Raw genomic sequence first — 72,089 nt, 5'->3', positions numbered from 1 at the left:
TGGGTTCAATCCCAGCAGCCAGCGAGGGCTTTTCTGTGTGGAGTTTCCATGTTCTCCCTGTGTCCATATGGGTTTCCTCCAGGTGCTCCGGTTTCCCCCACAGGCATGCAGATTAGGCTAATTGGTGGCTCTTAATTGACCGTGAATGGTTGTCTATGTGTCAGCCCTGCGATGACCTGGCAACTTGTCCAGGGTGTACCCTGCCTCTCGCCCATAGTCATTTGGGATAGGCCGTGACCCTGTAGGACAGGATAAATGGCTACAGGTGATGGATGGAACTTCTTTGAGGTTGCATTAATAGTGGCAATTCAGAAACCAGTTAATTTCTACCAGTACTTGGCAGCTACCAAACATCTACCAGTCTGGCCTGTGTTTTGGCAGTTGGTACCTGGTTGGACTTAACTGGATTTTTCAGCAGGCGTATTGTATAAACTAGATTAGTAAAGACATAGAATTGTCATGTCATGTATTATAGTTCTGACCTTGGAAACAAAATTACCAGTCAAACTGCTTAATTAACTGAATTCCTTCATCAACACTTTGTTGCTAGTATCTCTGACTCTCCTAGTACAGCCCAAGCTCACACTTTATTTCACATTGAGGACAAATGAAGAAAAATTACTTGTGTTCACTAGATGGCAACAGTGCACTAAGTAAGTCAGACTGTCCTGCCTTGGTCTGAATAAATCCATACATAATCATGGACTATAGCTGGTTCAGTCTTAGCGCTAGTCTTGGCTTTATATATTATGATGTGATTCATGCACACATACTTATGAAAAGAAAATGAAGAGAAACCTGTGCTTCGATTTGTAGCTGTAGTTTTATTTTCTTCCAGTTTAGCCAAATTAGAAAATGTGATATATAAACCAAATGGCTGTTATACTGTGGATCCTTTTTTGGTGTGACTACTTAATTTAAAACACACACACACACACACACACACACACACACACACACAATTGTGACTAATCAAATTATGGAGTTGACATCATTATAGTGCAGCTTAATACATTAATAGAATAAAAATGCTAATGTAAGTGCAGAGAATCTAAGACATCATTGTCTTTTGCTCCAAACACCAAGAAACAATTAGACAAAAAGTCTGGGTGAAGAAAGACATTTTTTGTCTAACAATTTCATTTTACTCTTGATGCATGGTCAGGAAATGTATGGATATTCAATCCATTACATACTTTATTATTTTTTTTAAAAGAAGAAGAATTAAAATGATAAAAATGAATTGTGGAAAAATTACTGAAGTTTTCCTAATTGAACTGAAGAGGGGTTTTTTTCTTCAACAAAAAGAATAGTAATGAAAAGACAGGTGTGCATTTCATTGCAAATATTCTATCATCTTTTGATTTTTTTTGCATGATTAAGTTTATGATTTATTATTCTTGTCTTATTAATTGAGCTTCGTTCATGCTGCATGATGAGGATGAGCAATTAGTGTATGCAAATGAGAAAAGACTACAGGAAGCTTTCACTAATTTCTTGACAGATGAACAAAGAAAAGTGCACACAGCTCTGGCGGCTGCATGTGTGTACTTTTTCTCCTTATGGAACTGTGTACTATAATAGTAACTTTACATTACATTGTTACTATTTGCCTTTATGTACCAGCATTCCATTATTTTAAAGGATGGACAGGTTGGTTTTTGTAGAGATGGATGTATTAATGTCGTGGTGACTTTAACAGTAGCTCTTTGATAAATCAGAACGTTGCTCCATGCCTCAACTGTGTGCACAGGATCATTTGGTATAATCTCTAATTAACACGCTGCTATTTGCTCTGCCTGATCAAGCAGTCTCATTAATCCAACAATATTGAAAGTTTACAATACCATTTTATCTCTCACTATGGTCATGTTTGCATTGGTTCCTTATTGTTATTATTCACAAATAAAAGCTAGTGTAGACTTTGAAGTTTAGGGTTTTGCTATTATGTGCATTCCAGGACTGGCAGAATTATTTTGGGCTCTTGATTGTTGGCCTTGTCTTTCTCATCAATTAAAACAAATTTACTTACTGAGACACTAATATTCTTTGAAGAACATGTAGCAAACAGTGATATTCTCAGTTTTATTTGTGGATAAATAGGGAAGTCTTTACAGCCCTCCAACACCAAAAAAACTTGACTTTTTTTAATGAAAAATTGAACCTACACTACTTCCATTTTGATTTGAAGGTTGATTTTAGTTATTATATTTCTGTACTATAAATTAGACTACACAGTAAAAATGTGTGTTTTTCTTCTTCTATGCACCAAGCAGCCTGTTCTCAAACATTTGCAGTGGTAGAAGTAAAGTGTGTATGTGCAGCCCGAAAACAGATTTTAGGTAGAATTGAATCACCTGACCATAGAACTGAGCATCAGTTCCAGCTAACGTTATAAATGTTCCCAGAATCGAGTGTTGAAATGTTTGATCTTATTCTTAACTGGAGCAGAGTGAGATGAAGTGAGTGACTAATTTATGAGGACATAACAAGGAAGCTATTAAGCAAACAGTTTTCCTGGCTTCAACTGACATCATGAAAGATCTGCTCAAGGCAAGAAACCCAGTAGTTTAGTTTTTAAAGAATTAATGCCTAAATGTTTACAACTCACAGTTTACTGTTTTACGAATGCATCATTCAGCCTTTAATGTGTGTGTATGAAATACACACTGAGAATAAAAAAGATTGAAATAGAATGCAATTTCTTTGTTTTTCCCCCTCCCTTTTCTTTTTGAATGAAACTGTAACCCATTTGTGAACCTGTACAACATAAGAGAATATCCAATTTCCACAAGTGGAGCATTGGGAAGTGTTTAGGCTACTTGAAGTATATCTCTTAATGAGAAAAGGCGAGAAGAAATTCATGTGCATGTTTTATGCAATCTGTTTCTGGGTGCCCATGAATAATGATGTGTGATTGTGAAGCCCAAAAAAGAAACCGTGGTGGGGAAAATAGAGAGATAGAGAGGGAAAGAACCTGGTAAAAAATGTAAAATATGTTAAATGAATATTTAAGAGAGGATGAAATATTTAATGGAAACAAATGAGCAAAACATTTAAAGTGTTATGATAATAGTGGGAGTCATAAGGAAAGAGGTCCAGTTGTTCAAGATGGTCCTCAGAATTCTTGCCAAGCTCACATTTGTGTCTGATCCCAGCCTTGGCTTTTATTTATTTATTTATTTAATTTCCATATGGCAGTCATTAGAAGGGTCCGACAGGTCTGACATTTTGCAAAAGAATATTGGCTTTTTGTTGAGGGTGTTTTGGATGGATGCCACAGGCCAGTCAGAATTTAATGCATCTGCTGGTCTTGTACAAGTTCAGGGCAGGATGTTGGCACTGGCCAGAAGGAGAGATGATATTTTATGCCAGAGGAGAGGACATCCTGTTCGAAGGCTAAATTAACTCCGAGCACTAAATTTCACTTTGGGTGAAATTCAGCACACTGCACTCTTATAGCTCTTTAGGTTGGTAAAAGAATACAATAATATGATCATAAACTTTATTTATACACAATTTCCACTTGGAGAGTCAGAAGACCATTCCTCTAATGTAGAATATATTTTCTATTCCTTTTGCTATAAGCATCACATATACATTTGGTGTCAGACCTGTTTACATTCTGATTCATATTTGTTCATATTAAGGGCAAATTAGTCACTGTTTTTCACTTTGTATCAGTTTAGGACACTTAGGACACTGTGTACATTTTAGTGCTATACCTTAAAAAGTGGAAGAAGAAGAAGAAGAAGAAGAAGAAGAAGCAGACAAAGCTTTTATTTGTCACATGTACATTACAGCACAGTGAAATTCTTTTCTGTGCATATCCTAGCTTGTTAGGAAGTTGAGGTCAGAGCGCAGGGTCAGTCATGATACAGAGCAGATGGGTTAAGGGCCTTGCTCAAGGGCCCAACAGGTGCAGTGACCTTCTGATCAACAACCCCGAGCCATTAACCACTGAGCCACAACTGCTCAAAATGAGAGGCCCCATACAGGGTCACTTTAATCCTTATAGATTTAGTTTAAAGTGTAATAACAATATTATTTAACCCAATTATTCACTTGATAAATTTGTTTAAACGACATCTATGTGTTTTCAAATTAGATACGATCTAATTTTTTTTTTCGCTCCTGCTATTAGATCTCTTTCGACCCTGTTTTTAAATGAGCTAAGCCACCTATAGCACTTTTTTTTTTTGCTATAGCAGGCTTTAACAAGTGTTAAACATGTATTTAAGGTGTGTGATATTAAACTTATCACACATCTTATTTAAGATTTTCTTTTCTTCCTTTTTTTTGCCAGTCCTTGGCCTCTTCTTTTAATTTCCGTTTTTTTCAAGATCAGAAAATAATTAAACCAGCAAACAAATAATTAATTGAGTCAATGAGAACAATTAGTTCAAAGACACCTTTGAGAATTGACTGTGCAGAGTGAATTGGTTAATTATCATGCTACAAAATAATTGAGTGGTGCAAGTGCTCTCGCTGCTTCCTGTGTGTGTGTGTGTGTGTGTGTGTGTGTGTGTGTGTGTGTGTGTGTGTGTGTGTGTGTGTGTGTGTGCTCATGTGTGTATGTATATAAGAGGGAGAGAGGGAAACTGGTTATTTTTTTGTTTGTAATTTGCATTTAAATTTACTGGTGTTACAAATTGATAGTACTTTAGATCACATAAATGTATTTTGTTGATTATTATTTTATAACAGTTCCTCAGTCCTGAGATTGATTTCTGTTTATTGTCTACACAGGAATCTTGTACTGGCCCATGACAAAAGTGATGCACTGCCACCTGTGTTTAGTTCTATTATAATGCCTACTGAATGTTGTGGCACTAATGTCACTGACCCGTGTGCCTCATACATCTGTGTGTGTGTGTGTGTTTTGACAGCTTTGGGGGGCCTGCTGTAGCCATTGCTCTAACCCTGCCTACAGCCCAACATCATTACCCCTGTGACTTACGGCTGAGCTGCCCTGACTGAACACTTTTATTTCCCTCTGTGGTTAGCACAGCAGACAGAGCCCTTCAAATTCTGTTAGTGTGCTTATGGCTCTAATGTAAGGATGAGGCTCTCTTTCATTTGCTTGCCTTCCTCCATCTTCATCGTCATAGTGAACTCTTCAGTCATCCCTGACTGCCCAGTGGGGGTTAGCTGTTTTAGTGTTAGGCTTCGCTCCATGGGGCAGGCGCTTTAGTATGAGGCTTGACTCATTCAGAGGTAAAAATTCCCTTGTGGTTTAATAATCAGCTCAAGTTTATTGTATAAGCATGCTTTTTATATTCTTATGTTCAAGTGGCCAGAGTGGTGAGTATTTGTATCACATGTGCTCCAGCAGAGTAATTACAATGATCTTTAAATTCAAATCTGTACGTTTTCATAATACCAACTCAAGTTATTCATGCTTGGTGCTGTAGTATGACTGAATGCCTTGTGTGCTGCTTGCTCACTACATCTTTGAATATTGGGAGTTGTAGAACTCCCAGAGTAATGTATTGATTTCTGTGCATGGCAAATCTCAAATGTTTGGGCACCTTCTAGCTTTCTGCCTAATTTTAACCATACACTGATAAAAATAAAGGTGCATCTGCATATGCATCTATTTTCCACACCTTACAGTTGAGAAACAGAAATCTGAAGAGAGATTAATGCCCCACATTATTATTTTACAAATTATTATATGACAAATAGATTAGAAATATGTTTATAAGCAGCCATTACTTTTAAATAAAGAATCTTTTATGGTTATTACATATTTAATGGGTTCACTGAATTCTGTTTTCACTGTTATTTAAATTGCGATGCCGCAGTCTATCGTATTAAGCTGAGCTTATTTCAAACTAATTATTGAACCAAAACTGTAATGGACCAAAACTCAGTACTGCTAGCAGGACAAACAGCACAACTCTCTAATGGAGTGTGTTAATTAAAATTAGCTGGTAAACAGGCCAAGTTGCACCAAATCAGTGGCCAGCAGCATGTGCCAAGTTAATGCCTGATGTTTAATAATTATGTCCACTACCCACAGGGCAGCTGGCTGAATCTCTGATCTCCAGAAGCCTCAGAGGACCAGGCGACTGCAGCGCCGACTCATTTCTTCTGCCGTGACACCAAATGTAAGTGAAGGTGAATCCCTCTTTAATTTACAGGCCAGCCTGGAGTATAAACCTTAAGTCACATTTTATTGCTAAGATGAAACGCGACTGCACAAGCTGGAGAGACGTACACTAGTTGTTAAACCATGAGTGGTGTGTAGTATTTTAACCCAAGCTCATAAAGCAGAATAATGGCAGTGTTTGCCTCTAAAAGACAGCTGCCGTAGCATGCATTTCAGATAGATGTGTATGACTTCTTTTTTAAGAAATGATTATGCATAGAGTAGGACACAGCAGCATTTCCTCTTTGGCAATGCCATCCAAAAAACCCTTCTTTCCTCCGATTCAGCATTTTTAAAACGCACTACTTAATTTCTCCATTTACAGCCCACATAATTAAAATTTCCGGCCCTGCGACCTGGGATCATTCTGTCGGATAATGAATGGGTTGAGGGCATGAGTGGAGTAGACTCCTGTGTGCCCTGTGAAAGCTTGCAGCTCCAAATACTGTCAAGGTTAGCCGGATACTAGCAGGCAGAATATGGAGAGAGAATTTAAAACAATGAACTACATCTTATACCTCATAAACCCTCAGTGCACATTAGAGTTATTATTTTTTTTTATAAGAGGACAGTTAAAGCTGACAAAATATGTCTAAAAATTTTTATCTACATAGACCTATAGAGAATTATATAAGCTTTTTAAAATACTCTAAAACCATTTTAAAACATTTATAAATGGTATAATAATAAAAAGTGAAGAAACCTTGAACATCTTACCCTTTAAAAGTTTAGTGAAAGAAATGTCTCTAAATGCATAGAAACCATAATTCTATATTGTACATTGAAAAGGATATTTTAAACTTTCAGTGGCTTGTTAAATGGATACTGTATGCAGAATGTCCAGTCTTTTTTGAATGCAGCATTCTTAATATTGGTTGATCAGTCGAGTAAAGGTGCCATGGGATTCAAATTTAAACACAGATTTGCATTCATTTAATAAAATCCCAAAGTTCGGAGACAAAAATAGTCCCAGAATGTTTATAGCTATGAATGAAATTGTCATATTGAACTGACAAGCACACTATCATTGGCTCACGTTTATGTTTCTCCACTTTTACTTATTTGAGGGAAATCTATTAATAATCTGCTGCTTTTCCACTGATCTGATAAAATCTGAGTGACAGCTTGACAGCTAAAATTGCGTCATGAATGTTTTACTAATTGCCTTGACATCATTCCAAATAAACGGCATAGGTGAATTTTTCTCTATTTCAACCCCGTAGTTCTATGAAGTATTCATCAAATCCTGTGCAACCAAACAGTGCCCAACCACAGAAATACTCATTCCATTTTTGTGGAAAAAGACAATCTTTTCTCTCCGGCTTCCTGAGACCTCTCTCTGTATTTCAAATCATACTGACCTAAAAAGGTTGATCAAAGACTGTTGAAACATCTCAGCCTGCAGCAAGTAATAAATTGGACCATTCTGTGTTTTTCCACTGACAAATTATTCTCCTGAGCCCTAACATTCTTACGAGCATCTCAATTAGCTGGAGACAGATGCACCAAGTATTCAGAACTGCAATGTTTAATGTATTTTTTTCCTCAATATTTTAACACTATTGTTCATAGATAGAATAGAAATTCTTAATTTTGTGAAAATAATAACTATTTGCTACCATTTGAAGTTCATGTTGGATGTGTGACAGTGTGAAATCTGCTCAAGCCAGTGCTTTCAGTTTAAACCCCGCAGGCTGTTCCAATGTGCTGAAGTGGCTTGCAGCATCTCTCCTTTTATGTGGCTGTTAAGACAATATTTCTCCTTTTTCAGAGAGGACAGACACAATTCCCCTAGCTTTAAACAGAGGAAATAATAATAAGAAAGTTTACTGTAAAGAGAAAAGTAAGTAACAAACCTAGCAGCTGTGACAAGTCACATATTAACTCACCTTTGTTTCTTCATGATAAGGTGCATATTTTTAATTAATTTGAGCACATATTTTGTTGTGCATAATATTCAGTGTACGTATGTGGTATGATAGCCCTGTGTGTGTGTGTGTGTGTGTGTGTGTGTGTGTGTGTGTGTGTGTGTAAAAACTAAAATTATTATTATTAGTAGTAGTAGTAGTAGTAGTAGTAGTAGTGTTTGATACCCACAATACTCCTAATAATAATGATTTAATGTGTACACATATTGTATAAAATCTGTGTGTGTGTATATGTATGTATGTATATATATATATATATATATATATATATATATATATATATATATATATATATATATGAATGAGACTTGGTCATTATTGAATAATAGTAGACTACTACTACTACTACTACTAATAATAATAATAATAATAATAATAATAATGAGTTGTGTTGAGTAAACACATTGTTTAAAATCAGTGCAGAATATACAGTATACATTTTACTCTTCTCCTGAATAAGACGGTAATGCATTTTGATTTAATGCTATTTGATTAGAGCAGATTGCTAAGACAACTCAACCATACCTGGCTGTCAGTATCAGTTTCTGTTGTGTGAATGGTGAGAGACCCATAGTCCCTGGTGGACTTGAATAATGGGCAAGAAGAATAATCCCATAAAGATGTATATGACATTGTAACATATAAGCATCAACCTCTCCCATCGATCACCACACCAATGACCCAAGGTTTCCATATGACAGACTGATATGCTTAAATTCCTGTTGTTTTGGAAGAGGGCATGTCATATTAACCCTTGGAAATGGAGTTTTCCCAGTGCACTTGAAGCCAGATTCTTAACAGTGACTGATCTGAGTGCTTTTCAAGCATCATTTATCACAGACGGCTCTCCAGCAGTGTGCCATGACATGGGGTTGTAACCGAACTTAATGTGTAAGAATAACAGTCATTGACAACCTATTAGAATTGTACAGCTGGGGAAGGCTAGTAATGGCCAACTGATTTAGCTTAATTATACAGAAAAATAATGTCAAATTTTTAAACGAGCAGGAGCAGCTGGAATTACTGGAGAGGTCAGGGACTTGGCAGTAATATATCTGTACATTATACCTTTTTTCCTAAAGTACAAACAAAAATGTGCAGTTGTTCTTTAAAAAAATGCATATTATGAATAATGCATATTATGTTGCCTGCTTTTAGGAACTGTTATATGTCCCACTGTAGATAAATTGTAAAATTATATATTATGTTGAAACATAACACGAGCACCAAGTGTACTACAGCTTATTTACTCTTATTTTTTTGTGTGTTACTAATAATACTCTTTATTGAATTATGAGTTAGTTTCCATTTATCACACTTGGGAAGGAGATAATTCTAATGGTTTATTTAATAATAATTAACACACATTGATATGCATATTAAGTATAAGAGTAAGCAAGTGTAAACATTTCATTAATCTCATTTAGTGATTAATCTAATTTGTATTCATCTCTCTTTTCTCTTACTAGAATAAGAAAAATAGCATGAGGGTGAAAGTCAGTAAATTTATATAGTGGAAGTCATTAATTATATACATAATACAAATGTCTTCTGGAGAGAACTGCAGTACAAACAAGCCATTTACTAGCCTGCAACAACAAAATGATCCTCCTGTCTCAGAGGTTAAGTGGAATGCCGATATCGTATTGACAAAATGTCACGTTCTTGCTAGAAGCCCTTATTCACACACGGCTCTATGCCTCTTTATTAAGATACTGTCATGGCAAGTGCAGCCAGACTCACTCAGGGTCAAATCATTCAGCATAGTGACAGGCTCAGTGTCGAGTGTTTAACTCTAATATCTAGAAAAACACAATTGTAGCTTACATTTGACTAAAATGACCATTCCTAGCATTTATGACCTGTTTTTAGAGGGGAAAATGAAGTTGTGACTTGTTTGAGAGTGTACCAGCACCAGTCTGGCCATGCCCTAAGAATGACCTCTTCATGCACAGCGTCTATTGCAAGAATGCTGTTCTTTTATTGTTCCTTTGTTCATTGTGGTTCAAAAAACGGATGAGTTGCAACTCTCTGAGGTAGCTGCAAAATTGCACAGTGCTCCATTTCTCTTCAGTGAGTGTCTCTCTGGCCTTAGCAATATGCCCAACCGTTGGATTTAACTGTGTGTATGGCCATGAGTGGGAATTGTCAGGACTATAACACTTTTATGGCTTCACATTTGCTCAGTGGATCTGGGACTACCATTGCGCATAATTAACTACCAATGAAGTGCTCCCCAGAGTCAATCTGTCTGCTTTATTAACAAAGTAATGCAGTTATGCTTTAATTGGCCCTTTTATTGTTAGGCAAATTAGATGAAATGATAGACCACATGGTTATGGAAAAGAGACCATTAATGGTTGCCATGTCCATTAGAATATGTTATCAAGGATATAATACTGTGTGTTTCTTGATATGTTGTGTTTGTTTCAGCTGCTAAGCATTCTTGGTCCTCAATGCAGGGTATGTAAATACCGTTGTTGGAACTATTTCTTTTTTTTTTTTAGCACCATGTCCTTTCATGCAATCCAGACTGATGATTTTAGACTGTGTGCATGTTGCTTTTTTTGTCAGTCTGTCATACCAAGGCAATAAAAATGACACTTTCCTTTTCCTCTTTGTCACTGCTGCTTTTGGCAATGTAAAAGTATGACATTTTATAATGGATTGCCCCAGTTTAATACTTCTTCAAGGCCTTTTGTAAACTAATTGAACTGAAAGGCAAACATATTATATCTCCCTGCAAAAACTTTACTCAAGCACAGTTGAAAACTTACATTGGCTGTAGTTGAAAGTTCTACCTGAGGCAGAACCAGTACTTTCACCTATGAAATAATGTCTTATTATTATTATTATTATTATTATTAATAATAATAATAATAATAATAATAATAATAATCTGTCAGATTTTTTAAACAGGTAATACATGTTCATAGTGAACAACTAAATGATTAAATGTTTTGTTGATGATGGTGTGTGTGTGTGTGTGTGTGTGTGTGTGTGTGTGTGTGTGTGTGTGTGTGTGTGTGTGTGTATATATATGTGGGTGTGGGTGGGTGGGTGTGTATGTATGTATATGAGATGGGAGGGATCTTGCATGGTTGCACGAAGATATGAAGTTTATCTTTGAGTGGTGAACATATTCACAAGTGAGTGAAGTGAACAAGTAAAAATATTTTCACAATGAGAAGATAAACTTCATATCTTCATACAACCATGTAATGTTCTTTATATGGACATGAGTGTTTTACTGGGAAATACAACACTTGTATTTACATGGAGAACCAAAATCATGACGTAAATCTCTATATGTCACTCATGAGTATATCGATGAATTGTTTTCATGAATTTAGGGACTTTGTGAATGTGTCTATATAATAAAAAGAAAAATCACATGTTGGCTTGAAGATATGAAGTTTATCTTCTCGTGTTGAAAAACTCATATTTTTGATACAAAATATATCGTGTGTATATATATATATATATATATATATATATATATATATATATATATATATATATATATATATATATCGTCTTTGACTCGTTCAGTATCATGCTGAATGGAATATATCTGATAGACCATGAAAAAAGCCAGCCATTATTATTATTGGCGGCATGGTGGTGTAGTGGTTAGTACTGTCACCTCACAGCAAGAAGGTCCGGGTTCGAGCCCAGCGGCCAACGGGGCCCATTCTGTGTGGAGTTTGCATGTTCTCCCCATGTCTGCGTGGGTTTCCTCCTGGTGCTCCGGTTTCCCCCACAGTCCAAAGGCATGCAGGTTAGGCTAATTGGTGGCTCTAAATTGACCGTAGGTGTGAGTGTGAATGGTTGTCTGTGTCTATGTGTCAGCCCTGCGATGACCTGGTGACTTGTCCAGGGTGTACCCCGCCTCTCACCCATAGTCAGCTGGGATAGGCTCCAGCTTGCCTGCAACCCTGTAGGACAGGATAAAGCGGCTAGAGATAATGAGATGAGATTATTATTATTATACATACACATTCTTCATATCAGCATTCTCAAAGGCCACTACTAGCTTACCCGTGACTCGGTGCTGTTAGCGCAGCAGTCCAGTTACCTTCTAGCCGATGTAGTGTTCATCAGTAGTGTTAGTGAAGGCCAACACTACCGCAGTCAAGCCAGTGCTATCGAGAGCTACTAGCACAGGCTAATGACTGAGAAACTAAGATTTCTGTCTTCAAACTCTTCTTCCACGCACGCTCGTCACAGTATTTTTCACTCATGCTTAAGTATTCATTTTCCCTATGTAATTTACTGAGTTACTTTAAAAATCAATTTTGACGGCGACACACAACCTGGCAGCCAAAATTTTCTCAAAATCTTCCGTTTTTAATGAAGCAAACCAGGCAGCCATGTTTGTTTACAAATTGTCACAGTCGCTTGCTAGTGCAAACGTTTTATGTCTCCGATGTGTGACATCATGCTGTCTTGACAACGTGCAATATTGTAACAATATTGTAACAATATTGCATAGTCATTCTCCATTGGGTAGAGTGATGTAATACATGGAGGATAAGTGATATGATAACAATACTGCATGTTGTTGAACCAAATGAATGAAACCCGCTAGAAGGGAATAGAATGCATGTTTTTATTCCATGCAAAAGTGTCCTGTATGTACAGTAATTTCCGATATTTCACTCCGATGACATCACTCCCAGTGTTTTCCCGCTGACTAGATGCACGTTGTCAAAATGGCAAACCGGTTCAAAATGAAGATTCTTTTGATTAACTTGTTTTTTGTGGATGTGTCCAAATAATATAAAGAACATTACATGGTGGTGTGATGATATGAAGCTTCTCTCACTCCTGAACACTTTCACCACTTGAAGATAAACTTCATATCTTTGCACAACTATGTGATGTCATATATATATATATATATATATATATATATAAAGTAAGTAAGCTGTTGTAATGGAAAAATATATTTCTCTCTAAGCATTTCAGTAGAATTATATTATTAAAGCATATTTTCTGAACCTGATTTTGATTTCAGTGTTCTTATAGGGCTTGCTGTTCTTTCAGGATCCTTTATATTGTTCACTTTCTTACTAAATTACTATTTGGTATCTTAATCTCAGTAAATTATTATGATTTTTTCCCCTATTATCTCCAGATAATCTGTAGTGTTTGGTTAATTAAGGACCTCCACATGGCTAACTTGTATACATCTCCTCTTGTAAGCATGTTCGAAATTTGCAAAACATCACCAAAGTCTTCTGGATTACCTCGCTTATCATCAAGTTAAAATCTCTGAAGTGTTTTTATTTTATTTTTTTTATAACGAGAACAGCCAAGCACAATCAGCACCTAGGAATAGCTTAAAAGTGTTACCAAGGGGCATTAGCATAAAGTTTGCTTTGATAGACTTTTATTATTCAATATATGGATCCAGAAAATTAAAATGGGGAAGGAGTGAAAAATGATAAAAAGGAGCAGTTTCAAATCAGACTCCACAGCATATATCAGAGTAGACCACCACAGGCTTGAACCGGGGCTGTAAGGATCAAACACATTGCTTATGTCTTGAAGGGATACCAAAGGCTCTTTTTTCTGTGGTTTCATACTTTGCTGGCATAAAGCTTCAGAGCTGAGGGAGCAGCGGAGAATTACCTGCAAACTGGGTCTTAGCACAAAGTCTCCTCTGTTTTAGGATGCATCATTAGTGTTGTGCTAGAGACGGATGGTGACTTTCTGCGCCAGTTCCTGGCTGCCAGAGAGAGAGCAGGGGGCACGTTCTCATCCTGTCCCCAGCCTGCGTGCTGACATTACCCTGGTTTTTATTTAACAACCAGGAGGCCATGACCTGAAGTGGTAAAATTACAAAAGGGCAAAGAAAAGGAGAGGGGAAAAGCAGCTTGGCAACAGAACCCAAGTCCCATTCTCCCCAAAGAAATTAAAGGTGGTGATGTTTCAGCAGTGGCTCGGTTATCCTCTGTGACCAGCTAAATGTTATGGATACATACAGTTCTGTCCTCCATCCTGATTCTGCATACTCGCCTGCCTTTGTCAGGACACTGAGGCCATGGTTGGAGGTGTCCAATTTTGCCATAAGGCCCTTGTGCTTGACACTTCAGAAGTGAAAAATGGAAGCTGTGTTTGAAAGAAGGTTACAGTTAAAGACAATGCAAGGTATACCGACTGCTAAATCATTGTCAGGGAAACTAATGATAAGATATCATAAGACAAGTGGATACCATAAAAGATAGAGTGTACTTTCTTGAACCTTAATCAACCGCTGTCTGTTCTCTCCCTACATTCATCTTGATTTTTGCATAGACATGCACATCTTCTGCTCGACGCTGAATGGATACATCAGCTTGTCACGGAAAGTGTCACACAAAGCCTTATTTAAATTGTAAGTAGAGAGGCTCTTTGTTGTGCTCTTAGTGATGAATGGAAAGAAATAATCATGACAAAGAACACTGAGGCTGCCTCATCCTTCTAGACTGAGGTATCCAGGATTCCCTGGGCAGAACTGACTACAGAGGGAATATAATGCCACATCTCTTGTGGAAATTTAGATTAAAGGCATGTATTAGTCTCAGACCTAAGACTGTGTGTGTATATAATTTGTCATTGCAATGGATGATTAATAATCTGCAAAATGCACACAGAAATGCTCAGAGAAAAATTGGTTTTACATAAAGAAATAAAACCTTAATCTCCTCTTAGTGCAATGAGTCAAGCAATGGCTCATTAAGTCACGAAAATAAAATCACTCCTTCGGTGTGATCTGTTATACCAGCTGAAGTAATTTTAAAAACACACATGAAGTCAGAATAACAAACACTGAAAGCCAGGGTACCCTGGTTGTAAGTACAGTATTTTAAGTCTTCTTTTTTTTTTATAAGGTTTGAAGTATTTTCATCAAGAACAAACATCTCATGACTCTCTGATTTCACTGCTGAGATGCTTTAAGAAATTGTATTTGTGCACAATGGGGGGGGGGGAGACACATACTGTATGTAGAGCATAATTATTAATTTCTACTGATAACACTGACAAACCAAAGCACCATATAACATAATGCATAATTCACTGTAGACATTGCTTTTGTCTGCTTTACCTTATATTCTCTGCCAATAATACACACACACACATCCTGTATTCTCATAGTACTACTACTCATTAGCCACACTGCCGGGGAGAGAAAAACAACCTTCACATGGCTGCAGGTGATGTGGACACAGGATGTTCAGGAATCTCAAGGACATATCGGCTTTCCCAAATTAAACAACAGCCATTCTCTCTTGTTGAGTGCCCCCGCTCCCAAAACTGCTAAGCCAGAGCAAAATACGAGGCCCTGTGTGGCCCTGCTGCATGCCTGAGAAAAGAAAGTGGAAGATGACTTTAGCCAGAAGGAGACACAGGATGGTGAAATAATCTTTAATCTCTGTCCCTCCCAGGCACAGGCAACACCTGTTATCCTCGCCGGTGTTATAAAAGGGCGGCACACAGCTTTGTTTTAGGGTCGGTAATTATTGCGCTAATTATTCACATAGGTGCTGGGTGATTATGGGCGTCCGTTCAGGTGAACAGGCATACCGTTCAGCACCAGATGAGTCGCTCATCTCTCCGTTTTCTCCCTCGCAGATATTTGACCTCTTGTGCTGTTTGCAGTCTGCACTTGGGGAGAGAAACAACAAGCAAAAACTTTTAATTGCTGCTGAGAAACAGCGTTTAAAGACACAGGCTTTGGCCATCTGTTAACTGTTTAGATAGGCTGGTGTTGTTTTTATCCTCGTGTCCTACAGAGGAGAGGATGTGTTGTTTTTGTGTAAAACAAAATAGCAAGGAGATTGCTTCTGTTTTTCCTGCTTTCACTGCTGCCCCCTGTTAACAGGCCTGATGTTAATGTTTGCATTGCAGTTTGTGTTGATTGGTATTTATGACAAAACACTCTGTTTTGGAGTGTTTCTGCAGAACATAACAAGCCTTTTTCTATCATATTAATATTTAATGTTTCCAGATTGTATATTTAATACAGCCTGGAGGAAAGATTTGGGAACCTTTCAATCGGATTTATCTATCGTTAGACTAGATTTGTGTACAGTGCTTTGAGAAAATAGTGAATAGAATTTGTGTGGGATTTTTGTTTGTGTTTTTTTTACTTATGTCTCTTTTTTAAAGTCAATTATTAAGTCTAATTAAAATTCAGCCAATAAATATGAAGAGTAAATGTTATTGATTATTTGTGGGAAAAGTGCAATACTGATGACTACAGTCAGAGACTCGAACCCCATTTTTATTTCCCTAGTATACTAACTAACTAGGAAAGAACTCTGGGAACTTACAACCCTTAGAGTTTCTACGCATGCGTACTTGGGGGGAGTTCCATCTCACATCTTTCTCTGAGAAAACACTTTAAAGTTTTATGTAGAAGCCTAAAACAGAAGATTCCCCCCCCCCTTTTTTTAGATCCATTAACCATCCCAAAAACCACTGACAAGCCTATTTTTCCAAGAGTGTCTGTAGTGAAATTGTATAAATTATTTGGCAACACTGCTATTAAAAACTCCCATCAATATCTCAGTTTCTTAATATAAATTTACATGAATAAAAATGTTAATAAAAATGCCAGTTACCTATCACGTGAGCCAAATCATTTGAGGAACACACATTGGATCAAAGGCTAAACGTGAATTTAACTCTTTAAGACTGTTTGTTGTAAATTGCTTCGTTTGATGGCGTTAATGTCCTCCCTCCTTCTTCACTGAGATTGCCTGACTTTATAAATATGAATGGTTGCTCAGTTTAGCTGCCGTTCAAATCCCTTGTGGTCAGTTTTGCGTCGTAGCTCAGTGCACGATGAAGCATTCAACCCGGGCTGCTGTAAATGACACTGACACTACAAAGCTGAACAATAGAGACAGACAGGAGCTCATTATAACAATGCTGTTAATGGTGAACAGCAGGTCAGTCTGTACAGCTCAAATAATCTGCGGCTCTAAAGTAGATGTGTAGATACTTTGGCTTATTTTGCTTCAAGTGCTTAAATCAAGTAATATATATATATATATTTTTGTGAGCAAAATTTTATTGGATTTTATAAACCAAAATAAAGCTGGGATAGGCTCCAGCTTGCCTGCAACCCTGTAGAACAGGATAAAGCGGCTAGAGATAATGAGATGAGATAAACCAAAATCAAGTATATTCGTAGACTTGGTGTATGTATGCCAAAATAAAAGGAAATGAAAATAACAGAGGAAAAGGTCATAATAATAGAACCTGTGTACAGTATGTCAGAGGATAAATAATGCTGTTTGAGACATTACATGTGTAGTAGCATGTTACCTACACATACAATCAGTCATCTATATCTATATTGGTTAATGTTTATATAGATCAAGTATGGTTTTACGTGTCTAATCCCATATTTGAACTGTTGTGATTTTAGCCCTCTTAATTAAAGTAGTGGATTAAAGAAGAAACCTTTATCTGTCACATAAACACTTCAAGCACAGTGAAATTCATCGTCTGCATTTAACCCATTTGAAGCAGTGAATACACACATCCAGAGCAGTGGGTAACCACACTAGAGCACCCGGGGAGCAGTCAGGGGTTAGACACCTTGCTCAAGGGCACTTCAGACCAAGGCCGCCCCACGTTAACCTAGCTGCATGTCTTTGGACCGTGGGGGAAACCAGAGCACCCGGAGGAAACCCACGCAGACACGGGGAGAACATGCAAACTCCACACAGAAAGGCCCTCGCTGGCCGCTGGGTTCAAACCTGGAACCTTCTTGTTGTGAGGCGACCGTGCTAACGGCTACACCACCGTGCCACCCCAGACAGGCAATATTTATGAAATAAAATAATCAAGTGTTTTGGCAGTCCTTTAGGTGGGAGCCATGAGCAAACTATAGCTTTCTTGGTTAACCCTGAAAAGAGAAACTTTCTAGAAATAAACATGGGATAGTCTCCCCTGTTAAAGCCAACAAATGTGTTAAAGCTAGAAATAACTGGACATTCCTAAAATATGTGCATGTAGGTGCTCACTTCTCCATTCTGACATCTATTACATATGGGTGGGGATAAGGGTCAATTTAAATTGCTTTAAAGCTGCGCAATAAATTATAAATTGATTCATAGAACGTGTGCTCACCATCAGATGATTCCATACGTCAGTAATACCTTATATGTGGCATTGACTAAAGAGTTATAAATTATAGAAACCATCCCAATTGTTGTTGCCTCCATAAAGTCAACTATACCCCTTTTCCACCAAATCAATTCCAGGGCGGGTTCGGGGCCAGTGCTGGTTCACAATTCGTTCAACTTGCGAGCTAGCTGAGAACCAGTTTGCTTTTCCATAGCTCACGGTGCTAAGTGGAGCCACGTCATTACGTCGCTGTATACGTCACTTACGTCGCTGTATACGTCAGTTACGGCGCTACGTTTACATAAACCTTGGCGCGAATATCAAAGCAAAAACAACACGGAAGAAGCAGCAGCAGCAACAACAACAATAATAATAATAATAATAATAATAATAATAATAATAATGGATGACTTCGCGTTTGTACAGCTGCTGCTTCTCGTTGCTTAAAAATGGCGATCTTTCGCGGTCTTGTTATTGTTGTTGGTCTTAACAACTCCGCCCCCCCACTGACGTAAGCGGTTCTTTCCTCTGGCCCAGCAAAGAGTTGGTGCTAGCCTGGAACCATTTTTTCTGGCCCCAGAGCCAGTTCTTTGTCAGTGGAAACAGAAAACCCGGTTCCAAACTAAGCACTGGCCCCGAACCAGCCCTGGAACTGCTTTGGTGGAAAAGGGGCAGTAGTCTTTATTGCTATTCCTCTCATCACAGATGCATGTAATGTTTGGAACGGAATACAGGTCTCAGAATGATGGTGCTTATACTTGAATGTTGGACAAAATGAAAATACTGTGATGGTGCAATATCAATAAAGGCTATCAATACAGATAATAGACTATACAATAAACTGTAAATTATACAATCAACAATAGAGTTAACAGGCTAAACACTATTGACAATACCTTATTTTGTTTAGGGTGGCATTCTTTGTTGAGTATAATTTTGCTAGTTTTAGCACGTTATACTATTTGCTGAAACGAGACAACATGGTATAAGTGGTATAAGAGTGAAAGTTGGTGTTTGGTAGACACGTTTGTCTCCTCTCAAATCGACCACATTTCATACTAGACATCCAAGAGAGCTTAGCCCCAAATACCTAAATCACTCTGAGGAATCAGAGCTGTACAGAGAGGAATGTCTCTTGCCATCCTTCAAGAGCAGGAATATATCCCCCTCCTCTAGTGTTTTTGTTCTTTTATTTTTCCTTTTCTCTCATTCTTTTCAGCCCCAAATCCACAGCGGTATTAGGAGTAAAAGATTGCTTGCTGTGAATTTAAACCCACAGAAAGCCTTGAGAAAAGCAAAGTCCAATGACAAACATAATTCTTCAAGGAAGTTCAGAAAGGCACACGCGGGGAAATGGAAGATGGCAGCAGCGTTTCTTGGAAAGGTCAAGATTTGTCTGTCTGGAATGCCCAGCTCAAATATAAATGCTCTGTAATACCAGTTGTGCTGATTGCTTTACTCTCTAGACAATGTCAATTTTGTGGAAGGAGTTGCAGATTAAGTTGCTGGCATGTCAAGGGCCCTTGTAAGCATGGTGTCTTGTCAGAGAAACAGGTCCTAAAGCCCATGCCTATTACTGCACAGACCCACAGGACAGATGTTGAAAGCTTAGGGGGGCAATGGAGAATAATAGCACATTAAATTCCTAATGTCTCCTCCATGCTGCATTCGGGCAGAAAAGAATTCTCTGGTGAGCGAAACACCTTGTTCTTTACCCCCCACCCGCCTACCACCACCCACATATCCATCCTTTCTTATTTTTCTTTCCACCATCCATGTTTAGTCCCTCTATCTCTTTTGCTCTCTCGATCCCCCTCTGCCTCTTGAAATCCTACCCCCGAGCTACACACCACACAACATTTATCACCGGCTTGACCTGCTCAGATGAGCGAGAAGATACAATGGGCTAATGAACTCATTAAAATTTGCGTACATCTGTGTGCGCTGTGCTGTGTGTATGCACATGCTTGCACGTGTGTATATTCACCCTTGTGTGTTTTTAATACATAATGTTTATATGCAGAAATGGGAAGTAGGGACCATTTTGCTCAGGATTCAACGGCAGGAAAAATGGGAGTGTGATGCAAGACCATTAGCCCCTCCTGAAAGTTCAGATTGTACACATCAATCTTGTGGGGTATGATGGCTGTTTAGTGAAGTGATATATATGTGGGATGTTGTATGCCTACACAAACCGTAAACCTGACAGAGATAAACATATTCACCATGAACCCGAGGAGCCCAAGATTTATCCATCATGTTAATATCAATGCACTGTATTTAAATACTTTAGCTTTGAAGATGAACTTGACTCACTGAAGTGACTGATGTATTTTAAGCTAACTGGTATCATTGATAGATTTTTTTTTTTTTTTTTGCACAGGATGTACTTGGATGTTCATTTCTGCTTAAATCGTGTTTCCATATTCATAGGAACTGCATGACATGCAAAATTCAGGCCCATTTAATCAATTAGACTGTTCATTCAATTTAAAAATGGAGTACGATTTAGAGCATTTCCCTGATAATTTACTATAATTTTGTAGCTAACACACACACACACACACACACACACACACACACACACACACACACTGTACCCTCTCTTTAGAGGACCCACACCTCACCTTACCTGAGGCTGGATGTACACCATGATGAATAGAGACTGGGGTAAATCAGACTTTGGTGCTTAATTAATCTTCTGTCCAGTTTTGATGAATGACTCTCAAGTCGTCTTCTGCTATGGTGTGTTGTCTCTCTGTTCCCGGGGTCTTGTGTGGACAGAGGCTGTGTGAAAGTCAAAACAGGGACAAAATGTAGGGAGCTCCTTATTCTGGCTTTGTTTGGGAAGTTTCTCTGTGCTGCACTAGTCGATGGAGCAGCTGCTGGTGTCCCCACCCCGTGTTACACTCCTCAGTCTCTCTCAGCCCAGGGTGTGTTTGTCAGATTTGACAAAAATGATTTGTTGCCGGTAAAAAATAGAGTGCCTTGGGGGGGTAAACGCATTAGAGTGAGTAATTTAATGTTGATATTTCTGACGATAGGTGCTTAAGCGATCTTAAACATACCAGCTCTAGTTACACATTTGAGATTCATCTGAGTTGATTTTCTATAGAGCAAGGTCATGATAATGGATTATTCTTAAAGGCTTAATTACCCGATTGTCACAAAATAAAACTGTGGATCTTCACGATTTTGCCTTTCTTTCTTTCTTTCTTTCTTTCTTTCTTTCTTTCTTTCTTTCTTTCTTTCTTTCTTTCTTTCTTTCTTTCTTTCTTTCTTTCTTTCTTTCTTTCTTTCTTTCTACTTAATCAAACTTTGGCATTTATCTTTACTAAATGATGCAACCTTAAATAAAAAAAAGCAATCAAGGTGAAAACTTGGATTGTAATATTACAAATAACTGTAAATACTTTTAAATTTTGCTTTTAGTTGAGATGTCTCTGGGGAATAACTACCCCTAATCAGATGCAAACAAAAACAATTATGCAATTTGAGCATCAAACACTGACATACATTATTTATCAGCCCAACTTACAGTTCTTTGTGAAAATTATTGACAATCTGTGCAGCTGAATGAGGACTGGAATATCCATGTTAGTGACAGTTGTAGGTTTGGGATAATAAACTAAACCCACCTCTTAAATCTTTAATGGACCCTCGCTAATCCCTTAGTTTACCAGGCGGACCCTCAGGGAGCTTCTGTATGGCATTATGGTGTAACACAGAAGCAAAAGTCTCCTTTGGTTCAGTTCTTTGATCCATTCATTTTGATGCTAATTTCTGTCAAATTTCAGCATATGCTAATCAAAACACTTTTTTTGTATGTGAACGTTCTGCTTGGCTCCATGTGATGTTTTACATGTGACATCCTACTAGTGTGGTCTGAGCACTTAATTTAAAGCTTAAATCGCTTACTTTTCTTCTCATATTTAGTCAGCAGAGTATCAAAGCATGATGAGCAGCACAGAAAACTGTAAATGGCGCAGCTTATATAGCTGAAACGGACCATTTACAAATGGTCATAAATGAACAAGACAGTAAGTAATATCCTGTCTTAGCATAGTTAGCACGTGTGAAACTAACGAGCTAGTGAATGGAGCAAGTGGTGGCAGATGGGCTGGAGGCGTGGAGCTGATTGGAGGGGCCGGATGATGAAATTCAGAGGCCTCACCGAGCCTATGGACTTGATTAAACTAATCTCATCTCTATCAAAGCATTGCGGGGCTTGTGGGAATGCTATTATTCACGGAGCCGGGGTAATTACAGGCAGGCACTCAGGCTAGTGCACCAGCCAGAGAGTGGCAGAGTGTCGGGCCCTTAGGCCTACACTCCTTCAGGATACGTGAAGGCTGTTAGTTGGGTCTTTTGAAAAAGACTGTTAATTGAGGAGAACACAACAATATATTATGCATAACCAAAGATGCAAAGATGCATGCACATCATGATGTTAATCGGTCTGTACAACAAATATATATATATATATATATATATATATATATATATATATATATATATATATATATATATATATATATATATATATATATATATAATTTTTTTTTTTACCTGGATCATTTGAATTTTTAGCTGTGCTTATATTTAGGGAAGTATATGTACCTTTTTTTTCAGACCAACTACGAGTTATTTTTTTTGTACTTGTCGATGGTGATACTGAATTCTACTGATTATTAATCAATCAGGGATGTCAGTAAACATTTTAGGTCTCTTGTATGTTCCTGTTTAAATAGTGGCTATAAAGCACAGTTGTATTCATACACTTGGACTCCTTGGGCCATTCCTTATAATGTTAGCAAGCTTTAGTTACCTTGGGTTGAGTATTGTTGCCATGGAGAGCTTTTTTTTTCACTTTTGAAAAATGCTTCTGTGCATCCGAATCCCGTTTTTAAATGACTGATGGTGGCTGATTATCAAGCATAACATACTGGGTAAGAGACGTTATTTTCATTCACCTAGTGTTGTATGTAGACATTTTCTTCTCACCTAGCTAGTGGTTGCTGCAGTGTTGTGTGCTGCTAGCAGTGAACCCCTTGTGCTGAGTTCTACTCTTGATATTTTCAGAGAGCACAGTTTGCAGTCTGATTTGCTTCGATTGCCATCATTAATCATTAAATACATCCAGATCACTGTCATTTCATGTTGTTACATCTAATCCCATGTGATGCATCACATATTGTATGAGATGTTGGTATTACAGCATGGTATCAGAATGATACCCAAGACCAGCGTCAGTATTGATGCATCCCTTCTTCCAGCACTATATAGTATTCTAGGTACCACATGTTTACACACAGAAGCAAAAGACACCCTGTGTCATCAAAATCATTAAAAGAGGAGTGAACTGTCCAACACAGGAGACATGTTTAAACTCCTATCAATCTTCCATTTCTCGTCATATCTAAGACTGACACATCATCTCTCTCTCTCTCTCTCTCTCTCTCTCTCTCTAACACACCCATACACTGTGATAGATTTAATTAAGATTAAGTGCACTTGTCCTCATCAATTCACTTTGACAGTGTTGTCTACTTGTGTGAAAAGCTTAATAGGAGGACATTGAGAGGTTTAGAGATTACTTTTATTAGATAATGTATAAAACAAATATATTAAAACCGCCTGAACAGAAAAGATTTAGTGTGTGGGCAGATCTGGAAGATTTACTGTGCTGAAATCTTTCAGGTCCTTGCACAGATAATTAATCTACTCAGACAACATACATATTCATGTGTTAAATTCTTTTTTAGACACATTTTAGGACAAATGCTTTCTTTAGATACACTGGGAAAATATTGTGTTAATTAATTAGAAATGTATGTGTTGAATTTTAAGTTTTATGATGCTACAGCAACCAACCATCTCAATGCATCTGTAAAATGCTTTAGAGGCAAGACACTGTATGATTATATAAATCTCTTGGTGCTTGTGTTTCATTTGTTTTCTTAGTGTTATTTACTCTTCATACAAATAGCTAACACAGCAAACGAGATGCAATTTTATTGGCTGTTTTGAATCAACATCCATATCCTGGGGGTGGTTATCTGTTAATTAGTGAGATACACAAAAGTACATTTTCATACAGTGTCATATAATCTTACACTGAGATGTGAAGGTTTTAAAATGTTATATGTACTATTGAATCTATTTTAATATAGTGCGGCAAAAAATATGAAAGAATGACTTCATTTTAGTCAATATTTGTCACTCTTTATTTCTAATCTGTATGATCTTTTTCTCACTGTTACAGTTTATTTAGTGTTCTCTGAGATGCAAATTTTATTCTCTAGTTTTTTTCAGATAAATGTGAGATGTTTCCAGTAGTTCCACATATCCTGATGAGGATGGATGGTGTTGGCTTCCCCCAGTGTTGGTGCACCCTGTGTGGGGTTAGAGTACGGAGTTTTCTCCTGGAGGAAAAAGAGAGGATATGAGTGATAGCAGTACATAATTAGATCCTGGGGTGTGAAAATGTCTCTTGCTGGTGGCCGAAGCTGTTTCTGGCTTTGTGGATCTACTCTAGGCTGTGTGGTCTTTGAGCTCTGCTAGCAGTCTTGGGGATGTTTTTTAGCTCTACATCTGTCTCTGGAGACCAGCATCCAGTCATTAACAACCAGCCATGTAGTTAAGATCCAAGTAGACAAGTTTGATGTATTCAAATCTGGGAGAAAATACAGTTGAGCATTTCTTTTTAATGTCTGTTTTGGAGTGTCGGTATAGAGCAAAATCAAAATGCATTTGAAGATGAAGGAAGATGAAAGTTGTGTTTTGGTGGATGTTTTCTTTAGATGTGGCAGACATCCGCTCAATGAAACCCCTAAGACAAAAAAGCAAGTTGTATATCCATTGAAAGGCTCATACGGATTCAACCCTGTCTCCTAACTTACTGGATTTGTTTGCCTCCCACGGGGATGTTTGCACAGAAAGGGAAATGAACAAAACACTTTGGAGAGAAAAAGAAATATGTACCTGAGTCTTGATTGTTTGGCTATGTTCTTTTAATTAGATTATAGACTGGATGGTTTTGCAGTTTGGTAATTATATTGCAGTAGTTTTTTTTTTTTCCTTTAGTGAATTGCTTTAGGAAATTGCTTGGGTTGAGACCAGTCTAACTGTCTACTTATGGATTTACTTTGACTACAGATAATTACATATCATTTGTCATAGTGCGCCTTATCTCTGCAGTTGCTAGATGCTTCTAACTGACTGACTGAAGCTACTACACTGACCTTTATTTATTAATTTCTTTGTCAGTTATGTCATAAGAAACTGCTTCCACACACATTCCTACCTTCACCCTCTGTGAGGAGGACTTGAGTGATGCTCTCCTTGCATCTTAAGTAAATCAAATACGTCTATTAAACCTGGTTATTAAAACAGTGTCCTCTTATCCCCCCTTTTCTCCATCAAAGCACAATAATTCTGATTTACACAGTTTAAAAACCTCAGCCATATCCAGCTACCTTCCCAAGGAGATCAAGTAATTAAATTGGTACTTTTTACAAGTCGTACTCAATAAATCTGAATAAATTAACAAGGCATTACTAAGACTGCTACATTAAATTTGCATAGTGTGTTTAATGAATATGCAACTGCAAGTGAAAAGGTCTGCTACTGTGAACCCTCTAAATTAGCATAACTACTTCCAGCGTGTTTCTTAAATAATGCTCTCATTTGCACATCACTGAGTTGGCTAATTCTAACTTCAGTCAGGGTAGCCTTGTAATTAAGACTCTTGCTTTAATTTTTAATGAAGTTTATGTTATATCAATCCTGACAGTAATGAGGGGGACATGGAAACAAAAAGGCTGCTAATAATTAAATTCACAAACCAGTTCTAGGGATAATAATTCCTGAGGAGAAATTACATGACTAATTATTAATTAAATATTCATACCGTTGCATGGGTTGGCTCACTTAACTGCATGTCTTGTTGCCAGGACTGCTGAGATGCAAAATGCCTTCTTTATCACCACCTTGACTGGGTCCCGGTATCTTTTTTGTGTATGATTAATCACGTTGACACCCAAAATGAAATGCTTTTTCCTGACCTCATTTATTGAGCTGTATTATCAGAGTTGGTTTAGCTCCTGTAGAGATTCATTAAGGAGGTTTAAATACATACACACAATAATGTTCAAATGCCTCATATACGGTTCTGGTGTATATTACAGTGAAGTGATGTCAAGCTCTGCCTTAAATTAGCAGTAGGATGTTTTTCAAAAATATTTTCAGCTTTACTGATTTTAATTTCACCTTATTATACAACCCCACATCAGAAAACGTTGGGACAGTATGTTGAAATTTTAATTAAAACTGAAAACAATGATTTGTAAATAATCTTTAACCTGTATTGCATTCAAAACAGTACAACAGCACATTATTTGATGTTGTTTTTTCAAACAATAATTCAATTTTGATACTTAAAGGTAAAGTATTTACCACTCTGTAATGTTGCCATCCCTTCTCACAGCGCTTAAAATATGTTTTGGGACCGAAGACACCAAATGATGAAGCATTTCAGGTGTTATTTTGTCCCATTCTTCCTACAAACAAGTCTTAAGGCATGCAACAGTACAGGATCGTCAATGTCATATTTTTCATTTCAAAATTAACCACACAGTGTCTGTTGAGGACAGAGGGGACAGGCACCCTCTTCTTCCACAGCCTTGTCTTTGTAATGTGTGCAGAATGTGGTTTTGCATTGTCTTGTTAAAATATCCCTGGAAAAGATGCCGTCTTGAAGGAAGCATATGTTGCACCAAAATCTCAATGTACTTTTCTGCATTAATGCTGCCATCACAGACGGTTACCTTTACAAAGGGCACTGACACAACTCCATACCATGACACACCCTGGCCTTTGGACTTGTTGCTGGTAACAGTCTGGATGGTATCTTTTGTCTTTGATCCAGAGCACACGGCATCAATTTCTTCCAAAAAAGACTTGGAATAGTGATATGTCTGACCACAATACATGTTTCCACTGTGTGATGGTCCATTCCAGATGCCTCCAACCCCAGACATGTTGTTGATGCTTCTGGACACAGTTAACATAAAACTTCCTTTTTGCACAGTAAAGTTTTAACTGGCATTTGTGGATGTAACTCTATACTGTAGTGCTTGCCAAAGGTTTGCCAAAGTAAGCCCGAGCCCCTGCTTATATCAGCTATAGATGAATGACGGTTCTTGATGCAGTGCCGTTTGAGGGATCGGAGATCACAGGTGTTCAGCTTAGGCTTGTGCCCTTGCCTTTTACGTACCAAAATTTCTCCATATTCCATGAATTGTTTAATGATATTATGCACCATAGAGCACGGGCGCAGATAGAGGGGGGGACGGGGGGGATTCGTCCCACCCAGATTTAAATTCACCTCGTTCGGTCCCCCCCACTTATAAGGAGGAAAAAACGTCTATGCTGTCTTTCTTTGCATAAGGCAAACCTCACGGAAAAATCAAAAGACTAATTACCATTCGGTTTATTGAGGTGCACAGCAGTACATACATAGTTGCAACTGCGCAGACTGCACGGGTTGCGAGCTCGAGCTTGGTTGCTATGGTTACCCACAACAAGTTTGACAGGCATATCGGGGACAGTGCCTCCTAGTTCAGGACCCCAACACGGCATGATGAAGGGTGCCAAAAGGCAGAAAACGATTGCATCGTTTTTTTAAAAAAAAAAACGGCTGTAAGTAAACTGTGCCTTACTTTATCATATCACCTTGCAATTTTTTGATAGTCTGTTCAAAGTAATGTCGTAGTGAAAGTAAAATCGTACGGAGTACAGATGCCTTTCTGGTAGCCTCCTTCTTTCGGTGGCAGCCTGTAGATACAGTGCTCAGAAGGCAGTTTTAATGTTTAATCTGGCGTTCCCTGCCATAATTTCAGCGAGCATATTGTTTCATAAGGAAACTTTGCGAAGAGTTGTTGACTGACTGCTGCTCACGCAACACACACAGGCATAGTTAGAAAGTCAGGATGCACTGGTTTACACTTTACACACACACACACACACACACACACACACACACACACACACACACGTAGCCCAGCCTCTCGCTATGTTTAACAGTTGGAACTTAGCGGTTTTAAAACTAGTTTTGCAGTTTTGCAATTTCTGTGCGTGATGATAATGTGTAAACTTTGGATTTCCATAGGCTATGTTAAAATGTTATCATTGTCCTGGCCTGCAGGTAGTTCCTGGTGATGGCAGTGAGGGAGGTGAAATAACATGTATACACACTACCGTTCAAAAGTTTGGGGTCACCCAGACAATTTTGTGTTTTCCATGAAAAGTCACACTTTTATTTCCCACCATAAGTTGTAAAATGAATAGAAAATATAGTCAAGACATTTTTCTGGCCATTTTGAGCATTTAATCGACCCCACAAATGTGATGCTCCAGAAACTCAATCTGTTCAAAGGAAGGTCAGTTTTATAGCTTCTCTAAAGAGCTCAACTGTTTTCAGCTGTGCTAACATGATTGTACAAGGGTTTTCTAATCATCCATTAGCCTTCTGAGGCAATGAGCAAACACATTGTACCATTAGAACACTGGAGTGAGAGTTGCTGGAAATGGGCCTCTATACACCTATGGAGATATTGCAACAAAAACCAGACATTTGCAGCTAGAATAGTCATTTACCACATTAGCAATGTATAGAGTGGATTTCTGATTAGTTTAAAGTGATCTTCATTGAAAAGAACAGTGCTTTTCTTTCAAAAATAAGGACATTTCAAAGTGACCCCAAACTTTTGAATGGTCGTGTGTGTGTGTGTGTGTGTGTGTGTATATATATATATATATATATATATATATATAGTGCTCAGTGTAAATGAGTACACCCCCTTTGAAAAGTAACATTTTAAACAATATCTCAATGAACACAAACAATTTCCAAAATGTTGACAAGACAAAGTTTAATATAACATCTGTTTAACTTATAACATGAAAGTAAGGTTAATAATATAACTTAGATTACACATTTTTTCAGTTTTACTCAAATTAGGGTGGTGCAAAAATGAGTACACCCCACAACAAAAACTACTACATCTAGTACTTTGTATGGCCTCCATGATTTTTAATGACAGCACCAAGTCTTCTAGGCGTGGAATGAACAAGTTGGTGACATTTTGCAACATCAATCTTTTTCCATTCTTCAACAATGACCTCTTTTAGTGACTGGATGCTGGATGGAGAGTGATGCTCAACTTGTCTCTTCAGAATTCCCCATAGGTGTTCGATTGGGTTCAGATCAGGAGACATACTTGGCCACTGAATCACTTTCACCCTGTTCTTCTTCAGAAATCCAACAGTGGCCCTTGATGTGTGTTTAGTCATGTTGGAAAAGTGCACAACGGCCAAGGGCACAGAGTGATGGTAGCATCTTCTCTTTCAGTATAGAGCAATACATCTGTGAATTCATGATGCCATCAATGAAAGGCAGCTCCCCGACACCAGCAGCACTCATGCAGCCCCACATAAGGACACTGCCACCACCATGTTTCACTGTAGGCACCATGCATTTTTCTTTGTATTCCTCACCTTTGCAATGCCATACAGTTTTGAAGCCATCAGTTCCAAAAACATTTATCTTGGTCTCATCACTCCAGAGTATAGAGTCCCAGTAGTCTTCATCTTTGTCAGCATGGGCCCTGGCAAACTCTAGGCGGGCTTTTTTGTGCCTGGGCTTTAGGAGAGGCTTCTTTCGTGGAAGGCATCCATGCATGCCATTCCTCTGCAGTGTACACTGTACTGTGTCACGGGAAATAGTCACCCCAGTTTGGCTTTCTATTTCTTTAGATAACTGCAGTGAACTTGCATGCCGATTTTCTTCAACCCTTCTCATCAGAAGACGCTCCTGTCGAGGTGTTAACTTCCGTGGACGACCTGGACGTCTCTGTGAGATGGTCGCAGTTCCATCTTTCTTAAATTTTTGTACCACTTTTGCTACAGTATTCTAACTGATAAGTAAAGCTTTGCTGATCTTCTTGTAGCCTTCACCTTTGTGGTGTAAAGAAATTATTTTCTTTGGGGAATTCTGAAGAGACAAGTTGAGCATCACTCTCCATCCAGCATCCAGTCACTAAAAGAGGTCATTGTTGAAGAATGGAAAAAGATTGATGTTGCAAAATGTCACCAACTTGTTCATTCCATGCCTAGAAGACTTGGTGCTGTCATTAAAAATCATGGAGGCCATACAAAGTACTAGATGTAGTAGTTTTTGTTGTGGGGTGTACTCATTTTTGCACCACCCTAATTTGAGTAAAACTGAAAAAAATGTGTAATCTAAGTTATATTATTAACCTTACTTTCATGTTATAAGTTAAACAGATGTTATATTAAACTTTGTCTTGTCAACATTTTGGAAATTGTTTGTGTTCATTGAGATATTGTTTAAAATGTTACTTTTCAAAGGGGGTGTACTCATTTACGCTGAGCACTGTGTATATATATATATATATATATATATATATATATATATATATATATATATATATATATATATATATATATATATACACACACACACAAAATGGAATCATTTGCTGACAGCTCAGTCCCCCCCAGTTCAAAAATCCTATCTGCGCCCCTGCCATAGAGAGTGAAATATCCAAATCCCTTCTTATCTTTCTTTGAGGAACATTGTTTTTAAACATTTCAAAAATTCTCACGCATTTGTTGACAAACTCAAGATCCTCAGCCCATCTTTGCTCCTCAAACACTAGGCCATTCCTGGATACTGAGTTTGTACCAAATTATGATTACAATCACCTGTTGACATCGCCTATTTCAAATCATATTATTTAATTGCTTTACCTCATTACTCGCCCTAAATTTCCCCCATCCCAACTTTTTTTGGAATGTGTTGCAGGCCTGAAACGTAGGAATGGACGGATATTAACAAATGAAATGAAGTTGAACAGACAAAACATGCAATACCTTGGGTTCATACTGTCTATAATGAAAAACAAGTCAAAGTAACTTTAAAAATCACTGTATTTATTAAATTCACATTTTCCATATCATGCCAACTTTTTCTGTTTTGGGGTTGTATTTAGAGCCCTTTTAATTGATAATGATCTACAGTGTAATATATATATATATATATATATATATATATATATATATATATATATATATATATATATAAAACTTGCGTGTACATCAGTTCCATGTGATTGAGTTGAATACCATTAGCCCACTTTGTTTTCATACATTCTACACAATTCATCATTTTTTTTGATCATATGTTTGATCAGCCCTGAATAAAGTTGGGCCCTAAACTCTTAGCCAACCTCAGAATCGAGCTTTGGTTGTTGTTGTGCTGCAGCAACATTACCCACTGCACAATCTTGCTGTATATGATTTAATGAGGTTAATTTAATACTATAGTAATTTCTTCCTGCCAGTGCCAACATCCTTGCAAGATTTCATAAAATAATTGGATCATGATAATACTACATGAATTGATCACACTCTAAATAATTCAAACTAGTAATTAGAAACTTGTTTAAATTAAATTTAGCACAAGCAATGAAATCATGTTTTGATTAGAAACCAAATATTTTAAACTATACATAATATATTGTTTTCAGTGTATAATCTTTCTTATTTTATCCACATTCACTGGATATAAGTAATCACATGCTCTAATTGGCTACTCTAATACTAGGCTATCAGTGCATATACCATGAGTAGAGAAAAACAAAATGGCGGAGTGTGTTGCTGAACCCACTGAGGACAAAATAAAAACTGTACTCAAAAACAAAACTCCAACAAATACACACACAAAAACCCTCCAACAAAATATGGAATAAATGTATTTGATGGTAAGAACATATCCTTTTTTATTTTTAAAGAATTATTACTATAGCATTTTTCAGAAATTGCTACTGTCATTTCGCCAGTTTGTTTACATTCTAAGCAGAAATTATTTTGTTGGACTCAATCTCATCATACACAGCTTTAAGCCAACTTGGTGCTACACTCCTCGTTGGCTATCAGCTCATGTATGACTCGATTTCGTGGAATAACTGTTAAAGATACTGATTGTGCTAAATACAAATACTATATAATGCCTGATTGTTTCAAAGTACAACCCTGATTCCAAAAAAAGTTGGGATGCTGTGTAAAACATAAATGAAAATGTAAGGCAATGATTTGCAAATCCTTTTTGACCTACATTTAATTGAATACAAAAGCAAGATATTTAATGTTCAAACTGATAAAGTTTAGTGTGTAGTTTTTTGTTTTGTTTTGTTTTTTTGTAAATATACACTCATTCTGAATTTGATGCCTGCAACATTTTCCAAGTTGGGATGGGGCAACAAAAGTCTGGGAAAGTTGTGGAATACTCAAAAAAACAACAACAACACGTGTTTGAAGCATTCTACAGGTAAACAGGTTAATTGGTAATTGGAAAGACTCAGTCATTCACAAGCAAGGATTGGGTGAAGTTCATCACTTTGTGAAAAACTGCATGGACAAATAGTTCAACATATTAAGAACAATGTTTCTCAACATACAATCACAAGGAGTTTAGAGAGTTGACCATCAACAATCCATAATATTAACAAAAGATTCAGAGAATCAAATGGGGCAAAGCTGAAAACCATCACTGAATGCCTGTGACTTTTGATGCCTCAGGCAGCACTGCATTAAAAACTGACGTGATTGTATAAAGGATATTACTACATGGACTCGGGAACACTTCAGAAAACTGTTTGTGGTAAACACAGTGGTCACTGCATCTGCAAATGCAAAGTAAACATCATATATCAACAGCATCCAGAAACACTGCTGAGTCTGCATTTCAGTTTGTTTGCTAAAGAGGAAAAGGACCATCCGGATTGTTACCAGCACAAAGTTCAAAACCCAACGTCTCTGATGGTATGGAGGTGTGTTAGTGCCCATGGTATGGGTAACTTACACATCTGTGAAGGCATCGTTAATGGGGAAAGGTACATAAAGGTTTTGGAGCAACATATGCTGCCATCCAGACGATGTCTTTTTCAGGGATGTCACCGCTTATTCCAGCAAGACAATGCCAAGCCACATTCTGCACATATTACAACAGCATAGCTCTGTAATAAGAGTGCAGGTGCTAAACTGGCCTGTCTGCCTCCCTTTGAAAATGTGTGGCATATTATGAAATGAAAAATACAACAGAGATCCCAGACTGTTGAATAATTGAAGTCCTATATCAAAAAAGACTGGGAAAGAATTTCACATTCAAAATTTCAATAATTAGTGTCCTCATTCCTGAAACACTTATTGAGTGCTGTTAAAAGAAAAGGTGATGTAACAGTGGTAAACATGCCCCTGTCCCAATTTTTTTGGAATGTGTTGCAGATATCAAACTTAGAATGTGTGTATATTTACAAAAAACAATAAAATTTGAGTTTGAACATTAAACATCATGTCTTTTATTGTATTCAGGTGAATATACTGTAGGAAAACAATTTTTAAATCATTGCATTCTGCTTTTATTTGTTTTACACAGTGTCCCAACTTTTTTTTTTTTTAACTATGCTGCACGTCTGATCTTTCTCATTTTTCCATCATTATGAATCACTGAGAGCCACAGTCTTTGGTCCCAATTGAGCTTTACTTGACAAAGTCAGGTTTCCACAATTAAACTGGAGTGTCTAATTAGGCCTGGCTTATCAAACTTGTCTGTATCAGCCAAAGTATTAGTGCCAGTCTCAGCACATACTAGTACACCGTAATGGTGCTTAGCTAATTGGTACATGGAGGAGGCCTGATCCATCCCCCGCCCCCATTTTTTCATTTCTTAATGCCACTACACTTCTTTTGACCACAAGAAAGAAACACGCAACCTTTTGTGATTACAAATCTTCATACCACAGCTCTGATGAATGTTTGATTCTGAATGGTGTTGATTAATTTAGTTACAGCAGCTCTGGCGTTATTTCTGGCTGTAATTCAAATTATGCACTTGTTCTAATACATTATAATTTCTATAGTAGCAACTTACGTAGGAGATTGCAATTTGTAATTGCTGATATAGTAAAGTTTTCTGTGAGGGGAAAATGTTTTGGAAAGAATTTCTAGTGTCAGTGATTTGTAACATGTAAAGCAGTTCCTTTAAATTTTTTTTCAACACAGAAAAATCTTCAGGTTTCTCTGTAACGTCACAAACTGCTATTCTTTTTCAAGATAGAGAGAAAAGAGAAGCAGGTGATGGAATGACTGTTTGTAGCTGCTATAATATAAGTGATGAGAGAAACTAATTTGTTTCATGGATGTTTCACAACATTAAACATCACACCAAATGTAAAGTACAGTGTGTCACAGTATCCTGTACACAGTAGAATGTTTCACTTGTGTTGGGCTGCATTACATCACACTGGCACTGATTATTTTCCTACAATGGCAAATCTAATTTATTTGACTCTAATTGTAGTGGATGCTTTGTTTATTCTTTGATTAAAGCTTATACTCCACTGCACTGTGGTATCAGATTAATGGTCAGGATGGTCGCATTGACTCTGAGTCATTTGATGGTTGATACTCAGCATCTAGATGATCACTTTTACTCTGACAATAATGTAGACTGAAGCAGTGTGATATGCATTTTGATGTTGATGTTTAATTGTATTGTAATAGTGTTATATGACCACTGAAATTTTTTTATCCTAAGTTCATGTTAGTGTTGATCAGCAAGTTGTCTGTACGACCAGAAAATAATTTAATTTTAGGAGATATGCTCTATTCCATCCATTTTTTTTATAATCTTTATAAAATAAGCATCATAAAATGGTGCTTGTTGTGATTTCTATATAACCATAATATTGTATTTATGCACATATTAGACATCCCCTTTAAGTTCATCAGAACAAGATACCCAAAATAACATCTTTAGGATGCTATAAGTAGACTCTAACCAAATGTTTGTGGCCTCAATCTGTACTTGCTGTAACAGACTATAAAAATGAGACCACAGGTCCCATAGAGCTTTCTGAGAGCATGGCATTCCAAGCTGTTTTGAGATTGTTTTTCCTGCTAATTTCCCATATTTATTATTAGTGTTACACTGTTATAACCACGTTTTAATATTCCATTTAAAATAATAATAATAATAATAATAATAATAATAATTCACTACTTCATACAAATGAGGATGTGGCTTTTACTGTGCCATAATGTGTGCAGTCTTCTCTGTATTAATCCATCACATTACATACATTAACTATTAAAAAAATGACAAGTCATAATTTTTTTACATAGAAACTGCAATGTGGGCTTTTAGCTTATATTGCCATTTTAAGCGGTTTAAATTTAGGACTTTCTTGCCTGTATAGCGTAATGTGTACCATTCGGTCATGTAGTTTAACTCTTTTCATATGCACATTTTTACAATACTGATTCTTTTCAGCATCATTACTTTACTAATAGATCAGTCAGTCAGTGATTCATAATGTTAAACTGAATCCACAGTAATCTGTGCTCACACATGGATTAGTGAGCTGCCACTCAGAGCTCCACAGAGCCTATGAGACAGTAATGAAGCCCTGGTGACTCAATTTAACACTGCCAGACTCCTTCACATTACAATAATCACTTCAGTAACTGGTTAATTTCCACTGCATCCCCAAAAGGGGATTCTCCTTTTTTGTAATCAGTGTTCATTTGGTTAATAACCAGTTTAATTGACTTAATTGGACCAATTTATGAAACTGTAAAACCCTGATGTGTGAGCACTGTGGCTGCTGTTGTGATTTTTATTTATTTATTTATTTATTTATTTATTTTTGTCATCTGACAGTGTTTAAAAAGCTGTAAAGCCTGCCTCTGGAAGATAATTCATGGCATTCAAGCATTTTAGACATCTGCCCTTTCATTCATTCATTCATTCATTCAATTATTCATCTTGAGTGCAGGAATATACACTGTAAGAAGTGATTTTGGAGAGTGGTAAATATTATCTATGCAAACCAGATAAAATTTACTCAGTTATTGCAGTCAGCCAAGGAATTATAAAGTAATGGGTAAATTATACATATGCTACCTATTCGTTAAAAGTAACAACCATTACATGGAAAAATACGGTAAAATCTACCCCAAAGCCGTGAGTCCTGTGCTCCAAATTGCGCATGCGTCAGACCGCGCGTTTGAGTGAACGGGACAGGGAACTCTCGGACTGCCATCTTCCTCTCTCCGGCTGTTAGTTTAGTGAGTTATAAAACAGGTTCATTACTTGAAATGTTGTGTGAAGCTGTTGTACTGCACTTTATTTTGTGTTTTTTGATCATTTGGTGCATCATTGCTGCATATAAACAAGGTGATTCAGTTATTTGTTGTATAAATGCACCTGGACTGCAGATTTGGTCAGTCCAGAAACAACATTTGAAGCTGTTAGTGAGTTATATAACATGTTCATTATTTGAAATGTTGTGTGAAGCTGTTGTACTGCACTTTATTCTGTGTTTTTTTGATGATTTTATGGATTAAAAACATTGAGATGATGAACCAAGTCTTTTTGGGGGGGTAGATCTTACCTTCTCCAAATAAGTAATGGTTACTAAGTGATATTAATTACCTTTGATTAGTAATTATCAGGTATTACCTACTAGCAAATGAGATAATTTTACCCAATTTCAGTGAGAAAGTAGCTGTTGAATAGATATATAAATGTGAGGTAAATTTTACCCAATTTATTTAAGTATTTCATAGCTTTTTATTTCAATTATTTTATATTCAATATGTGGAATTAAATCTACCCCAAACAAGTCAATGCAAATTGTTACCTCAGATTTATTGGGTAAATTCTATAGGTTACTTTTTTCAGTGAATAAAGTGGCCGGTGAGTGTATATATGTGTGCATTGTGTTTTACATTGTTTAAATACAGTATTGGATATGTTGCATGTTAAGACTTGAGTGACTGATTAAACAAGTTGACTTTAATACTGTCTGGCGTCTGCTGTGTCTGAAAATAGCTTCAAGTAAATCTAACCTTCCTGGAATAGGTAATAGTTAATTTGTCATAGTAGCTAATAATTATTAATAATTATTAATTACATAAATAATGGCTAAACATTTAGTGTTATTACTACTCAATAATTTTGAGTAATTTTTATTGAAAATCGTAGGCAATATTTACCTTATTTCTTTGAGTAATTTATAGCTGTTGAATGTAGGTGGTATTTACTCAAAATAATGGTTGAAATTTACCCAAATAAAGTCTATGCAAATTGTTACCTTAGATAAATTGGGTAAATTCTATAGGTTGTTTTTTACAGTGCCTGGGTGAGATGTCAGTCTATTAGAGGGTACCATGCACACACACATTCAGACATTCATTCTCACCCAGAGTAGTCAGTCCTCCTCCTGGCATATTTTAGGAGGGAGAGAGACTCTGCACAGACAGTAACAAAAGTTTAGGATTAAACTGGGAACCTGGAGCTGTCCAATCCACTATAATCCACCCTTAAAGTGCATATCACGGGTAAATTCAGGAGCAAGATCACTGTAATTCTCCTATTTTATATTAAACTTTGGTCAAATATCTGTAACATTTCTGCATTCTCTGCATTTTTTTCACCTTGCGCAATACCAGAAAAATTCAGTTGAAATCAAGCCATTTGAGGCGAATTGGTCCGCCTCTGAAAAAACTTGGCATTTGAATTTCCCAGCAAACAGTGATTTTTGTGACGTCATCTGTGGGACGCCTCTCTCTGAATCCTACGTCAGCGCTGGTTTGTTTATGAGAAAACGACCTGGTGGTTTTCTGCAAATTTCTTCAACATTATTGCGTAATTATTAAAATGGTTAACAGATGTATCGTAGGAGGGTGTAGCAACACCAATCTTGATGGGATTAGTACTCATCGTTTCCCAAAAGACTGGACAGTGAGAAAGAAATGGGAGTGCTTGGTCTACACAGGCTGTGCACTGAAACCGTGCAAAGCTCGCGCAGCCTGCTGGCGCTTCCACAGGTAACGTCACGAATCTGGCTCCAGACTCCCTTGGGATTTTTCCAGATGTGTTTTGTTATTTTATTTTTTTCTGCTGTAGACAGATGGCCTTGTGCAAAATTACCCTTCTGGATGAGTGTGTAAAGGGGCATACTTTCATATAAAAAAACTAGGGCTGTCAAAGTTAACGCGATAATAATGTGTTAACGCGATCTCAATTCATCGCGATTAAAAAAAATAGTGCCGTTAACGCAAATTCTAATTTGGCCCTGCGAGTCACCCGTAGTTCCTGTTGAGGCTCGTCGCGCACTGCTTCAATAAGAGTACGTGTGAGTGATGGAGAAAGGCATAGACATATAAACATAGACGCCGCCTTCTGCGTAGACTCATACATCATCCTCGCCACCATATTGGCTGTGGCAAAGTGGAGATTCTTCAACCCGAGAATAAAGATGCCTCATTCATGTGCTGCGTTTAACTGTACCAACAGGTTTACCGTCCAAACGAGATCACATGGGATTACCTTTCACAGGTGAGACTGGAAAAATACTTTTCAATACTGTTCCTTCAGTCTTCAGTTTCCCAGCTCATCTCCACCGGGTAGGTGTAGAGTTATAAACAGTGAGAATTAGATACAGTGTCACACTATGATGAACATTTTTGAATGTATGATGAATGTTTTTAACCCTTTCTGAATGTGAAGGAAGTGATGTATTTTGTTTTGGTATGACGTTAGAACCTGGCCGAACTCAGTTTGGCGGTCATTCAGCTCACTTTATTCAACGAGAGTAGGTCTGTGTGGTGACTCAATAAATAAAACAGTACATTTTTATTTTCATTGACTATTTCCAGTTTTTCCACTATTTCCATCAGTTATCATATTCAGTCTTGTAGGTTGGTTATTGTGGCCTCAGGTTTTGGTAGCTTGCTACAGTATGCTGACTGATTAGCTTACCTGAGCTATCTATCGCGTATCTGTCGCTAGTTTGCAGTGTACAGGGTATTTCGCACACTATTTATAACCATCACATTAAAAGTTATATATGTTGTTTTGATGCCTGTTTGTTTCCCAAATATATACGTGTGTGTCTTAATGGGTGAATAAAAGGCATCGAGTTAAATATTATTGTAGAAAGGGGCTTTATGAAGTTCGGTCCATTTACTTGCATTGGTTTACGGGGAAAATTTGCCACATCCAATATGGCGGACGCACTGACGTATCCCAGCAACGGGCCACCAGGCTCAATGCGGCGTCTAGTGAAATTGTAACATTTCACTTTAAAAGCCTTATTCATTTACATAGATTTAAAAAAATGCGATTAATCGCGATTAACTATATGAAATCCTGAGATTAATCGCGATTACATTTTTTAATTGTTTGACAGCCCTAAAAAAAACACGAAATTGGTCCAGAATATGCCCTTTAAACTTCCAGGACCTGTTGGCATCTCACCCATGTAACCAGTGGCATGCACAGACATTTTGGGGGGCAAGCGCTCTGGGGGGAAAAAAGGGCACTTTTTTGCGCATGTGGAACACCTTATTATAAAAGTCTGAGATTTAACCCTCCTCTTGTGTTCGGGTCGCCACTGACCCGTTTTAGTTTTTAAAGGTGTAAAACAACCACTTAATTTATTACATCAAGCCTTTTTGACTTTGCCAGGAATCTCTAGTTGAACAAAATAGAAAAAGAAATTTTTGTTTTCCTAAATCTGAAAATGGTCTAGCAAAAAATATAATACTTATGTGCAGTTGTTTCTGTATGCGACGGGCTACTTCACGACAAAATAATTACAGCTTGGGCTTAGAGGGCAAACAATACATTTTCACTCGATTCATGTGTTACCTGGCTGGTGGGGCAGGGGAAGAGCTGACTGACTGCCCGATGTGTTGTCTGCGCTACGACAAGGCCGTGGCTTCCAGGACGCTATGCTGCTGCAACCTCACATTGAATGCACTGCACGCTTGTTCACGTGACAGAGCAAGAGAGACAGAGGTCTGGTGTGTGTGCGGAGGGGGCACACATCGGGACATTATTTTCACACACGCTTTTAATGCCGCGGCTTTTCTAAAAGATCATGTCGACATTGGCCTCAGTAAACTGTAAAAAAAAAAAATTCAAAAGGGCACTTTTTTGGACAGAGGGCAGAGGGGCAGGTGCTTGAGCACCACCTCGTGTCTATCTGTGCACGCCACTGCATGTAACTATATGCAGACCTTTCCTGATTAGTTTCATTGTAATAAGTGAAAAATTCATGGTAGTTACTAAACGATATACTTGACTTAAATTTCCAATTTTCCAATATAAAAATCTAAATCAGTGTTTTCATGAAATGAATAGAGTGCCTTCATTGCTCTGCATTCCCTTTCATAAATATGGATTCCTGACAAGCTGATCAACCACCAGCTTTCCACAGGTGAGCCCGGGCCTCTGCTCTCTCCTACTACCCATGACTTGTCTGTTGCTAAGGTAACAGGTTTTTGAAAGTCAATTATTTGGGCTCATAATGGTTTTTGTCCAGACAGGGGAATTGGACATTTCCCTAACTATTGGAGTTAGGCCCTTAAAGGCACAGTGGGCCACAAGTCAGACAGAGATGCGGGTATTTTCTGCTATCCAGTGGCACTTGACATTTTGTCAGATCTGCGCGCTCTGGTTTTCTGCTCATAACCCCAGGAGAATGTTCTGCTGCTGCATGGCCGCTCTGACATCTCTGAGGATATTGTAGTGCAAATGGTATTAAATTCTACTATGTTTAAATTTAGAACTTTATTAGAAGCAGATTAGTCACAGGATCTAAAAGGTGTGCTTCTGTACTTTAGATAAGAGATTACAATCTGAGAATGGAATGTCCTTCTCAGGTATTTTTGGGCTGGATGACGAGTTGTTTAGTCCATATAAATAGATGTGCTCTGTTTTCACGGTCCAAGTTGAAAGCCAGTTTGCAGTCCAAATAGTGAAATAAGCCCTAATGTATATATGGTACTTTTACTGACCCACATAAAGCTACAATGTTTATGTGAATGAATACAGTATTCAGTATTCACTGCTGACTAGTTCTCTGACTTGTGCACATAATTTTCTTTTTAGCACTGTTGGTATTTTTGTGATGCATTTCATTTATACTGTTTTAAATTGGAATATAAAATGGCAAATAGAATTCTGACGTTAATTTCCAATCATTGAGCCAAAGAGATTTGCACCTTCTCGTTACTGTTACACTAGGCAATTTAGACACTAGTAGCCAACCATTTCATTACGAGTGTAGCAATTAGGCGACTAGACCGTACATCATGATTATATTTAAAGGGGGAGTAAATCCATTGAACCATAACATGTGATTGTATCACACATAAACCGTAAATAGAAGACGCCTTGACCTTTAAGATTGCCTATTCAAATTGTGGTTGTTCAGTGCGTTTTTCATCTATTCTTGTTATTGGGCCTCTGGCACACAGCATTAACAGTCTCACCCTAGAACTAAAGAGGTGAAGAAGACACTTAATATTTGTCTATAGATTTAATGATATCCATGTGTGCTTGATCAGACAAGGCTTTTTAGAATTGAAAAAGAGTTATGGTGGCAAGCATGTGTAAGAGACATTTTTCAGAATCTATCTTTTAAAATAATGTACAGTATAATTTGCCATCATTCAGTAACAGTGTTTGTTTGGATTTCAAATGAAGGTCAACTGGAATATGGCTGTGTGGTTTGTGCCTGGTCATTGGACTGCTCCTTGTCCTCCATTTAAGGAGGGGATGGGTGTCTCTAGGATTACTCAGTAGGGAAAAACCTCTCATGTAATTAATTAAACATGCACTAAGTGATTGACCTGATCGAGTGATCGAATTGTGTTCAGGTTGGTAAAATGTATAAGGAATTAATAAAACATGATTGCACATAATGACTTACTACATCAGGTAGTGATGACTAGAAAATCTGTTGATAGTGCTTTTTTAGTTTTAAGTCAGATTTTGGATTGCCCTCAGCTGAAGAATACTTTATAAGTAGACACCGTTGAGTGTTGTTTTATTTTTAAAATTCTCATATGGAAGAAGACCCAACATCATGGTCACTCCCTAGATTAGATTTTCCAGCTGTGATAATTGGAGAGCACTACATGATGAGTTTTCTCTACAAAACTTTGCCTTGATCAGTAATGTAATCACTGAGGACTTTCTCTGTGTCAGGCTATAAGATGCATGACAGACCAGTAGAATGATTAAACAGGATGATGATACTTTTAGTATGTGGCATTCACTATTGGTATTCTTTAACACATTCGCTTGATCCAGCTAAGTCAAGAGTGAAGTGAGTTTCCATATGCAAAGGTTTAATAAAGTGGGCACATCCAAAACAAACAACGTCCAATACACAACGTACTTTGGTGAGCTGGTGTGCCAACCTGGCTTTTGATTAGTTCTGGATTAATAAGACCTTTCTGCCTTTCTCATAGCACACCTCGTTACTGGCTCACGTTCACTTGTCTCCCTTATTAAACAAATGAATTAGTGCTTGCAAAAGTGTCATGGATATTGCCTTGCAGCAGGAGGCATGCAGAGCTGGTCAACTCGTGAGGATCAGAGGAAAGCCTTGTCATGCGTAGTTGACTGTTTGTATGGCCTTATTAACGGCTTCATGATTTACTGGGAAGCCCTTAATTTCGCTCTACTGTGGAAATGCTGTTAATTCAGAGCGATTGTAAATCAAATCCAATTAAAGTATTTGAATGTCTGTGACAGGCCCTAACAGCTTAAAGTGATACTCACTCATAAACATGGACAGGAGGAGACAGGGAAATAAGTGGATAGGCCAATGTTAGTGCTGTATCTATATTGCACAAGTTTCACTTTGTGATAATGTGCAAAATCCCCTTCATCATATTTCTAATTGTGCACTTGCTTTGACACTTGGTCTTTTAGAACATCTGGCGATTATGAAAATAGCAGATTAATAGTTTAAATTTGGGATTTAAAGTGTATGTAGTGGTCTGAGGAAACAATTCAGATGCCATTGTAGCTTAATTCTGGCAAGTAGACAAAATTTTTGAAAAATCAGCTTTTAGCCAAAATCTTGCATTCTGGCTCTTTCCTACAAAAATCATGTTGTATAAGAGGCTAATGTAATAAACATTGCAGTAAACACGGTCAGTCTGCCTAAATATGTCTGAAACTTTGCTAGCTAAGTGTGATTTCCTCACACATTAAATGTCGGGCTTGGATAGCTATGTGTACATAATGGACATAAGCCTAGTCAGTTGAATTTGTAATCAGATACCGGCTGTCAAAATATCCATGATGCTCTTACTGTGGAACGAGACTGGAATCCAGTCTCTAAAATGGCAGCCAAATTTTAAAATGTTTTACTTGTAATTAAGAGAAACACATTTCATCAATGAACAGCTGATAACTTCAACAAAACAGACTTCATGCTAAAACTATAGTGAATTTCCTGGTTACACAGTTGTACTTTGTGACTATATAGGACACAGTTACAGAAGCGAGTTATTTATAATCATGCTATCTGCTATCACTCAAATGAGGATGGGTTCCATTTTGAGTCTGGTTCCTTTCAAGGTTTCTTCCTCATGTTGTCTGAGGGAGTTTTTCCTTGCCACTGTCGCCACAGGCTTGCTCATTGGGGATAAAATTAGCTCATGTTTAAAATCTTTAATTTTCTGTAAAGCTGCTTTGCAACAATGCCTGTTGTTAAAAGTGCTATACAAATAAACTTGAAATAAACTTGACTCATGTCAAAAGTCAATATTTCACACTGTCAAGGGTTTTCCCAGGCTGCCACCCATATAGCACATCAATGCTGGAATAACCCAGTCTAGGACATTTCAGTTATGCACCCAATTCTTGTTACTCTCCTCAAAGTTCCATGTAAAATGAGGTGGTGGTGTGTGGCATGTGGCTGTGATCTTTTGTGGGATGAGTGGTGTCCTGGGAGAGTAGGTTGTCCCCAGATACAGGAGATGAAAGTCTGGTCCCAGTTGGCTAAGTGCCTCCTCCTCATTATCAAGGTCTCAGTGAAACACAAAAGCCTAAAGAGCCACTGCATCATTGCCACTCTTGATCAAATTAAAATGGTTCATCATCAGATGAGGCCATACTATTTACTAAAGTGCCTAAAACGAAAGGGTGTGATGTTAAGAGAAGCCCTATATTAGTGTGGTACAATGTGTTAATAAGATAACATTAAGCAAATGTGTCATTGACACTGACTTAAGGAATAATGGCCCTGGCACAAACTGTACAAAGATACTAAATTGGTGGTTGTAATCTCAGCATATGTGTAAAGCAAACTGGGGTTTGCCAAAGGTTTTATGAAATTGTTCTTATGCCATTACAGTCCTCTATTTTACACATGTACTTACCACAGATCAGTGTGTAATGAGGTAAATTTAGTGTTTGTTATGGATAACAAATTTAATTTTGAGAGAGCGAGAGAGAGTGCATGCGTGCATGCGTGTGCGCACACGTACCGTACATGTGCGAGTTGAAAGCACACTGACTAGCTACTGTGAGCCTCAGTACGCTGTTCATTACACCACCTCCTACTTTACACTACATCCATTATTATCCATTTCAAAGCCCACTTTCATAGTTTTATTCTTTATGAAATCAGCCTAGATCTAATAAAACCACTCTAATTCATACATTTTTCATACACTATCCTCTTTTATCTTTTTTTTTACATTTTGTTTCATTTTTCAAAAGAATAAGAATATTTTATGACAAAGATGACTCGTTGCATGGATTTTAATCAGCTCACATAATTATTCACTCGCACTTCTCTGTACAGGACTTGAATGTATTTCAATCTATTTGACCTGGAGTGTCCTCTGATGAGCTTTGTCCTAACTTTGAAAGCATCATTGTTGCCAGTGTCCGTGATCTTCACTCTTTTGTGCTTAAAACTGTCTTTTGTGCCACCAGTTTGTAATCTTCCTCTATTATGCCAGCTGTTCACAGTGAGAGGAGCTAGTTTACAGGAACTACTATCAGTCAGCAGACTGAGCAAGGATGGCTCTTTTTCAGGAGGTGATCAGTGTCATCCATCACCAAACCTAAGGAGAGCACCATGACTGCAATGAGTTATGTAGGGGGGCAGGGCTGGGAAGTCCCCTTGTTCCTGTTCACACTTGATAGCCCAAACCCTGAACCCAGGTGATGTGCTCATCAGTCCTGCTGTTTCTCTCCATATGGACTCACTGAACTGGGAAGATTTGAGAGGCCACACACCCCATGTTAGCAGCATCTTTTAGCAAATACATCACACGTGCACAGACATACATGCAATCACAGTTATCGATTTACACACAACACATGCTCATAGACAGGTGTCGTTCAGTCTTACACCGATGCCCAGCTGTGCCACAGTCTGTATCTACTCTATTAAGGGGTGCCAGATGTGTTTGCCTGTCACATGCTGTCTTTCTCTTTCAATTTGACACTTGTTACACTGATATAAAATTGAAATCAAGAATGGTAAAACAGTAATATTTCAAATTATTAATAATGCACACAACAGTGATATGAGTTATGGAACTTTCCACGGTACTGAATCGCCTCCTATTTGAATTTCTATGCTATGCATGATATTTCCTGGTGCTGTATTAATGCATATAATGTGACAAGATTAGTCCAGGCACATCTGTGGAAATTAGAATGATGCTGTAGGTATTGTTGTATTTTTTTTTTATTAATGTTTATCATTGCTGTTAAAATCAGTATGACTTTTTCCCCCAATGTACTGTACCACACAGTTACTGCCCCCACCTGGTGGCCAAACTAAGGAACTGCTGCTTACAGAACAGAACAGGAAACAGCAGTAGGCCTGCCACAGCACGTTTTAAAAGCTTGTTTGTACATTGTTGACTTTTTACATTAGGCTATATATCTATATATTCAAGCTACACTATAAGCGAATTTACTCAAGAAGGAGAAAAAAAGGAAAAAAGAAAAGGTTACTTCTCATTTTCAGCACTTTGTTACAAAAGGATGCCAAAAATTAAAATGTTATACAGACGACAAGCTCAGGTTTCTCCGATTGATTATTATTTTTTCTTTTTTCTGTTGGGCACCGTTGCTGTAGCTTCTGGACAAAAAAGTGGTTAAGACAAATGAGTCTTGACCTGGCTTTTTGTAAACCCCCTCTTGATGCCCCACCGTTCCACCCCATGCTCTGCTGAGACACACTTTACACCTGATGTGCTGTATAATGAATGTCTAATTCGTGTAATTAGTCCATTAAGTATAATCCCAGCATATGTTGGCCATGCCCTGGAGGCGCTGTTCTCCCAGGTACTTCGTTTGATGTCGCCGAGAAGCAGCTAATTAATTTTACATGCATACTAATATGGGAGTCGCTATATGGGCCAGCCCTCGTGTTTATCCTGCTAACCTTTGTGGGAAATGAACTGCATCCCACCTACAGCAAAACGGCCATATTACCATGCTGGACATTTTTTTTTTTAAACAAACTGATTGACTTCCAGCCCCGTTATCTGGGCCATTTATTTTTTCAATCATTTTTCAGTTTTACAATAGGTTTAGTTTGGGTAGGACTGCATGGTCACAAAATAAGAGAACACTAATCTGAAAAATAAGACATACCCCCATCTGATAATTAATTCACATTCTTCTGCATTGCGCTGTAATCCATCGCAGGGAAGGAAGAATCTCCACAGCCCTTTAACAAAAAAAAAGGTAAGATCAACTCCATGACAGTTTATAGGCTGTAGATAAATCCACAGGGTTGAGAACTACATTTTACAGCAGCTTACAATAACAGCACGATATATTAATAAACAATCATAAACGACAAGAAGAAGAAAGAATGCTTTATCGTGCACTTTTCATTTTTCGTCTGAATTTTTCATTGTTTTACAGAAAAAAAGGAAACATTAGACAAATAATAAAACAGTTCACAATTGTATACAAAACGTAGTGTGTGTGTGTGTGTGTGTGTGTGTGTGTGTGTGTGTGTGTGTGAGAGAGAGAGAGAGAGAGAGAGAGAGAGAGAGATGATAATAATAATAATAATAATAATAATAAATAATAAAATATGTTGTATGCTATTTTACCTTTCGTTTTTAAAAAATAAAATATTTGTAATTGTGGAAATGTTTGGAGCCGTTTGAATGCTGTTTAATAAGGTGCATGTTTGAAGGTGTTGCGCTCTCCTTAGCGGAGCCCGGATCTATAAGCACTGTGTCCCCGGGCTTTCGGGTGGTGCAGCACATCCCACCGCTGGCGCTGTCTGACCAGATTGTTTTGCTATCATTCGCCACATTACAGACCGAATGTGCTCGCTCTTCTTTGAGCAGCGTTTGTTTGGCATTGTGCTAGCTTAGTGGCCATGGAGGGCAAACGTGTGAAAGTGGCTGTTTGATTCCCCTTTTCATCCCTGTGACCTTAAGCTTTTGTGTCCTGCCGCCCTGGGAATGTTACGCCTCACTACTCGACTTTGAGATGGTTGCAGAGAGCGCCTTTGTTTTTTTCCCTCTTTTTTGGACGCACACAAAATTGTTATGGCCTACCCGCAACACCTTCACACACACACCCGCTGTAAAAGATACTTAAGGCCCGAGTCCCAGTTCACAAGTGCAATTTGGCTTAGCGCAGCTTTTGTTCAGCGCCTACAAATGACCAAACTCCCGCACGCATTGTACAGTTGATCTACTGCTGTTACCCTGATTCCCAAGTTCTGGGATGACGAAGAGGAGGGTGAGAAGGAGGGTGACATTTTCAGGGAACAGGCAAAGGATATCAATACCTTATAGAGGGAAAATAAAAACAAGTAAAAAGCATAATAATAATAATAATAATAATAATTGCACAGCTATGAGCTATTTTGGTTTCATTTGGTTACCTTGTAAGTTTAAGGACAGAACTCACTCATTAAGGACAGACAGTTTTTGACAATAAACTATATATATATATATATATATATATATATATATATATATATATATACACACATACACACGAGGTTTTACAGAGCATCTTCCAACCATAGTTCTTCTGGACACTTTGTCACACATGCTTCTTAATTTTGCAGCAAAACCCAGCACCCTTCATTATGTTTTTTTAAATCTTATATATATATATATATATATATATATATATATATATATATAATGGTTAGTGTGTATTTGTGAGAGAGAGACATACACACACACACACACACACACATATATATATATATATATATATATATATATATATATATATATATATATATATATAATGCCACTTCACACCAGCCTTATCATTATGTTCTCTCTCACACACATACACACTAACCATTTTATATATATATATATATATATATATATATATATATATATATATATATATATATATATATATATATAATGGTTAGTGAGAGAGAGAGAGAGAGAGAGAGAGAGAGAGAGAACATAATGGTAAGGCTGGTGTGAAGTGGCAGGTTTATTAAAGAATACTTGCTATTTCACAAAAGGCTTTGGTTTGATGGACATCCCCAGGACTGCTTGGAAGACTTCTTACGAAAAGAAAAGCCTGGAAAATCGGAATCCTTTGGCCCTTTTCTGTCAATACACAAACAGGGGAATGGCACGTTAAAAGAGTTACTTCATGAAGAAGAGAGAAAGAAATTGTGACATGTAAAAAGCGCCGTGCTAAAGTCGCAGCGTGGAGCTGACTTCCTGTCCCGGAAAGTGGAAAGTGATGCTGACACGGAGATTGTGTGGCAACCCAGGAAACTATACCGCTTTCTCCTACTTTCACCCTGTTTTGTAAATATTAACTGCCTGATCATTTTTTTCCCTCAAGACTTTTCTTGTTTAGGCTCCCCAGTTACCATTTGCAAACTGCTACTACTAAAAAAAAAAAAAAGATGCATCAGAATAAACCATGTATTTTAGCTTGCAATCACTTGGGTGAGCGATTCTGTTCGTGATCTGTCAGAGAGCTGAAGGGTCGCATTGTGGATTTATGGAAGAACATTTGCATAAATTATGAGCAAATCCGCAAGCGCGTGTGTGGTCCTCCGTATTGCAAATCCACCAAGCGGAAAGGTGGCCCTTGGTGAGCTCTGAAAAATAAAGCTTGAATAGCCATTGCTCAAAATAGGCTTCCATTTGGTTTTCGCATTCACATAATTGACTTATGGATATTTTATACAGTTTTCGCAACGCCACCCTAAAGGCTTTATTTGCATTTCTGAAGTACTTTTCAATTTGTTTTACACGAATACAAAAGGCTGCCTGGCATCATGAAGTTTCGTTTCAATGAAGGTTTTGTGTTTGTTTTGTATAGCTGTTTGTGCATTTGCTTTTGCGCACTATTGCTAATCCCGCATTTTAAATCACAGGGGACCAACCAGTTTCTGTTTTATAATTATCTCAAACTTTATTACAGTACATATTTTAATAAGTTTAGAAATGGTATGCATTACCTTTTGGAGTGTGTGTGTGTGTGTGTGTGTGTGTGTGTGTGTGTGTGTGTGTGTTACACTTGAGCATTAATTTTCCCCTTAATTTAAGAAGACAATGGGCTTTAGTGTGTGTTTATTATTATTGATTTATGTGCTTTAGTCTTCTGTGTATTCTGCCGTTCAGATACTTCGTCTCTTTATATTTATAGTGGCTTTCCACTGTTGTATGAAGAGGTTTCTCGAGTGCTCATGTGTTGTGCTTAATATTGTGGGGTGTGCATGCGCATTTAAACCAGAAATAATGAGCCTCTCTAATATTTTAATATCGATGGAGAGATTGGGTCTTTTTAAATAGCACACATTTGCAGTTTCTGTTCTGTTGACTTTAACTACATGACTTCTTCCTTTTTTTTCCTTTCTTTTTTTAACCAGGTGAAAATAATAAGCTCTTGCAATAAACATTTCAAGTTGAAAATATGGTTAAGATTATGGGTATGCGGCTCATGCGGTATATTAGATAACTAAACAAACAACAGATTCAAATGCAAATACACACATGATATCACCTCCCGGTACAGATAGTGTCAAATTTGTCGGTGCAATTGGCATTTTGCTCCGAAGAGCCGGAACAAAGCGCAAAGCAAAAGTCATGCGAGCTCTGTAGTGACAGAGAACCGAAAAAAGTAGCCGTAACAATACAATGCAAACTGAGAGCTAGTGCCAGCCAATTTCCATGTCAAACATCCCATTGCTGAGTAGCTCCATTTGTACGCGTGAATTGCAGACCAAGCACCCTGCGAAGCCCACAGAAAGGTTAGTGCATACCTTCACACACTGTTACTGGGTGCCATCGCGGTTCAATTCCGGTTTGCCGAGCCTTTTCACCCCCTTTGCTCTGTCTTCAAATGGAAATGATTCCTATTGGCCCAAGGTGTCCGTGTAAATAGGTGTAAATGAAACCAGATTATGCTTCTCTCCAATCCACCCACCCACCCCTCCTCCTGCTCCTCCTCCCTCCCCCCAAGACGATTGTCATGTGATAGCAAAGAAGTGGCACATTAATGAAGCGCCGCTCCGGGGGTCTTTTCTGCTCATGTCACCACATAAAACTATCAGATGGTTCGAGGAAGGCCATGGAGGCAGGCACTTAGCTCACCTTATCAAGCTAGAAGAGAGAGGGTATCTTGTCTGTTCGTCCGACTGGACAAGAGGAAACTGCTCTCCATTTGCTTATAGCATTTGTTGAAGCTTATCTACAACTCATCTAAAGGGGCAGACTTGTTTTAGTCTCTCTCTCTCTCTCTCTTTTACATGAGCGACAGTAGAGCAGCTTCACATCAACAGCGAATGCTCCAGTATCGGACTCCCAACTTTCAGCGCTCTGAAACTTGGACAAGCGACAACCGGTAAACTGCTCCTTTTCTGTTGTTTTATGCTTTTCCTCGATTTGAGATTTATTCATTTCAACATTCAGGCTGTTCTCTGAAAAAAATAAAAAATAAACAAGAGGATGCCTCGCCCGGGCAGAAACACTTACAGCGACCAAAAACCTCCCTATTCATACATCTCTCTCACCGCCATGGCGATCCAGAGCTGCCCCGAGAAGATGCTGCCGCTTAGTGAGATCTACAAATTCATCATGGACCGCTTCCCGTATTACCGCGAGAATACACAGCGATGGCAGAACTCACTGAGGCACAACCTGTCCTTCAACGACTGTTTCATCAAGATCCCGCGGCGGCCGGATCAGCCGGGTAAGGGCAGTTTCTGGGCGCTGCACCCGAACTGCGGCGACATGTTTGAGAACGGCAGCTTTCTTCGGCGCCGCAAGCGCTTCAAGGTGCTCACGTCGGACCCGCTGGCACCGAGCAAGCCGTCGGAGGCTGCACATTACCTGCAGCAGCAGCATGCCAAGCTGCGTCTGAGCGCGCTGGCCGCCACTGGAGCGCACCTGCCACATGTGCCCGCCTACAACCTGACCACACCTCCGCCGTCCACCTTCAAACACCCGTTCGCCATTGAGAACATCATCGCACGCGATTACAAGGTGCCGGGCGGCCTGGCCTTTTCCACGATGCCCTCCATGTCTGCCGGTTACCCGTTACCCGGTCAGCTCGCCACAGCCTGGCCGCACGTGTATGGAGCGGGAGCACTTGAGAGCGCTGCGCCCATTTCCGTGGCGAGCGATTACGGCACATACGGCGTGCCTATCAAGTCTCTGTGCCACGGAGCGCAGAGTTTGCCCGCCGTACCGGTGCCCATCAAGCCCATGCCCCCGCATCTGCCCGCGTTTCTCTCGAACTCTCCACAGTCTCTAAGCCCCACATCCCCTCACACGGCAACCGGCCAGAGCAGTCCGGCCAACCCGAGCGACACGCTGAGCGGCCCGGCCACCCTGCAGTCAGTCGCAGTGCACTGATGAGGGCCAAAGTTGACGGAAATATTCCGGGACAAGGAACTGGAGGCCTGTAGACAGCTTCACGGCTACGTCCGAAACCTCACACTACTGTACTAAATACAGAACAGTACTCCACCCGAGGTTTCATCTACATTTATATAGTAACTGTCTCATGGATTTAATGCAGTTTTCACAGCTCCACTCTAAAGACTCTGCATTTCTACAATGTCCCCAATCTGTATGAACGCAAAAGGTTTTAAGTTCACATGAACGCACAACTTTACATCACCACAAAGCTGTTGTTAACATGGTGAAGTTTTCTGGGCTTGTTTTTGCGCTTTTACGCACCAGATGATCCTGTAGCTGATTATAGCAGGCGGACTATTTTTGCCATGTTGCGTTTAGTGCGGCAGTTTGCGGTGTAGGACGTAGCCAAATAACTTCTCCAAAGCTGAATTTTTATTTTAGCCCTTGAAAACGTTTTCCACAATGTTAGCCTATATCCGCTATACAATCAAGGCAAGAGCTATATCTGTGTTGCAGTGATGTTAATTTATGTGTACGTGTTTTCCGACTTTGTGTGTTGCTTTAAATAGTTTTCGTCTGACAACACCGACTCAGTACAGATAGGCATATTTTAGTTTTTTCCTCAAGAAGAAGAAGAAGAAGAAACAGAGTTTAACTCTGACATACCAGGATCTTTTCTAAATGGAAGGACGCTGGCAAAATGTAATAATAATAATAATAATAATAATAATAATAATAATAATAATAATGCTGTCCTTCTAATATCATAAATTTAGTGTTAATAAGGTCATTATTCTGGACAGACAGTTAAACTCACTTTGGTTTATAAAGTTACATTTGGTGTGAGCACCTTTTGGCAAACTTTGCAACAAACTTTTAAAATCTTCTTTGGTGTGTTAAATGAGTGCAGATGAAGCTTAACCTAAAATGCTCTTCGATAAGACTGTAACACAAAACAACAAAATGAACAGCAAAACGTTTTATTTTTCATACCAAACTATATCAGCATTAGATTTTACACACGGAGCTACACATACTGAAAACTTGAAACCTACATTTTAAAAGATGAGGTGATTGTGAAAGGCGTATATATGTGGAAAAAAAATCGCAGATAAGTGATATAAAATGTGTTAAATGATGCACTTTTTAGTTCGATGTTTTAGATGATCTCTATTTTACAGGAGATGTTTTGTGGAGCATTTAATTTAAAGCCGTGGTGACCATGTGTATTAAATGCCGTACATTTGTAACCTTTTTTTCTTTTTATGTTCAGATGTAAAGCATGCATTTTTGAAACTTTGTGTTGTTTTTGTTGCAAGCATGCGAGCTTTTAAGAAAAAGTGTGCAAAACGTCTGCATTAAATTATAAACTTGGTCATCAGAATATTTTTTCATTAAAATGATGCAAACCTTAAACATTTTGTTGTTGCATTTTTAACAAAAAATAGTTTTCTAATTCGTTTTGCTTGCTCATAAATAATTGTATACTATTTATACAATTACGAATAGGACATTATTATTATTATTATTATTATTATTATTATTATTATTATTATTATTATTATTATTTACAAAAAAATCCACTATAGCATTATAGCACAATAATGATGTTTTGACAACTCTTCGCTGTTCCCCCTTACTTACTTTCAGACCTCACATGGCTCAGCACACATTGGCTTTATTCTGTAGGTTTTTTTTTTTTTTTGGAAAAGGCGCACTGAGCTAAACGGGCTGAATGAAGTGCGAGCTTGATTAGGATGCACAGAGGATGCAGAGAGCTCCTGTAGGAGAGCCACAGCGCAGACAGCCACTCATTCATGCTGCTCACTTTCACACTCTTTTACACCTTACTTCTGCAAATGTATTCGCATTTACACTTTAATATCATTTGTAATTGTGGTGGTATTAGAATGACAATGGAGGAGCGTGTTATTGCTCACGACTACAAAAACGGATATCACTGTCATTTTGTTTAGAAATATTATAGCAGTGTATTTCAAATTCAAATGTAAATATACTTCGTTTTTATTATTGTTTGTCTTGTTTATTCTGGTTTGGTTCGATAAAAATACTTTGCGCATTTTCGACTATTTTTTTTATCCCTTTTTATTTACCCGTTTCTAATTCGTTCCCCTCTTTTCTTTTCACTTCACGTTCGTTAAAAAAAACCCGAACACATTTCTTATTTCATTTTATTTATTTTTGGATTTAGCCTAATGGCTGAACAGTAAGAAACAGGTGTATTGTTTGCATCTCCGCCCACAGAGCAACAGCCTTCTCCGGGATATTAAGCAAATACATTAGAATTCCGTCACTTTATGCAACTGAGCTGATCAAATAAAAGGGTCTCTGGCCACTTCATTCACTCCCATTCAGCTGAATAGAAAGTGCAAAGAATTGCAAACTTAGACTGGGCCACCGATGTAGATTTAGCCTTTTTTCCAAAGAGACAAAAAGGCTGATTTCTCACAAACACATAGCTGACTGGGGGACTAGGAAACGAGCTCGGAGAGCCCTTTGGAATTTAAATCCAACCCCTCCCCCTTTCCACTGTGTTTGCACAACACTGCAAGTTCCTGGGTTTTATTCTTATTCTTATTTGTGTGTGGCATATCCTTGTTTACTCTGTGCTATAGTAGAGACTGAGGTCTACATATGTTATATTTAAAGAGATGGGAAAAATAAGTAAGTAAGATAAACAATCAAAGCAAATAATAGATAGATACAGAGATATAGCTTTCACCAGGACTGGACTGAAGAGATGGATGGATGGATACTTTAAAGCACATTTGGCATAAATGTAAACAATTAATGTATCCATAAGAGCATAGCTTAATAGTAAAATTAGCATCTATCTATCTATCTATCTATCTATCTATCTATCTATCTATCTATCTATCTATCTATCTATCTATCTATCTATCTATCTATCTATCTATCTATCTATCTATCTATCGTCTGTCTGTTTATTCCTGGTAAAATCCAGCATTGCCAACACTGAATATAACTGGAACTACTTATTTTGGAAATTACAGTTGCAATCATTGTCATTGGGAATAATATCCTCTTAACAGAATTCATATCTTTAAATGTGCATTGTCAAAAGCCATTAAACATGATAGACAGACAACTAACTTAGACAACAGCTTGAAAAATCTTTGCATTTTCAAGAGCTCTGAGCAGGGCATGTTGCCTCTTAGCTTGCTTTATTCATTAGAACAGGCATGATGTGTGTTGTCTAATCAAAGACAAAACTGCTGTTGTGTCCCTCCCTCCCCTCCAGTACTACAAAGAAGAAGGTCATCTTGGGCAGGGGGATAAAATATAAAGCATGCCATACTAAACCACAATGTGATAGTTTAATTAAAAGAATTCATTAAAGTGGAAGCCTATGGTAATTAGCATGCATAATTTATGATTTGCTTAATGCATGCCATCCATGACTAGTAGAAAAAAAAAACCCTCAACCTCCAGTGAAGGCAGCTGATATGGACAGTGGCTGATTATTTATAACATGTTTATTATTGAGCTAGCAGAACTTGGGTACTTTGTTCATATTAAATTTCACAGTCTTCATTTGTTTTTCAGCACCAGTAGGGGCTTCTCCACTGAAGGAATAGCTCATCTCATCTCATCTCATTATCTCTAGCCGCTTTATCCTTCTACAGGGTTGCAGGCAAGCTGGAGCCTATTCCAGCTGACTACGGGTGAAATGCGGGGTACACCCTGGACAAGTCGCCAGGTTATCACAGGGCTGACACATAGACACAGACAACCATTCACACTCACATTCACACCTACGGTCAATTTAGAGTCACCAGTTAACCTAACCTGCATGTCTTTGGACTGTGGGGGAAACCAGAGCACCCGGAGGAAACCCACGCGGACACGGGGAGACCATGCAAACTCCACACAGAAAGGCCCTCGCCGGCCACAGGGCTCGATGAAGGAATAGCTATGAAATAAAATCCATTACATCAGATCTTGGAATGATCTTAAGCATTGGGTCAAATGTTTGGTTGAATGAGTCAATAATCACCAATTTATCATTTTTGTATCATCTCATATTCACGTTAGTTAAAATAAAAAAAATTGTTTTTGTAATTAAAAAAAAATCACATACCGTAAGTATGCATACACACAGAATGTATATGCTTTTATATGCAACACCGCTATTGTTGTCGGAGCATTCTCCTTATTAAAAGAGATAAGGAGTGCCTGTGCTGAATTTGAAAGCTTTGACAGAATGAGATCAGAAAAAGACACAGCACAGACCCTTCATATTTCTCTCATATTATGAGCTGTCAGCACAGTGTTTGTAAAAGTGCTAAAATTTAATCTATAGTAAGCAAAAGTTGCATTAAGTTTACTCTGCAGATGTGCCAAATTGCTTTCTGGAGGTAGACAAGTTTTGATGTGTTTATTTTTTGCTGGTGGCTATTTTTTTCTATAATGCAGCTGCCTATTGGGAAAAAAACCTACAAAAAAATGATCTCTTTACAGCGAAAGTTCTTTGAAACTGAAGGAGGCGGCACGAATAGTGAATTTTGCAGTTTAGCAAAACATGTATTTAGTGATTCATTGTCCTGTGGTTTTGTGAATAAAATACATCAAATTATTCACAATATCATACACACATAAAATGATCCTAAATATTCTTTGTATCCATGAATAAAAAGAAGATCTTTGTCATTTCTTTGACTACTGTAAGTACACATTGGCTCTAGTCAATCTAATGGTCACATGCTTGGCATTATGACTTTCATATTTATTTGAAATAGATGATAAGCAAATAATCGTTTCCTTGCTACATGTACACAGTTTAAGAATATGTTACCTTCACCGCTGGAGGTTAAGTAGATTGCTGTGGTTGACAGATGCAGGTGGAGCAGGCAATAGTGGACATGCAATGCAACAGGGGACTGCGATGCAGAGAGAGCTGGACTGAGCCAAACACCCACATGTGCATGAAATTAGAATGTCAACATCTGATTCACACTGCTGGGCAGTGACTGTGAAACAAATTATATCAGTGGGAGGCGTGTGCCATATTCCACTGAGACATGGTTATCTGCTGAATGTGGGACAAACTGGAGTCATAATGGCACTGCACTGAAACTTGTTTCATCATATCACGTGAGTAGATTATGGAAAATATTTCATATGTACATATTTGCTATCTTTAAAAAAAACATAGTGTTAAATTATGACTACACAGATTACATATGACTCACAATACCTAATTAACTCTGTCTATATGTATATGTTGAATAATCTCCTTAACATTTTCAGCAAATAAGCTGTTTATTTTTACTTGAACCATAATTTCTTATTCATTGGCATTTTATTAGTTTGGTGAATACCGTTTACAAATGACACTAAAAGGTCTTTTCCTGTTTGAGTGCACCTGGTCTCTTACCCAATGCCCAATTCTTATGCTCCCTGTTCGAGCTAATGGGAATAACTTAGCATAGCAAGGGCAGGGAAACTGGGACTAATTGTTATTCATGATAAGGATGTGTATTATCACAGGAAGGCGATAATAGGAACCATTAGACAGGATCTTAGTTTTAAAGGTCTTTGCTTTCACCTGAACTCATGGTAGAAGTGTTGTCTTGTCTCACTGGTTCACCAGGTCAGCTGAACAGCAGTCTCAAAAGCACATTTGTTTGAGTTCACCTCTTCACACTTAATTTATCAGCATAGATCTTTAAAAGCAAAACCTCGTTACCTAAAGCTGTTAATTACATATTATTTTGAAATGCTTCTCCTTGTGCAATTGCACAGACGGTTCTACAGGGTTTTTGCAGATTTATATTGCAGGATTTTATCTCTGTTTCAGCAATAAAACTCAAAGTAAATGTGTCATAACACATACAAGACCATCTAACAGTGATCCACACCCGCTTTGGCCCGCAGACACACAGATGAACTGCGTAGCCTGATTGGTGCTTCACAGGTTCAGACATGGCCCAGTGTGAGCTGCAACTCTTCCCATTTATCACACTTCAGACTCCTGCTCTGGCCGCAGAGACACACCTAAAGCATGCCAAGCACCCAGTCAAGTGCCAGATCCATGCAATTTAACCCCAACTCATTTTCTACATCATATTTCATGAAGCTCAGCTGTATGTGGTCAGTAATGTATAGCCTATCTATATAGTAACATCTATAATCTGGTAACATCTATAGTCTTAGATGTTACCAGTAGAGTTTTGATACAAACTGGGAAATGGGAAAAACTGGCTATTATCTTGGGTTTTGCAATCTGCATTATTTATCGTGGAGGACAATATGGGTTGGCAGTCATCCAGATTATTACGATATGAAACTGAACATACCTGTGTGAATTGTGGAATGAGTGCTGACTTGTAGATTACTTCAGATACTTAATCAGAATTAACCACTGGGATTGCTGTGCTGTTTGCTATTTAGCATACAACAGATAACCATGTCTGTGTGATGCATTCATTTCATTTAAAACCAGATAATTTGCTGATGTGCTCATATTTTACATTAATCAGGGTGGCTGTCGTGTGTGTGTGTGTGTGTGTGTGTGTTTGTGTGTGAGTTGCACATTCCCTGAGCAGGCAACGGTTGTCCGTGTGATTAACAGCCCTCCGCTTTGTCTTGGCTTGTCATGTGGATGACTCAAAGTAAACGTGTTGTTTGAAGTAAACAGCCGAACAGTGGTTTTCACATTTGGCTAATGTTAGGTAATTATACTGAAGGTATCTTTCTTCAGGACACTACAGCACAGTGTTTGGGTGCTAAAGAATCTTTGTATTAAGATGTTACATACGTTAAAGCACGAATAGCTTCTGTTGCATTTCTTCTTACCCTGACTCTTTTCCTCTACAGAGCTGCTGCAACAAGTTAGGTTATTGCCCTTTTTTTTCTAAGATCTTTATCTCATGTCATAAACTAACACATTCAGTTGTACTTCAAAGACAGGAGCACCAGGAGAGGTGAGAAAATGAGTCAAGAATTGCTTAAGGACATACCTAGCAGTTAGGTGAGCTGCTGCTGATGAGCAGTGTCAGTGAAGGCCACCTTTTACCTGGGCCATATCTCCACTCCATGAAAAAAAAAGAAAAGCTTGAACCCTGACAGCCACAATTGCTCTGTCTCCTCTTCCCTGTCATGCACTATTGAAAGAATGGGGCCAGACCAGCATTAGGCTACATCCACACAACAACGGCAACGAGATTTTATTTTAAAAAAATATCGCGTCCACATGGGCAACGGATCAGTAAAATATCAGGTACATATGGCAACGCAACGCTTGCTGAAAACGATGCAATACACATGCCACACCTCTACGTGCGCTGTAAGACGGTCCCATCGGAGACACCAGAACAATAGAAGAAGTAGGACGCATGTGCATAAACCCCTTCTTCTACCCGGCATGAAGCACTCACAGGAACAAGCACACAACAACAAGAAGAAGATGGCTGCGACTATGCGAGGAAATCGTGCCTTCTTTGTGTACAAATTAGTTTTATTAGTGTGTATAGTTTTATATAACTTAATTTTCTTATTGTGTGTGAACATTTTGAAAAGCATTTTTAAATAATTTATATAACTTTTTATATTGTGTGTGAACATTTTGAAAAGCAGTCTTATCCAATAAAAAACAGAAATTCAAGAAATGGTTCAGTTACTTGTTTATTTAAAAGAAAAGCTGTACAAAAGTGAATGCAATGCAGTGGTTCATACAAAACAGCGAGAGTGCTACTTGTTCTAGTCATGTGGTTGTGACGTCATCGTAAACAAATCCGTTCTACTCATCCAGACGACTTCGCAACGGCGCCATTGCCAGATTTTTCCACTCTGGAACCCGTTCTCGTTTGGGGGCACCCAAAACGCCGGTGCCGTGTGGACGCCAGGCCGAAACGATAAAAATTTTATCAGATTCACCTGAATCCGTTGCTGTGTGGACAGCCTCTTAGAGAACCACGAGAGATACAGTGATATATCAAGACTATGATGGTAGCCATAATGGCTATTCAGAGGTTTTAAGAAACTAGTTCCACTTGGTAGATGGAATTGGTGGATTTGTTTAAAACAAGACCATGTCACTCACCACAAAAGAGGACGTAGTGAATTATTATTAGATACTACACAGTACTCCCTGAGGAGCATCCATCAGCAACCAGGACGCATCTTTTGAAGGCTTCAAATTCAAAGTACTGTATTTAAATATGGAGGAAGCTATCTGTAATGGGGCTCTGTGACATGCAGATGCTTGCCTCTTGTTGTCGAATAACAAGGCCCCATTGTCCCGCTAATGTAACTTGATCAGTCTTTGATCTAATCCTATGTTGTCACGATCAGTGTGAAAATTCCAAATCAAGAGCACGATTCACTACTTTTGTTATCGTGATAATCTCTCACATTTAAATTCGACTTTGTTCTTTTGTGCCTTTGTTAGAGAAGCACAATGTGGGGTTAATTAGCAGCCACTGGTACTCCCTGTGTTCCTTCACAGTTAATCACACTTGAAGTATCCTCTTCAGCGAGCCACTACACTCAGACACGGCCATTGCAAACACAGCCAAGGTCCTGCCATTTACAAACAGCAAAATAACAAACAGTGAGCTGTTAATCCTAGATATAGAGGACAGCTCTGGATGGGCTGTTATGCTATATGTTATTAAAAATCATGTTTTCATATGTGAAGGTGTGAGCAAGCTGTGATCAAGTAGGTAAACACATGTGACATGATGTAAAGAATACAGTCACGGGAAAAAGAAAGCACACCCTCAAGTCTATGTTTTTATTTATCAGGGATTAAAAAACAAAGAAGTGGTCCTCACCAACTTCCATAAGCAAACAAATAACCTCAGGTGACAACAAAAACACATCAGACTTCAATATGTAGTTATTATTTTCCCAAAAAGTAAACCAACATTCAGAAACCAGGTAGGGAAAAACAAGTGCACCCTTCCAACTTCCTCAATTATAAAGAGAGTAATTAGCAGATAGGTGTTACTAACTGACATCAGCCATGCCCTCAGAGAAGCAACTGATGCTGCTCAATATGAGAAGGGTTATTAGGCTATCTCCAAATAATTTAAAATTCTTCATTCTTTGTGAGCAAGATTCTTTACAAATGGAAAGCCTTTGAAACATTTGCCAAGCTTCCTAGGAGTGGGCATCCCAGCAAATTCAATCTAAGATCGGACCACTTAATGCTCGGAGATATTACAAAAAAAAAGTGTTACATCATGTGACCTACAGTACAGGCCTTTGTAAGAACATTAAATGTTTATGTTCATGATGGCACAATCAGAAAACGACTGAACAATTATGGCTTTCATGGAAGGGTGGCTAAAAAAAAGCCTTATGTTCAAAAGAAACATGGTAGCATGACTTAGGTTTGCAAAATTGTATCTGAACAAACTACAAACAATTACCTGGAACAGTATTCTTTGTACTGATGAGAAATTGATGGAGATGCTTGGTCATTATGCACGGTGTCATTGGCAAATAGAGCATATTGTCACAAACACCTCATACCACCTGTCAGGCATAGTGAGGGAGGGATGATGATTTGGGCTTGTTTTACTGCCACAGGATCTGAGAAACTTGCAGACATTGCGACAACGATGAACTCCACTTTATTCCAGAATATTCTTGAGACAAATGTGAGGCCATCTGTCCAGCAGCTTATGCTGGGCCAAAATTGGGTCATGCAAAAGAACAATGATCCATAGCACACCAGTAAATTGACATCTGAATCGCTAAAGAAGAAAAAAATCAAGGTGCTGGAATGGCTAAGTCAAAGTCCAGACACCACTGAGATGTTGTGGATGGATCTTAAAGGTAGACTTAGCCTGGGCCCGCCCATCCTAAGCGTGACGCAACACGAGGGCCTGTTGCGAGCTTAGTCTGGCCAGGCAAGCTATCTACAGCTCTTCCAAGCTCCCGAAAAATCGGGAACCAATCAACTTTGAGCATCTCCAACGGCCCTGGGTAGAGGCGTGTTCAAGGCACTGACGTAGTAGAACTGCGACCGGAAGCCATAGATTGTTTACAGAATCTATGCCGGAAGTGCTTCATTCACGCTTCCGCATCTATTACGCATAGATGCTGTATTGAAAGCATTCAACGGGAAGTTCTCATTGAAAACGGAGCAAAGAGCAGCCCTGGAGGTATTTATTGAAAGAAAGGACGTTTTCACCTTGCTCCCGACCGACTTCGGTAAGAGTTTAATCTACCAGTTAGCCCCGTCGCATCGCATACGTCAGAGGAAAGAGTGATGTGATTGGTTTAAGCTTCGTCACAGCCTTTTCTGGCTTCGACCAGTAGCAAACTGAGGCATTTCAGGGAGGCGGGTCAACCACGGGCTCTGGGAAACGGTAAGGCTTAATATCTTGGCCAGACCAATAGCTCGGAGAGCTTTGAAGTCGCGTCAGCCAGACTAAGGTAGACTGCCTTTCAGATTTTTCAAGTTTAGGTCATAAAAAGAATTTTCCCTGAAACCCAATTATTTTTGTTTAGTGGACTGAAAGCTACTGAATTCAAATCACAGACTTCCAATTTTATTAGGTTTTTTTTAATAGAACAATTAATGAATTGAGGGCCATGTGGCCCTAAGTTCGCCACTATTTTTTCCTGCTTCACCATGACCCAATTCAAGATACTACATAATGCATCACGTGGTGGGCTTTCCCCGTTCGTGCAAGGCATTGTGGGATACAAATATGAAACAGGAAAGAAAAATGGAGGGCATGAGTGTGCGAATGAAATGTGAAAGACCGACTACAGTAACAGAAAGTGAGAAGAAAAGACGTTATGTTGTGAAGGAAAGGAAACACAGGACCAAACTAATAAATATCGGCGGTCAGCGAGCACCTCGGTGTGATCAGCTGTTCGTTTAGTGACAGAATGATGTAACTGTCAGTGCACGGTCAAAGGTAAACCTGTAGATGGCAGTAATGCAACACTGTGGATGCCAGCTGCCGTAAAACCCAAAAGAAGAAGAAGGTAAACCTGTACATGCGCACACCGGACTTCCTCTGTCTGCTTGACTGCGCGAAGTGAGCGATCTCATGCACATTATTTGCTCGGGAATTCCCTCAAATTAAATAACTTCCCAGCCACAGAATGGCCTGGGTTTTGTTTTGTTTTTTGTTGTTTTTTTAAAGATATTACAGAAATGAACATATATCACAATGACCAAATTTCAGAGGGAACTAAATTTCATTGATTTTATGAAATCAAAAGGCCGTCTAGCTTTAAGAGAGCTGTGCTTAAATGAACGCCCTCAAATATCAATGGTCTGAAGCAATATTATAAAGAAGAATGGTCCAAACTTTCTTCAAAACAATGTTTCTCTGAACCGATAAACTCCTACAGAAAATGTTTACTTCAAGTTGGTGGTTCTACATGTTACTGAATTAGGGAGTACTTTTTTCCACCTGGTTTCTGAATGTTGGTTTATAGAAATAGGAACACACAATTATTAGCTAGGCCATCATAAATAAAAACAGAGAATTGAAGTAAATTAGGCGGCACGGTGGTGTAGTGGTTAGCGCTGTCGCCTCACAGCAAGAAGGTCCTGGGTTCGAGCCCCGGGGCCGGCGAGGGCCTTTCTGTGTGGAGTTTGCATGTTCTCCCTGTGTCCGCGTGGGTTTCCTCCGGGTGCTCCGGTTTCCCCCACAGTCCAAAGACATGCAGGTTAGGTTAACTGGTGACTCTAAATTGACCGTAGGTGTGAATGGTTGTCTGTGTCTATGTGTCAGCCCTGTGATGACCTGGCGACTTGTCCAGGGTGTACCCCGCCTTTCACCCGTAGTCAGCTGGGATAGGCTCCAGCTTGCCTGCGACCCTGTAGAAGGATAAAGCGGCTAGAGATAATGAGATGAGATGATGAGATGAAGTAAATTAATCATATTAAAAAATCACGTTAAAAATAATGTGAAACAACTAAATGGAAAAATAGCAATAATAAAAAAAAAAACATGGGCTTTTTGCATGCATGTAGTGCATGTGAAAAATGTTTGAAATATGTGAATTGTCTAAAAAACATGTATGTAAATTTTATATGAATCGTGTGACTATACAAGTGACTTTTCTGCCAGGGTAATTGTTGTCGGACCTAAACACACAAGAAGGATACAACTGAATACAGTAAAACTGGTATGTCAGTTGGTACCAAAAATCAGTAGCGTGATTATATGGCATGTAAAATATATTATGTGCTAAATTTCCTTTTTTAAGTTCCATCTTGTAATACGGAAAAAAGTTAGTATTAATGTTAATTTGATGATGTTAACATTGACTGTGTATTTTTGGTTTATTGACACTAGTGAGAGCACATGTACATCTAAACTCCTTATAAGCACTTAACATTCTGTCCCTCTCTTACTCATTTAACTGACCGGATATAGACTTTCCTGCTTTAGCCACAATATTGCCCTCCTTCAGAGCAAGATTCCCCCATTCCCTGGTGGTCTAATTTATGTTAAGTCACCAGTCTCCCCCATGGCAGCTTTGAGACATCTCTGAATGGAGGGCGCACTGTGCAGGTTTGTGCCTGTGCCAGGGTCCCCAGTGAGATTATCCTCCACGGGAAAAAAGCTACACACCAAAACCGTCTGCAAATCTGCAGACAGACTCGACTCCTGAGAAGATCCACACTGCAATTGAGTTTTACTTGTGAAGCGAGTAATTAATTCAGACTCTGAGAAAGAGACAAAGTGGCATGAGTTATTGATATAAACAGCAAATGTAAAAATGTTGTTTTATATAATATAAAATGGAACAGATGATGATGATGATGATTATTATTATTATTATTATTATTAAACACATGTATAAATAACATAATTAATTAATTTTAATCTTTTCTATGAAGTCCCTACTGTATGTCTAATGACTTATGCATACACTCATAACATGTTATAATGCATTCACAGGGCATAATATGCATCATTATAATTATTTATGTAAATCTTTTACCAATATTTAAAAAATATTCCTATGTTTATGGATTATTTCTTGGTTTTATGGCTATAAAAAGATAATAAATCAGAAGTCAATCACAAAGGCTACCTGCACATTGAATAACTGAGTTCAGTTAAACAGAGCTTTCCATTGCAACCATAATACTCAGGAGACTCTTTGTTGGTTACTGTAGCTGAACGTGTTTATGCTTGTGGATGCTAATGAGGCAGTAAATAAACAAGACAAGAAATGACTTTATTCCTGGAGTTAGCGCCATTACACTATTCCCAATCCCAGGCATGTGAATTTCTCTGAGGAACGCTTTCATACTCTGATTACGACAATGAATGTAGGTTATTTTAAGTTAATTAAAAGAAGCACAGACTGATGAAATCGGGCGAACTAAAAGGCTTATTGTTCCTAATAACCCATTACAAAGAAAAAATAGGGCTTTGTTTCCATCAGCACTTTTTTCTGTAGACATCAGCTTCATGTTTCATATTTCATATTGTTAAAGACTTGATGGATATTAGCAAAGTGTGTTGTTGGTCATTTTGACTGAATACGTGGAGTCATCATGCAGATTAATCCAGTTTAGCTAACTGAATTACAGGTCAAGCTTGTGAACTTCTACAGCTTTGATTATTTGACCTAAATACAGGTTTTAGCTGAGAGTTCAATATAGGTGTTTCCTCGGGCTACAGTATGACCCACGCCTTCTATTTAACAGCACAAGTGACCTGGACATTCTGGCTTTTATCCATCCTGTCTTTAAAGGTGCCTCCACACCCTCTCACACCCTCTCTCCCATTCATTTCCTTACTTTCAGTGACTAGTGGACAGCCACATGGCTTCGTGACAACACTTTATTACTCTACCTACCTCCATGTGTTATAACTGATTAAAATTCTTTTGTTTATATCTCTATTTATATAAGCCATGGAAAATACTACATGAATCACTAATATATTTTGAGCAAATAGTTACGTTCCACAACTTCTCCAGTTGAATATGTTAATGCTTGATTTCTCAGATCAACCAACAGCAAACCCATGTTAAAAAAAAAAAAAGTGAGCACTAACTCTTTAGATGCTACACCCCCAAGATCTGCATTGTCTTTAAAAAAAAAGCACACAATTAATGTATTAAACATGATTATTAAATTAAACAATGTATTAAACATGATTATTATTGGTTTCAGTTTTTTCTGTTATTTCATTTTATCTTTAAAAATCTCAGTTCATTATTATTATTATTATTATTATTATTATTATTATTATTATTATTATTATTATTATTATTATAGCATTGATTATTGGTATTAAAAGATCTAGCTCAGTTTAAAGGGCAGTTTCTTGCTCACAGGTGCACAGTAATCAGGATGGGTGGCTTTAACACAGAGCTATTAGTGTGCAGTCGAGGGCCTGAGAAAAGAAAATGGCCATAATTCAATGGCAGTAAAACTGCTCTCTCTCTCTCCCAACCTCAGATGGACATGAATGGCTGTCCAAAGCCGCTCCCTACTACTAATTGTCATCCACCCGGGGGAGGAAGACACTGGCGTGTCCCCCCTCGAGCCCACTACCGGGCCGCAAGCTTCTCTGTCTACCAGTGTAAATAACCATCTCAATAACAAACAGAGGAATGCAGGACCCTGCGAGTGAGTGTGGGCAACCCTGTACCAAGCCACCTTAATGACACTGTCAATGGGGCCCATGCGATGCACGGCTAATTTTCTTTCTTTGACTTCATTAGGTGGCACTGTGGAGGGGCAGCATGGGAGTGAAAGAGGGAACAGTGGCTGTTGTCTTGTCACACAGGTCAAAGAATAAGTCAAAGAGAGTTGCCTCTCTTGACCTTCTTGATGGTTAGTGCAAACAGAGCTCACTGAAAAAGTGACAGTCTGGAAAAGAGAAAGAGACAGTAGGGTGTATCTACGAAACTTATTTATCAGCATGTTTTAAAATCCTGATCACAACTTTGAGTCAGAATTTGACTTCTGTTTACTATCATACAAAATGTGCAAGATTTTCCAGTAAGTGGCAGCAGCACCCGTGTGTGCTACTGTAACATTCCTTTAAATAAATGATGCCTCGAACATCTGCGCAGGCAGTTCAGTGATGTAGTTGAGGGCCCTTAAGCATGCAGCAGAAAGCTGGGTGGCTCTCTGTACTCTCTCCAGCTGTAGGTCTAGGGGGCTCTCGCGCGGCTGTAAAGCTCTAGCCTTCACAGCCACAAATCAGCTGCTGAAAGCAGGCATGCATCTTCAAAGGGTGGCCTGCCCCGCCATGATATACAGCCCCCGCTGAGAACAAGTTAGCCACGGCCACTGTCTCTGCACCTGGGCTATTATCAGGCAACTGGGATCATCTCTGCTCACTACACATTCAAATGTACAAGTAGCAGATTAGGCTGACTCAATCTTCTTTTCCTCTGAGGGAGAGAGGGAAAGAAAGAGAGGAAGGAGAGTGAGAAAAGAAAACCCCTTTGACTTCAAAAAGAGCCCTCTCCCTCTTTCCTAGGCCGGGCTGAAAGAAGCGGGAGATGAAACCGGGGGGGCTTGTGTATTCAGTGGACTAATTCAGAACTGATTCCTCTAATACACTCCTGAAACACTTTTAATTGTGTTAGTTTGCATTCAAAAGGCATGTTTGTAGCTTTTAATTGGAGGCTGCTTTGAAATAATTGAAATGTGCGACTTTGTGGGGGCCAACTTAAACAGTTCTAATGTGCTTTGCTGGTAGGCACTAGCACCCCATTATTCCTTATTTGGATGCTGTGCCATTTTGGAGGGGTCTTGGTAATTTGTAATCTTTAAGTGAAAAAGGTGTTAGAGTTTTGCAGCTGGCTCGCTCCACTGGAATAAACTAAATAAATATAAATAATCAGTATGTATTGAAATCATTTATAATGAACCAAAACCTGACTCGAATTGTTACCTTTTCAAGAAGACATTAAATTTCACATTCTCTAATAGCTAATGTATGCAGCAGGATGAATTTCAAGTCTGACTCTTTGACAACTCTTTGTCAAAGTTGAACATTCCCTCCAATATTTCCAATAAAATCCCATTTTGTGTGACAAGTGTTCACACACTCCTCCTCACTTCTCTCTTTTGTCTCGTGTAGAGCCGGAGAGAGAGAACGGTGTTTCTGACACAGGCATCCACCTGCCTGTCAGTCTTTTTCTTCTGCTGTTTTTAACAGCCTTTTATTTGACATGGCAAGGTGTGATGAGTGTGACACTATGTAGTAAATCTGCATTACACTAGGTTGCTCAAGCATGTTACAGTGTTCCCATGGCCTCCGGGAGGCAGGACGGAGGAGAGAGAGAGAGAAAGGAATATTTTACTGAAAATACAGCTTCCATGGATTTCGCAGCAGATGGTAAAGTGTGAATGCTTCCTGCTGTTATGTCATTAGATTCATATTATCAAGATGTTTATTAAACAGTGAGAATTAGCTTCTTTCCTGAATTTGGGACATTTTGCCCCACATTTGGTTCAGGTTATTATATGACAGCCTGCTGTTGTAACTTTAGTTCATGTTTGAATTAAATCCTTGAAAACAGTCCTTTTCCCTGAATCACTTCTTTTCTCAAGTCATTCTCCTTTTTCTCCCTTGAATCATTTTAATCCTCAGGGGGGCTCAAACTCTGGCTGTCATTTGATCGTCCAGTGCCAGCACTAGGGCTCTAAATAAACCCAGTGTTGCGTGAATATCATTCTGTGGATGTATGGGCCACATTGGTGAGCTGTGAGGCTGAAGAGCGAGCCTTCACTGGCCTCTCTCCGAATGCTTGGTGACTGCTCGGTTACCCCACAGTGAAAGGACCACCCACTTAGGCTTGAGAGGGGATTTGGAGCCTCCCTGCCTCTTCTGTCCTTTAGCCCCTTTTTGGAAGCCGTTTGCCATCCATCTGATTGGGTCTGTGTTCGTCATACATTATTCCCTCTGCATTGTCAGTCAAGGATGGAATACAGGTTAGGAAGGTGCATCCTTCAGGATTTCTGGCAGAAATGTGATGTCAAGTATCACATTAACGGAAGAGTTATTTAAATCTTTTTTAGGATGCTGATTATGATCAGTATACAACATAAAATTAGGTACCAGTGATTATTTTTATTTCTGAGCTCAGTATCTTAATTAGCTTATTTTCAAACTAATTCCTTCCTGGTATAAAACTGTGATCATGACCATGTTGAGGAATTCTGTCTGCAGAAGGATTCCCATGTCTCTGGATGTGTTTATGCTATTCCCTGTGAGGTCTTGTATGTTTGGTTTCCCCAACTTCACCGCTCCACCCCAACATGTTCATTCTCAACTCCCGGTCTTCAGTCCCAACCTGTTTTTAATCAACTTTTCTCACAAAGCACAACAAAACAGGGGGAGGCAGTGCTCGGTCTGTTGGGGGTCGACACTGGCAGCAACAATGTCCGTGAACTGCTTGCCATCTCCATCCCTTAGTGCCATATACAAACAATCATTTCCATATGCAGTGAAAGGGGTCATGGCGTTAACAGAGGGAGGAATGCTTTTGGGGAAAATATTGTTCAGCAATGACACAGAAGTAATTTGGGGCTCACCAAGTGATTCTATCACAGCCTTTTGTTACTTCAAAATGTTTGACCCAGAGGTCTCTGTCACCCCTGTAGTTAATGACCGTTAGAGCGCTGTGACAGTCTCCAAAAGTAAAACATCTCACAACTAATAGCAGGCCTCAAGAGGCTTAGGCATAAATATTTAAGCACTCCTTACTTGTCCCAAATGCTAGGGGGTCTCCATGGTATGTTTATCATATAATGCAAGCTGGAGAGCAAATATAAATATACGGCTAACACGACTATATGTCTTTGCATTACATTTGGAACAATTATGAAATGCTGTATGATTTTTATTTTTATTTTTACCAGTGGTTATTGATGCATCATTTTTAATAACTTAAAGCCAAACTCTGTTGTTGTTCTATTTTTCATACTTAATAAGTGTGATTTGTAATCCACTTATATATTAAACCTAAAGCAAAGAGTGAAGTGTGAAGTGAGCCAGATTAGTAATATTAATCTCATTTAAAGAGTGTGTCAAGGTTAGTTTCTTTCAGCAAGTTGACATAATTCTAGGAACCACTTATAAGTCCTCATTTCTCAAAGTAAACTTAATTAAATATGTGGGTTGTTGAGGTACACTGACGTGCCATGAATTATTGCCCTGGTGAACAAAGCCGTTACACAAGCCATCGAATTATCTCTGTCAAACTTTGGCGTAATCTGAACTGATCCTCTTAAAAATATTTAAATGAAGACATTTGCACATGAATGGGTTCCATGGCAACCGTGTGTATGTTCTACTTCAGGGTGCTTCTTTAACACAGCGCTTTAGAAAGCACATCTCTTCTGTCATGTTGACAAACAACAAAACAAACAATCCATGAAAAAAATTGATGAAGTATTTCAGAATGGGATGATGGATGGCGAGGGGTAAAACGCAGATGCTTGGGGGGAAAAAGGGCCGACACTGTGGAAAAAGGACAACTGAAGTTTACTCCAATTTCTTTCTGTTATTGGACCTCCCTTATTGTGGAGATGAAGTTTAATCTGTATGCTCAGGAGGCCCAGGACTTTTTTGTTGTAATATTCAATTGAGTATTCAATAATGTGTTTGCAGTCATGGCTGAAATTGGAGTTAAGAGTTCATAGAGAGCTGCAGCACTCTTGTGAAGATGAAGCATCCCTCTAGTGGCTGAATTAAAGCTTTCTGTGTGTTGCATGTTGTCTATTTATGTATGCTCTGGTCTGGTCTTGTCTCTACCTCTTTGCAAACATGTCTTCCTCCTACGAATTAATAATTTAGGAAGAAGAATTATGATTTCGTACAAGAACTAGGACACATCTGTTTTTATTTCACTTCAGCTATGGCAAAATCAATTGTGGAAATGTTTGTGAAAATAACAGCAGTTCCCCATGTACTTCATTTCCTTGCTGAGGAAACTGTTACGTAGTAATATAGCTCATGGCACAGTTCAGTTATGGGAGAAAGGATTAATTAATTTGGGGCTAATAGGCACAAACATGAAAAAACAAACTTCTTTACTTTTTCGCTCAAATCGTGTGTAGCATTTTTAAGTAACTAATATAAATTATGCACACTGTGTTGACTATGCTGACGGGGGGGGGGGGGGGAGGGGGGGGGGGAGGATTCTTGTAGGAGGCTAAAAAGACTTATTTTCCTGGCACCAAATCAATTGAACATTTCCATAATTGAATCTTGTTTTCTTAAATTATGTGCTGTTTGGCTTCAGTATGGGTAAAGGATGTGTTTTGCCCACAATGAATCTTTTAATTCTACACCACGCTGCATTTTAGCAGTTAGGTCATGATTATTGATATACCTTACAACAAGGCTCTTCAATCTTACCTGCAAAGTGCCGCTGTGGCTGCAAGTTTTCATCCCACACAAACAGGCGACACATTTAATAGTCATTTGAAGACCCAAAACAACAAATTAAACAAGTACTTTAATACTTTGGCACTGTGGGAGATGGCTGCCTCTCCAGTAGCTCTGTAGTTTTTAGCTCTTTAAACTTCTTTTTTCCCACTTTTTTACTTTTCTGCCCTTCTTACGAAGATAGTTTTTCTTCATATCCCATGGATATTTTTAACTTTAACACACAACCAGGAGCCAGTTTTCTCGCTTATTCGAGAGAGGAGCTGCTGGCCCTGAAAACAATGGGACAAGCCAGGATACGACACCCCATCCCGGCGGAGCTGAGGAGGAGACCTAGGGGCTGCAAAGCCGGGGCTAGGCTAGCGGACAACCGGTGGTGCTGCAAACCATCCATCCCCTCCGTTATCATGGGGAATGTGAACTCGCTGCTGAACAAGGTCGACAAGCTATCCACACTGAACAACCAGCAGATTTACCGTGAGAGCAGCTTGTTTATCTTTACGGAGACATGGCTAAACCACCTTGTACCAGATGCTAACGTGGACCTGTGGGGATTCACTGCTGTGAGAGCCAACAGAGACACTAAAGCATGCGGGAAAAGCAAAGGTGGGGGACTCATCATCTACATGAACAACCGCTGGTGTAACCTGGGACATATCTCCATAAAGACAG

At 38.5% G+C, this 72,089-nt stretch overlaps 1 protein-coding gene and 1 long non-coding RNA gene across 2 annotated transcripts; one reads left to right on the top strand and one right to left on the bottom strand.

The window, feature by feature from the left end:
• Positions 1 to 44,916: 44,916 nt before the first annotated feature.
• On the bottom strand, positions 44,917 to 48,240 carry LOC132881869 (uncharacterized). Its single transcript, XR_009654084.1, has 3 exons — positions 47,868 to 48,240; positions 46,790 to 46,865; positions 44,917 to 45,389 (listed from the first exon to the last, which is right to left on the bottom strand). It is a non-coding gene; the product is annotated as an uncharacterized LOC132881869 (long non-coding RNA).
• A 2,396-nt stretch (positions 48,241 to 50,636) lies between these two features.
• Positions 50,637 to 53,344, top strand: foxb1a (forkhead box B1a). Its single transcript, XM_060914871.1, has one exon. The coding sequence runs from the start codon at positions 51,106 to 51,108 to the stop codon at positions 52,012 to 52,014; it is 909 nt and encodes a 302-aa protein (XP_060770854.1). The 5' UTR covers positions 50,637 to 51,105; the 3' UTR covers positions 52,015 to 53,344.
• Positions 53,345 to 72,089: the final 18,745 nt, after the last annotated feature.

The sequence above is a fragment of the Neoarius graeffei genome, chromosome 2 (assembly GCF_027579695.1).
Source record: "Neoarius graeffei isolate fNeoGra1 chromosome 2, fNeoGra1.pri, whole genome shotgun sequence".
Classification (NCBI taxonomy): Eukaryota; Metazoa; Chordata; class Actinopteri; order Siluriformes; family Ariidae; genus Neoarius; species Neoarius graeffei.
This window is presented reverse-complemented; position numbering and strand designations above follow the sequence as displayed.

Bases quoted from the DNA above. Each gene is read 5' to 3' on its own strand.
- foxb1a (XM_060914871.1), top strand. From the start codon at position 51,106: ATGCCTCGCCCGGGCAGAAACACTTACAGCGACCAAAAACCTCCCTAT.